At 40.1% G+C, this 72089-nt stretch overlaps 1 protein-coding gene across 1 annotated transcript; it reads left to right on the top strand.

Annotated features, from left to right (window-relative positions):
- Window positions 1–9258: 9258 nt before the first annotated feature.
- Window positions 9259–48859, top strand: LOC308350702 (fatty acid desaturase 2-like protein FADS2B; the record flags this gene model as incomplete). Its single annotated transcript, XM_080816213.1, has 12 exons — window positions 9259–9570; window positions 17962–18072; window positions 19548–19745; window positions 21187–21288; window positions 27316–27441; window positions 30825–30885; window positions 42270–42346; window positions 42524–42621; window positions 43600–43696; window positions 45511–45590; window positions 47256–47381; window positions 48808–48859. The coding sequence occupies 12 exons, from the start codon at window positions 9259–9261 to the stop codon at window positions 48857–48859; spliced, it is 1440 nt and encodes a 479-aa protein (XP_080672339.1).
- Between the last annotated feature and the right edge of the window lie 23230 nt (window positions 48860–72089).

A 72089-nucleotide genomic window follows, 5' to 3' on the forward strand; every position in this document is an offset into this window, starting at 1 on the left:
TTCACTGAATGAATAGCAAATTGACATTACCTAAAACACCTATTTTATACAGTAAATAACCTATCTCAGAACTGGGAGGTGAGTGAGTCACAGTGTGTGGGGATTCATGGAACCACAGGACATGGTTCCTAAGAACCTGGCTGGTAAAATCACCTGGGGGTTTTAGGAAAATGCAGACTCTGAAACACTGCTGTAGACTAGTTGAATCAGAATTTCCAGAGGGTTTTAACCAGAATTCAACATTTACAATGGCTCTCTAGGGAACCCATAATTATCTAATCTACCCAAATAAACTCTTGCCATATTTTTCAGAGCAAAAGATTCTAAGTTAAAATGATGAAATCGGTCATGGTAGTCCGTTGGACTCCAGCATGAGAAATGAGACCTTCCAGGATCAAGGTACTTGGGATGAGCTGTCCCTTTCCTTCATCCAGATATTTCCTCTGCTTGGGACCCTGAACAAATAGTTACAAAATGTATACTGTGCTAGACCTGAGGATATAATACTAATCATGATAGAAATCACCATCTTCTCATGGAGACTGTGATCTCAGTCACTGTAGTACTATAAGAATTCTATCCAGGAAATCTTCCTGAATTTATAAACTTAACTTTTTTTTTTTCCTGATGTTTCCTTACTTTTCACACTTGGTGCAGACAAGCCTTTTTTTTTTTTTTTAGAACTATTTCCTGCCTGTGCTTAGAGCCCCTTCTCAAGAGATGAGATCCATGTCCCTTCAGGTTTGGGTAGCAATTACAGAACTCTTTCTACTCCTTCCTCTCCTTTCTCTCTTTAATCAATGACCCACAGTGAGGACAGTAACATATAGAACCGGAAAAGCCATCCCAGAACCACACAGTTTGTTAATTCTATTTACATTTTCTCCTGGGTTAGCCAAGGACCCTCAACCCTTTGAGGCTTTCTTCTTCTTTACAAATAATGCTCTTTCTGCTAAAATCTGCCAGTCATTGTGCAGAAGGCTGGAAATGCAGGCATAAAGGTCATGTTCTCTGCCCTTTGGTGGGGTGTCCCTGTGTATTAACAAAGTCAGGCAATTAAAAATAGACACGTACAAGGTGGTCAGACCCAGCACAAGGGTGGCATGAGATAGATGCTCAGCAAGTATATGTTCAACAGATATTGGTTTATTTATTACATAGAACCATATGAAACTAATGATATTTGACTAGTTTGATGTGCAAAGTAAAGTGGCAATTAGATGTAATTTAATCTAATACAGGTTCTGATAGGGTTAAGCATTAGACAATGTGAAAGAGCAGGGAAGTAGAACCAAGGAGCTGTCTCTTTTTTTTTTTTTTTAATTTTATGGACTTTTTGTTGTTGTTGTTGAAGATTTTATTTATTTGACAGAGAGAGAGATCACAAGTAGGCAGAGAAGTGGATGGCAGGTGGGGGGAGAAGGCTCCCTGCTGAGCAGAGAGCCCAATGCAGGGCTTGATCCCAGGACCCTGGGATCACAACCTGAGCTGAATGCAGAGGCTTAAACCCCCTGAGCCATCCAGGTGCCCAAAGAGCTGCCTTCTGAAAGTTCAAATTTTCCTTTTTTTTTTTTCCTAGTTAGAAAAGCAATATATCAGAGAAGAATCTTGAAGAATAAATTCAGTCATACAATCCATTTCCACTGTCACTCCTCTTATCCAATCCACTATCACCTTTTACCTTGACGAGGGCCATGAGGGCATCCTAACTGATCTCTCTACTTAATGTTTCTTCTCCCCTCTTCCTATGCAGTATCCAAACGAATGACCTTGGAAAATCTCAAATCAGATCATGTTCCTCAGCTACTTAAATTCTCCTAGTGATGACCAGTTATGCTTTAAATAAAACACATATCCCATCAAGGTATCAGCCTGACCTTGCATTTACTAGCTGTTTAATTTTTTCCATGCCACTCCTTCCATCCCCATCAAGGACAGCAGGCACACAGACCTCATGTTCAGCTTCCCCCATGAGACTCTTTTACATCTGTGGCTCAAGCCTCAGGGAAAGTTGTTTCAATTCAAGAATTTTTTAAAAAGGTTATATAACTTTCAACTCCGTGTCAAAATTTCATTAGCTAGTAGTTGTTATCGTGACTTGGGCTGCAGCAGCAAAAAGCAAAGACACATACCTTTTTCATGAATCTTGGGGTAAAAGTATGTTTTTCTTGAGGCATTTTGAATTATGGAAGATAGCACAACCATCCCCATCCACAATTATGGAAGATAGCACAACCATCCCCATCTTTGTATTCTCTGAACAGGCAGCCACCAGTCCCATGACAATACAATGTCTTGTTAACATGAACCAAGCATCTACTTCCAGGGCTGGGGCAGGGAAAATGAGACTGGCACATCTTTGTGTGCCAGGAAGTAAAGATGCCTATCAAGAGTTGATGGGAATATATCAGTAGGACAAGAAGTCAGCTTTCTTTAGCCACAATTGGTAAAATTGGTAAAATGAATAATGGTAGGACTGGATTAAAGTCCATTAATCTAAAAATAATCCATGAGTACTTATTCATATAAATAAATAAAGATGGATGGATAGATAGATGATAGATAAATAGATGATACATAGATGATGATAGATGATCGATTAATAGATAGATGATAGATGATTGATAAGTAGATAGATGATATATAGACAGACAGATAGATAGAGTCCTTATACATCCATGAAAGAAATAAAGCAAATGTGGTAAAATTCTGACAGTTGGTGAATCAAGATGGCAAGTGTATGAGTATTGATTTTTCTATTCTTTCAACTTTTACGTAGGTTTCAGATTTTTTTTAAATACAAATTTGAGGGAGGAATTAAAACAAGTGACTCTATGCTTAAGTGATTGTCAACTATGGACTTCAAAAACTCTCTGTAAATAAAAATATTTTATCTCTCTTTAAAACCAAGAGATTCAGGGGCACTTGGTTGGCTCAGTTAGTTTGACTGAGCTAGACTGCGTTCAGCTCAGGTCATGATCGCAGGGTCCTGGGATTGAGCCCCACATCGGGCTCTCTGCTCAGCAGGGGAGTCTGCGTCTTCCTCTCCCTCTGCCTGCCACTCCCCCTGCTTTTGCTCTCCCTCTCTGTCAAATAGATAAAATATGTTTAAAATTAAAAAAAAATAAAACCAAGGAATTCAGTGATCACTGACATCCACATTATTTTTGAAATTTAGTTAACTCTTTCACAGAGATAGCCATCGTGTTCCATTTCATCAGAATGTTAAATTTTGCCACTTTAATTCCTATAAAAGGTACATTATTCTGTGATGCATAGTATGTATCTCTACTAGTAAGTTCCTAATGCTTTGTTCAAGCCTTATATAATAGTGGTACTGAAAATAAGGGTGTTTAAATTCGAGATAACCAATAAAATGATTTTGATAAATTTAATAAATTATTTTATTAAAATAAAATTATTTTAATATATATTTTCAAAACACCTCCAGAGCCTCCTCTACTCACATATCATATGAATCACCATAGTGGATTCCTATGTCCATCCACAAGGACCTATCTAGATTTTGCCCCCAAGCAACTTGTTCTGGCAGGTCAAATCTTCCTTCTTCACTGTAATTCATACACACGCACTCTCATACACATGGACTTAGGGGAAGTACCACCAAGATCTTGATGAAACACAATGCTAGTTTTCTCTTCACCTGGACAGACATAGTTATGAATCTCTGAAAGGTCTGCAGAAAGGAAGAAGAAAGGAGAATGGAGAAAAGAGAGGGAAAGAGGAAAAAAAGAGGCTAGCCTGGGATAGAGAAAAAGAAAAGGAGAGAAGTATCAAAACATCAGCTGTGGAAAGAGCCAAGATGCCCTTCAACAGATAAATGGATATAGAAGATGTGGTCCATATATGGAACAGAATATTACCCAGCCATCAGAAAGGATGAATACCCAACTTTTGTATCAACATGGATGGGAGTGGAGGAGATTATGCTGAGTGAAATAAGTCAAGCAGAGAGAGTCAATTATCATATGGTTTCGCTTACTTGTGTAGCATAAGGACTAACATGGAGGACATTAGGAGAAGGAAAGGAAAAGTGAAGTGGGGTAAATTTGTGGGGGAGAGGAAGCATGAGAGACTGTGGACTCTGAGAAACAAACTGAGGGCTTGGGCGGGGCAGGGGTGGGGGGATGGGCGAGCCTGGCGGCGGGTATTAAGGAGGTCATGTATTGCATGGAGCACTGGGTGTGGTGCCTAAACAATGAATCTTGGAACACTGAAATAATAAAATGAAAAAAAAAAATATATCATCTGTGGGGGCTCCTGGGTAGTTCAGTCAGTTAAGCATCTGCCTTAGGCTCAGGTCATGATCCCAGAGTCCTGGGATCAAGCCCCACCTCCGGCTCTCTGCTCAGTGGGGAACCTGCCTCTCCTTCTCCCTCTGCCTGCCTCTCTGCCTACTTATGTTCTCTCTCTCTCTCTGTCAAATAAACAAATAAAATCTTTTTTAGAAAAAGATATCAGCTATGGGATAAATCAACGTGTTACAATCACATCTCCCCACAAACTCGACCTCACCCATGTACTGCAGGTATACACTGGCAAACATGGCTTCTGCCTCCTGGAGCACAAAAGACCTCACACAAAGTTCAGTGAACCTGGGGACCATGGCCAAGGATCTCATGAAACCACACAGTAAACTTACAGTGTCTGCTGACGTCGACATGAGACGGCATTGACTATTACTCAGCAGGAAGCAAAGTCGCCAGGAGATAGTAAAACAAAATTGTGGTGACCAGGGACGTGAAGCCACCTTAAGCATGACCACTAGGGCACGCATTTATCTTTTTTTTAATATTAGAGAGTAGAAGCAAATCACCTCGATCTCCACCACTTTTGAGCCACAGAATCCCTGGCACAGTGTTGAATATATTCAATCTCTCTGAATCTGCTTTCTCCTACCTGAGAAATAGAGCACATAGCACTTCCCATGCCACTCTGGTAAGAAGTAAGTAAAATGAGAGAGGTAAAGATGACGGACCCATGCAAACACTTAATGAATGTCTGGTTTTGCCATGTGTTCTCTCTATAAATGATGTAGATTAGAGACCAGTTAAAGGCCCCTGGCAATCCTGAAACTCAGTCCATTTTCCTAATCCTTCGTTTGTGTGTTTATTCATGTGCTTGACAAATATTGGGTGAGAACCTAATTTCAAGACGGACTGTACAAATAGGGGGATGAGACTCAAACAGGCAAAAGCCCTTGCCCCCCTTGGACCTTAGAATTTAATCCCTGCTCTGTCCTCTGTCCTTCCCCATTCCTTCCTTGACTGTTGGAACATGAATTCATGGGTGTTCATGTTCTCCTTCTCAGGAACCATCTTCTTCCTCCCCGTGAGATAGGGGAGACCACCGCGGAGTCTATGAGAAGAATAGACCATGTTGTTGCACAATAACCCGGCCCTTGGCAGGACCGGGGCCGGCCAAACAGCAACTGACAGGGGACCAGGTGGGTGCTGGAAGTGTCTGCAACTCGGGCAGTTCTTCCTGAATGTCAGCGTTGAGGCAATGAGATGCTTCAAAGCCAAAGCACCAGTAGCTAATGAGGATATTTTCCAAACTGTTGAAATGAAAAGAACTTCGGAACAGTTGTCCTGGGAAAATGGGTATGCATTTCATACAGTCACCCCATTCACAGAGCCAGAGCATACCCTGAGCCAAATGAAGCCCTGAGGAAAGCAGGTCGCAGGTGATCCTGACAGTGACACTCACAAGCATTTATATAATGTCAGTCCTCCAGGAGCTCTAAGCACTTTACAAACAAATAGGTAGGCTAGATAGCAACTAATCCTGGCAAGTCAAAGAATTGAATCCCCTACAGTCAGTCCACCATGCTGCATGATATTGTGATTAATAACAATGGTTTCATTTTTCGCTGTGCCTCGATGGATCCAGCTGGAATGGATCTCATGGAAAACTGGAAAATCTTTCACTCAGCATAAAATCACAATGGTTATAATCACAGTTTCTGCATTACAACCACATTTCCAGCTTCGTTATCCTTTTCTCTCTTTTTTTTTTAAATTAACATATAATGTATTATTTGCTTCGGGGGTACAGTTCTGTAAATCATCAGTCTTACAGAATTCATAGCACTCACCAATTTCATTACCTCTTTTAAACTTCACAACACTTTAAAAAATAGGCAGAATGGGTATCATTATACCCAATTTAACAATGGCAGAAACTGAGGTTCAAAGAGGATAAATGACTTCAATAAAGATGATCAGCTTTTAAGAAGGAAGTAGCGTAAAAGAGGTGTGATTAGTTCTGCTAAGACCAGAGTTTTCGTGCTCTCTGTGCAGTTTTCAAACAAGTGTTTCTTTCTCCCTTAGTGATAGAGCTTGAATCCTCAGGAGAGCAAGTGGCACTAGCACTTACTGTAGAATTTCTTTTAAAAATGATTCTTGGGGCGCCTGGGTGGCTCAGTGGGTTAAAGCCGCTGCCTTCAGCTCAGGTCATGATCCCAGCGTCCTGGGATCCAGCCCCGCATTGGACTCTGCCCAGCAGGGAGCCTGCTTCCTCCCTTCTCTCTCTGCCTGCCTCTCTGCCTACTTGTGATCTGTCTGTCAAATAAATAAATAAAATCTTTAAAAAAAAAAAAGAGTAATAGCAAATATAACATTTATTGAGTTTGTCCAGGTGTTAGGCACTACCCTAGCTTCTTCCAATACATAATATAATTTAATCTTCTTCATAAATTCATAAGTATGGTTTTCGCTCACCCCACTTTGTAGAATAAGAAAACCTATGCACAGAGATCATAAGAATCTTGTGCAAGAATACTCAGCTTAGGTATTTCTGAATCCAGAGTTTATTTCCAATATTATAAGAAGGCTTCCTCCCTCCAAAACAAGCAAGTACAAAAGCTTTGAAAAAATGAGTAGCTACACTCAATACCCATGCAAGTACAGACAAGAAACCAGCAATTACAGAAGTCCTGCTATGTGCCAAGTGTTTCCAACACAACACCATTTGGGGGGATGGGAAAATCCTTAATCATCTCCCCCAACACACACCCATACTTCCCATCAGTGTGTTTACATTCTATATACAGCAAAATGACATTATCTCAAGCTTATATAAAAGGCCAGCCTACTTCCCTAGGCAAGCCATTTACCAGCCCCCTGACCAATTTCCAAACAGATTGTTGCCCTCAAACTTCAATTACACTGAAATTCTGCAGGTTTCCTGAAGGTATGTGTAGAGCGTACAAATACCCAGTATATATATGTTGGATTCATGAAACTTCCATACAAAAGTCATGGAAACCGTTGAGGGTTTCTGTAAATACCATAGCGTTTATGTTAATTCATTGTAATACTGAGAATAGTGCTTCTTTCATTTTACAGATGGGAAAACTAAAGCCCAGAAAAGTAAGTGATTTGCATAATGCTCTACCGCTAAGAAATGGTAAACAGAAATATGATCCCAGATTCATCTAGCTCCAAAATTCATGCTTTATGTATTTTTTCTGGATCCTTATTTTTTAAAAATCTGCTTTTTCTAAATTATAAAAGTAACATGTATTCATTGATAGAAATCTGGGAAATGCTACTAAAAATAAAGATTTAAAAAATGTTTCAATAACACTATAATCCAAACTAACGGCAACATTTTAACATTTTCCCTTCCAACCATATACTATTCAGTAAATAGAATTTCATCAACTGATTATTTTCATTATATTGTATACATAAGCCCATGAATTTAAAAATTCTATAAAAACTACTTTTTAAAATATCTATATAATATTCAAAATATACATAGTTCATTTGCCTTCTTTTTATTCCTGGACATTTAGGCCATCCCTGATTCTTAGCAATTATAAACAGTACTAGAATAAGCTCTTAGCATATAAATTTTGGGCTGAATTATTGATGATTTACTTAGGACTGATTCCCAAATATAAGAATGGATGTTTTCTGTTATTTCATGCTGCTTCTTTTCTTGAAATTAAGACCCTTCCCCACCACCACCACTATATTATCCCAGAAGCTCTCCTTCTGCCTCATTTCTAAACCACTGAGTTAAGTTACTATCATATATGTCTAGACCCTAGGTTTGAAGAACGAAAGGTGAAAAGTTGGAGATCTGGAAATTCTGAATTCTACAGCAATTTACTTATCAATGAAGTGATTCCGGCATGTTACCTGAGGTCTTCGGTTCATGTTTTCTCACCTGGAAAATGCAACACTAAGAGTACCTCCCTCAAAAGACTAATGTGAGGATTAAATCAAATATAACATGTGATGAAGGCTTTGTAAACCATCGTGTCTTCTGGCAAACATCAGTTGCTGTTCCCTTTAATAGTACGACAGATTTAGACAGCCTTCAACGATAAAAGAGAAAAACTAGTTTTCTGCTCATTGGCTTTTTTGGTAAATCTAAATCATTCTTTTAAAAATGTTGTTTTTAGAAAAGTTTGCAAAACTCAGGGAGAAATAACAGCTGTCACAAAGAACACTTCCCGGGGCACCTGGGTGGCTCGGTGGGTTAAAGCCTCTGATTTCGGCTCAGGTCATGATCCCAGGGTCCTGGGATCGAGCCCCACATTGGGCTCTCTGCTCAGCAGGGAGCCTGCTCCCTCCTCTCTCTGCCTGCTTCTCTGCCTACTTGTGATCTTGGTCTGTCAAATGAATAAATAAAAAATCTTTAAAAAAAAACAAAAACAAAAAAAAACAAAGAACACTTCCCAAGTCTACCAAGCATTCATGCCATCCTGGAGATTTTGAAAGGTTTTGCTTTTCCCATGGGGAATTAACAAACCTAATGCCTCCAACCACAAGCATGCCAGAGACCTAGTGAACCTAACCCCATGGAGTAACAGTGTAGCCCAGTAACCTGAGGACAGCCCAGTAGCCTGAGGCTTGTCCCTCCAACCTGGGGCGGGCCACAACTTTGAGACTGATTGGCTCAAGTTCCTTCCTAAGGGGTATTTAATGCTGAAGAAGGATGTTTCTAAAACACCTGCCAGCAGAGAAAGGAGACGTGAGGAGAGACAGTTGGTCTCACCCCCCAGCCTCTATCAGTGCAGAAAAGATTCAGGACAGACAGAGACGTGAGAAGCTGGGGACGTACACACTGTCAGGTTTGTGAAGAGGTAACTAGGCTAAAAAGAAGTGTTCCGGGCAGACATCACATTGTAGTGGAATAAGAAAGAAGGAAAAGGGTCATTTTATGATCCATTCAGAGGCAAGGATTAGAATTTCAGGAGTCAACCCCTGATATTTCAGGACAATGACGCTTGAAGACAAGCAAGCAGGTAATGGGAGAAAGAGTCAGCAGTATCTAGATGAGGAGCAACAAGCAAATGCGAAACCAGTAACAACTGGGAGAGGTGAGGATTCTGTAAAGCAGGGGGCAGATGAGAAATGTGACATACCCAGAAAAGTCCTCAAGTTATACAGCTGGCAGGAGATCCGGAGACACAATCATGAGGCTGATCAGTGGCTGGTGATCAATCGCAAGGTCTACGATGTTACTGAATGGGCCAAGAGGCACCCAGGTGGGCACAAGGTCCTCAACCACTACGCTGGTGAAGATGCCACGGTAAGGAACTCAGAGCTCTGTCCTCTCTCTTCCAGCTACTGGGTGACGGAGACTTGGCTCTCTTCCCCAAAGTGTGTGTGGGTGTGTGGGTGTGTGCGTGTGTGTGCTCAAACTCCACAATTGCCTATCTCCTCCCAAACCAATTTTACAGGATTCCTATCCGGCAAGAACCTGAAAGCAAATTAAGCCTCAAGTTTAACTCTTACTTGGGGATGAGCTCAGATGTTGACAGTGGATACTGTTTGTATATTCTGGATTTTGTTCTGCTCTTGGTGTTTTGTTTGGATTTGAATTAAAGTCACTGCCTATTTTGCTTTGTTTTTTGAGAATAGTTGACACAGTGTTAAAATTAGTTTCAGGTGTACAGCGTACTGGTTCAACAGCGCTATATATTATGCTATGTTCACCAGAAGTGTGGCTACCATCTGTCATTGTCTTTTAAGAAGAAAGTAACAAATGGATGAGTAAAATCGAGGGGAAAGAATGTCTGTGCCTAAGGAGAAATTTCTCAGACTCTTATAAATGAAGTGTGTAAAAGACAGATAGTGATTCATCTGATAGGTATAAAATGTTAATAACAATAATGCAAACCTACAATTAAGGACGGTGATTTTCTAGTCCAAATCACAGAATCAGCTCAGACAATCTGTTGCCAAAGATGTGGGCTTTCCGCCACCTTAGAAATCACTGATAAAATCACTCAGCTTGAGACAGCTGGGCTGATAAATATGTAACTTCCTGATGATGTTTATCTCCCAGAAATTAGGAAAAGACTATGATTATGCATTCAATTCTAGCCAACAAGGAGGAACTGAGTAATAAAAAAAGAAAAAAGATACCATCAGAACTTCAGGGGAAAAAACTCATGCCATCTAAGGATTCATATCTTAAGAATGAAAATCCTGAGCATGGTCAACCATGTACCTTAGACATAAGGTAAATAAATCCAAAAATATTCAGAGAAAAGATTCTTGCAAAGGAAGTTGGCTTGAGAAGAATGGGAGGTTCTGAAAGAATTCTGACAAATGTAATATTCCATAGCTACTCTGAATTCAGGGAGCCTGAACTTTGGAAGTGATTGTGTGAACATGGGAAAGTTATTGAAATTGTCTCAGCCTCTACTTCATGATTTGCGAAACGGGAATGACCTTACCCGTCTGACCGGTTTATGGTAAATGGGACTAATGTTTATAAAGTCCTTAGCACAATGCCAGACACTTAATAAAGTTTCATTAAATTGTACCTATTATTATTTATCTCACTGGCATCCCTAGCCTCACAGGTGTAATTTTATTTCCTGTTTAGCACCAGTTTAGAAATTCTGGTTGTATTTGGTGTCACGTGATTGAGGAAAGATGAAACCCATGGTGGGGAAGCATCGTGCTCCCTAGTGAAGGAGAGCAGAATGTATATAGGACCTGCAGTCAGATGCTTACTCTACAACTTAAGAGGTGTTTACAGGTTGTACCCTGAAAGGCAACTGTGGACCAAAGCAAGTATGGTCTCTCTGTGTGCTGGCCCTGGACCCAAAGGTGCCCAGAGGGGACACCTTTCTTTTATTTACATGGAAACTCTTCTCCAAGCTTCCATCCTCCTCACAAAAGGTGACTAAGGATAGCCTTTCCCATAGGATGATTAATTCATTCATTCATGTAGCCAGCCATTCTAAAACCTTTGTTAAGGGTCCAGCCTAAGGAGTATGAATACAGGCTTAGGAATGAAAAAGGCCTGGCTTGTATCTGAGTTCTACCACTTACTGAGAATGCCTTGAGGGGAGATGGCAGAAGCCCTTGGACCCTCAGCTCCTTTATCTAGAAAGTGGAGATTATAATACCTTCATCTTAGCCTTGTGAAAGTCAACAGTGCCTGTGGTGTTTGGCACAGATTAAACTTTTTTATTTTTTTATTACTTTATTCTGATATGGGTTGTAATCTTCTCCAAAGAACAAACAAGAAGACAAATGAGTCCATAAAACAAAATGGGTACATCAGCTCCTATTACAGCATATACAAGTTATCTTACTGTTTTTGAACTATGTGATCTGAAACTAAAGACACGATGGGACACCTGGGTGGTACAGTTGGTTGAGTGTCCGACTCTCGGTTTTGGCTCAGGTTGTAATCTCAGGATCATGGAATCCAGCCCCGTGTCGGACTCCATACTCAGCAAGGAGTCAGCTTAGGACTCTCTCTTCCTCTCCCTCTGCCCTCCCCTACCCACCAAAATGGATAAACAATTCTTTTTTTTAAAATAATAATGACACGATGCTAATAATTACACTCTAGGCCTAGTCTTCTTACCTGAGAAGAGCTTACAGGAAAAGTCCAAGTAGGATTGATTATATAATTAAGAATATATCTATATGATGGGCTGTTTTTGCAATTATTGAAATGAGATTTACAAAGCTATTGGAGGGCATGACATGAAACACTACTTGGTCACAAATTTTATGTAAGGCAACAGTAGGAAAAGAACAAATGCAATATTGTGATGCATGCACATCAGCAGCATGTCCAGAACAAACAAAGCAAGTTAAGTATCCTCCTTAACTCTGGACAGCCACACTCTTTTTTTTTTTAAGATTTTATTTATTTATTTGACAGAGAGAGATCACAAGGAGGCAGAGAGGCAGGCAGGGAGAGAGGAGGAAGCAGGATCCCCGCTGAGCAGAGAGCCCAATGCGGGGCTCGATGCCAGGACCTTGGGATCATGACCTGAGCCGGAGACAGAGGCTTAACCCACTGAGCCACCCAGGTGCCCCTGGACAGCCACACTCTTAAGAAGGGTGCTGAGAAACTCGAGCACTTTCTTGTGTGGGTCAAAGGTCAATTTGACAGACAAGGGATGAGAAAAACTTAGAGGAAATATAGAAAAGTCCATTTCATCTATTTAGAGGACTACCATGTGGAAGACAGGAGTATTGTGTGCAACTCCAAAAGGGTGGTATGGAGCCAAGGGAGGTGAGGCTAGGGTAGGAGGTGGAGAGGATATGCACAGAGGTGGAGTGAAAATAGGATTCACATCAGGACTAAATACCCAGCCAGAATGGGCATCCCAGCTTAGCCATTTCCTCTGCTTAGCACAATACTGGCACATAGTATATGCTCAATTAACATCAGTGACTCTCATGGCATGAGGAGGAGAGGTTGGAGAGGAAAGGTAGAGAAAGAGAAAAGAGAAAGGGGAGGAAAGGAAGGGGTCTTAGAGTGCTGAGCCATGTCTTGCTTTTCTTCCTCTTCTTCCATTACACATAGTGACCGCTGCCCTAGCACGGCATCCCTCCCCACCCCCAGCCACCACAAAAGCAGCCAGGATTTCTAAGCTGTTGACGAAAAGAAAGTAATGATCAGTAATCATAGTTGCATCTTCTCTGGGAGGGGAGCAATCTTGAGAAAGAACAAATCTAGAAGCATCACACTCCCTGATTTCAATACATACCACAAAGCCATAATAATAAAAACTGTGTGGTATTGGCATAAAAAACAGACACATAGATCAATGAAACAAAATAGAGAACCCAGAAATAAACTCACACACACATGGACAATTAATTTATGACAAATGATCCAAGAATATGGGAAAGGACAGTCTCTTCAGTAAAATGGTGTTAGAATAACTGGACAGCTACATGCAAATGAAGGAAACTGAACCACTCTCTTGCACCATACCCTAGAGTTAAAAATAGATTAGAGACTTGAGCACAAGACCTGAATCACCAAGGAAATGCAAATCAAAACCACAGTGAGGGGTCACCTCACACTTGTTAGAATGGTTATTTTCAAAAGACAAGAAATAACAAGTGTTGATGAAGATGTGAAGAAAAAGGAACTCTCGTACTCTATTGATAGGAAAGTCATTTGTGCAGCTGCTATAGAAAACAGCATGTAAGCTCCTCAAAAAATTAAAAATGGAACTACCCCATGATCCAGCAGTTCCATTTGTGGGTATTTGTCTGAAGAAAACAAAAACACTAACTCAAAAAGGTATTTGCTCCCCCAGGTTCATAACAGTATTATATTCAATAGCCAGGACATAGGAACAACTTAGGTGCCCACCAACAGATGAATGGATAAAGATAACATGATAGATAGATAGATGATAGATTAGTCAGCCTTTAAAAAAGAATGAAATCTTTCCATTTGCAACATCATGGATGGACCCAGAAGACATTATACTAAGTGAAATACATCAGACAGAGAAAGACACATACCATATGATCTCACTTATCTGTGGAATCTAAAAAAGAAAACAAAAAGTCAAGCTCATAGATACAGAAAGCAGACTGGTGGTTAGCAGAGGCAGGAAGTATGAGATGGGACAAAAGGGTGAAAGGGTTCAAAAGTACAAACTTCCAGTTACAATAAATAAATCATGGGCTGTAATGTACAGCATGTTGACTATAGTTAATGATACTGTATTGTATATTTGAAAATTGTTGAGATTAAATCTTTAAAGTTATCATCACAATCACAATCACAAGAAAAAAAAATCGGGGGAACTATGTAAGGTGACAGATGTTAACTAGACTTATTGTGGTGATCATTTTGCAATGCAAACAAATATCAAATCATTCTATTGTATACCTATAACTAATATAATGATGCTTATCAAGTATACTTCAATTAAAAAAATGAAGACCATTAAAGAAGGAACAAAATAACAGTTTCATTACACTATAATTTGAAAAGCTATTGGAGTTATGGGAGCCCAGGGGAGATCATAAAAAACTTTCCTGAGTGAGTTAGGAGAGGCACTATAATCTGAATCTAGAAGGGTAAGGAGGAGTTTTTAGAGAAAGAAAATGGAGGAAGGCAGTCAAGGCAAAGGAACCAACATGAAAAGCTTCTGAACAACAGAGAGGCATGGAGTGTTTATTGAATGGGGAAAGATCTGGTGGACAAGATGGTTCATGAAGGGTAATGGTGAATGTTAAGCCTGAAGAGGTAAATTGAAGCCACAGGCAAAATGATTTAGGGGATTAAAACCTAATGTGTAAAGTTGGGAAATGAGATTGTATTTGAAATGGAAACAGGGTTTAAAAAAAAATGAAAGAAAGAAAAGAAAAAAAATTGAAAAGAAATTAAAAAAAAACTCTAATGTGTAAAGACATCATTACCATCTGCTCAACAGATAGATACTGGTTTTTGGCATCATCCCAAAACAATCTGCCATCATTTCTTTCTTGAAAGGCCTTTCAGAAAAAGAATTGTGCATGTTAAGGCTGGAATAAACCTTTACAGCTTCATGGCTTTAAAGTCATGAAGCCTTTAGTTCAAATCCCAGCTCTACTATTTACCAATTTATTGTGGCATTGCGGACAAGATGTTTCTCCCCTCTGAGATTTGGTGTCTTTATCTTTATATAAGGCGAGAGGGAGCCTCGTAGAACTAAGGTGTTGATTATGAGTTGGCCCATAGGGTACCCCGTACATAGGATACATTCAACAGTTGTTGGCACTATCTCCTCTCCCCTTCTTTTTAATCCCCTCTTCCTCAGCAGGATTATATTATTACCCCTATATCCTTTAGCAGGATTATACTTGCCAATAGTGTTAACAATATAGACTACTTTTACAGGTCTTTCAAAAGAGGATTTCACAACTTACACAATATCCAGCCTTTATTAGGAAAGTCTTTTAAATTGAATAATCTAAGACTACCTGAACTCCTGGGTTTTACTGCTCATCATTACAGTGAAAAGACTTCCACAAAGCAAGACAATGCCTATTATTCTGGAAAAGTCTGTAGGTTTTCAGGATCTCTTATCATAATACTACCTGCAAATCTTGCTGGAAGTCAGAAAAAAACAAAAAAAGGAACAAACAAAAAAACCCCAATGAACCCAGAAGAATGGTATTGTCAGCACATTGTTCAAGGACTCTGCATGACTGCTCAAAGTAACTTGAAATCTCAACAGCTTACCTTTCTTCTGCGCTCTTAGCTTGATCCCTCAGAATGTTTTCCATCCTAATGTGCTCTTACACAACAAGTAGAATAGGATTTTTCACTATGGACAATCCTAAAATACTTTAATCACCTTCTTAATCATTGAATGGCTCTCTTTCTGGTTTGGGGAACTAAGTTTTAGACTTGTAGAATATAACAGCTAAGAAACACATTTGAAATCATACAGTGTAGACTTTCCCAAGGGGGTCAGAGGAAGTGTGCAGAAGCAGAATGGACAGTTGAGCCTAGACTGGTTCTAGCAAATACAAAGCCCTTTTTACATCATTGAATCTAGAGACCCTTAGGTGATGGAAGTCTAAAGAGTTGATATTATACCCCTCTAGTTAATGTTATTCATTATATAAACACCTTCTAAGTAGGCTTGTATGTAGTTCATAGATGTATCTAAAGTTGCTTTACACTTTGAAGATGGAGGATTCATTATATTCACTAAAATAAGTGAGAGCTCATACTACATTAGGCATTGGAATATATGAAGAAAATCTACGTATTGCTGTATTGAAGAGAAGGTGCGTAGTAAGTTCTTAGAACCAGAAGTATACATACAAGAAAGATGGCTGAGGGGCACCTGGGTGGCTCAGTGGGTTAAGCCTCTGCCTTCGGCTCAGGTCATGATCTCAGGGTCCTGGGATCGAGCCCTGCATCGCATCGGGCTCTCTGCTCAGTGGGGAGCCTGCTTCCTCCTCTCTCTCTCTGCCTGCCTCTTTGCCTACTTGTGATCTCTGTCAAATAAATAAATAAAAATCTTTAAAAAAAAAAAAAGATGGCTGATATGTATTGAGGATTTACTATATGCCAACTGGATTCAAGTTGATTCACTTAATCCCTACAATAACTTTATGAATTGGTGAGCTGTTATCATCACCCTTATGTTAGAGAAAATTGAAGTACAAACAGGTAACAGGACTTGTCCACAATTACACAGATAGTAAATAGAAACCAGAATTTAGAGGTAGGAATGCCACTCCAGGGTCCACTTTCTTGGTGAATGCTATGGAACGCCAACCAGTGCTTCAGAGTCATATGTAAGACTTCCATGCATTCAAGTTACAATCTTGGTTATATTTCATCATTTTTAATCACTCCTCTCCCCAAAGCCACACTAGCAGAAAGTCTAGCATCTACCTCTTGGAAAATTCTCCTTCCCCAAAAACTGATTAAATCCCTGGGGTGGAAGAGAACATTTCTTACTTCCAAATATAAGCAGGACATAGGAACCACCACTGTTTCTCATAGCCTCTACGAAGTGCTACTTAACATGGAGCTGAGGTGGGGGGAAAAAAAAAAAACTCAGTTGGTCACCTCTCTTCTATGCCTGGCTGTCACAATGCTTTGCAGAGATTGTCTTAGAATTTTTTAGAAAAAGTGACGAGACCCCTTCAGTGTCAAACTGTGCCAAGAGTGTACTACTTTAGACGCACACAGACCTCAGAGCTGCACTCCCATGCTCTCTTGTGCTCTACAGTACCATTGCCAACTTTAACCCATCCTTGTTTAGAAATAATGTAATTCAAAGGTTTCAGTCTTCTTGGCTTTGGCCAAGAACCAAGAGGGAGATTTGATGGGAGATGGGATTTTTGTTTGTTTTGTGGTTTTTGGGTTTTTTATTAATTTATTTTCAGCGTAACAGAATTCATTGTTTATGCACCACACCCAGTGCTCCATGCAGTATGTGCCCTCCATAGTACCCACCACCAGGCTCCCCCAACCTCCCAACCCCCGCCCCTTCAAAACCCTCAGATTGTTTTTCAGAGTCTATAGTCTCTCATGGTTCATCTCCCCTTCCAATTTCCCTCAACTCCCTTCTCCTCTCCATCTTTTATGTGTGCTCCAGATAGTGTGAGCAAATTCCACCAAGCCTGACATTGGGCTTTCAAGAGTCACCATGGGGTGCGCCTGGGTGGCTCAGTGGGTTAAAGCCTCTGCCTTCAGCTCAGGTCATGATCCCAGGGTCCTGGGATCGAGCGCCTCGTCAGGCCCTCTGCTCAGTGGGGAGCAGGCTTCCCTTCCTCTCTCTCTCTCTGCCTGCCTCTCTGCCTACTTGTGATCTCTGTCTGTCAAATAAATAAATAAAATCTTAAAAAAAAAAAAAAAGAGTCACCATGGCTTATTAACTCAAGCTGACTACTTCTGGTGCTCAATAAAATAGTGATCTCTTTCAATGCTCAGGAATGTCCTGGATGTATTGGGCTTGGCTAGTGAAGCAGTGTGCTAAGTAAGTGGGTCTCAAGCAATAGGCTTTCAGAGAGGATTTCCAAGAGTAATTCTGATTTTTCAACTTGAAACATCCACCTGGAGATAGAAGAAATCCTCCATAACAGTCTACTGATTCCCAAGATGGGTGCAGGATGAGGTAAAGAAGGGGACTATTCTGCAGGTAAGTGTGTATCTCTTAAACATCTAACAGTTCTCTCTGACTTACAGGATGTCTTCAGAGCCATGCACCCGAAACTTGACATTGTAAAAAAATACCTTAAGCCACTGCTTATCGGAGAGCTTGCCCCAGAAGAGCCCAGCCAGGAGAGAAACAAAAATGTGAGTGAGGTCTTGGGACCCAGGAGCATGTGGACGGGTGGAGATAAGAGCCAGTTGACTTTTTCCTGATATATCCAAGAACTGATCATTTTCTGTGAGACACCACTCATTATGCCTGGGTGAGCCTGCTGTACCATGAATGAGTAGATTCTGCATATTTCAAAACAATGTTATCCTCCTTGGACCCTCAAACTCTTAAACCTCTGTGTGAGAAAAGAATGAAATTTTTGGTCCTGCACCAAACAATAATTCCACGTCTCTAAGTACCTGCTTCGTGCCAGGCAATGTACACATACAATTTTTTTCAGTGGTTGCTTATAGCTGTTTGATGTCTGTATCTATGTTTCCTGCTAAAGTAAATTCCATGAGAGCAGGAAATATGTGTGTTTTGCTTATCCCTCTGTCCTCAAGCACCCACCTGCCCAGGATCAGACATGTAGTAGAGACTTCTAAATTGCTATTGAATGAAAGATATGGATACATCCTAACAGCAGCCCCTTTTAAATTTGGTGAAATTATAGTCCAGGGAGAATAAATTACTTTCTGGAAGTCCCACAGTTGGTGGGTCAAAGAACTGGGACTCCAAGTCTCTTCTTTCTGGTCCCAGCCCTTAGGTATTCCCAAAGAAAGGTGCCACTCTTTCTTTCTCTAATACTTTGGCTACCTGAATACTGTCTTCCAAAGTACAGGGTCTTTGTAAGATTAAACATTCCTTTGGATGATTTTACATAAAGCTTACAGAGATTTTAACTAACATCGAGCATTTATTTTTCTTTTTTTTTTCTTTTTAGGCAAGTTGTTTTGTTAAAACCTGTTTACATTCAGTTTAATTGTTAAGAAATAATTTTTACTGAGTGCTGATCCATACATCAGTGTGAGGAAGATAGAATAAGGATTATGTTTCTGCTTTAAGAAATGAGGACACAAACTTGCCAAGAAGCAGTAGAATCTGAGGACACATAACAGGTTTGGGGCAGACCTCAGATGAACACTTACACTTACCCTTCAGGTCCACATGCATCCCATACAGCTATGTGTCAGGATGCACAGCCCTTAAAAATCTTAAAAATCTTAAAGAAAAATAAATAAATAGATAAATAAATGGCAACTGTTAGATACAATAGCCTCACCCACCCCCCAAAACAAACCCAATTCTGAGTTCCAAAACAGTTTGAGGACAGTTTACAAATCACCATTCATCTTTCTCTTCTCCAGAAAAAAAAAAAAAAAAGATATATATATATATATATATATATAATTTTTATAATATACATATATATGTAATCATAACCTTTTAAAGGTTTTGTTTGCTCATGGTTTTATGTTTTTAATTTTGTCCAATTAAACATATTAATATCAATAAATTTCTATGCATTAAAATTAAGGTATTAATAAGCTTATAAAATAGATTATTCATTGTGTTCACTTGTGTTCCCTGAGGGAACTAATTCCTTCCATGAATATTTATTTCTCAGCCCCAATTGGTGGAAGATTTCCAAGAACTGAGAAGAACATTGGAGGCCATGAACATGTTCAAGGCCAACTGGGTGTTCTTCTTCCTTCACTTGGCCCAGATCTTGATTTCGGAGACCCTGGCTTGGCTAATGGTGTGGTATTTTGGCAATGGCTGGCTTGTGACAATATTCATTTCCTTCCTTCTCTTAATTTCCCAGGTAAGCAGGTAGCCTAAGCTCGGGTGGTGGCTTAGAGGGAAGGTTCAGAAGGTTTCCTTCTCTCTCTAGACTGGCATCAGCTTTTGCCTGATGCTTCCTGGCAAGCTACTTGTCAGCATCTGACACAACTTGCCAGACCCCAGTTCTTTTTTCTGTAAAAGTGGAATAATAATTGCTTATGGAAATATTCTGGACTAAACAAGTTAACGTATAAAATGCCTAGCAGTGATGGTGACTAGCACATAGGAAATATTTAATTTATGACACATGCTACTTTTCACCCAATTCTCTACATACCAGTTCAGTAACTGGAGTCTTTTCTCAGCCATGTAACACTCACCTTTATCTTGTGTTGGTCTTCCAATCAACAAATAGAGAGAGAGAGGCAAACCAAGAAACAGAATCTCAACTATAGAGAACACACTGATAGTTACCAGAGGGGAGGGGGTTGGGGGTGGGTAAAATAGGTCATGAGGACGAAGGAGGGCACTTGTGATGAGCACTATGGAGGTTGTATGCAAGTGTTGAGTCACTGTATTATACACCTGAAACTAATATTATATTGTGTGTTAACTAACTGGAATTTAAATTTTTAAAGAAGAACATATGGGTTCCACCATCACAGAGCACATAGCAGAACATAGCACATAGCAGAACATTTGATAAATCTTTGTTGAATGAAGTATGAATCTCTGAACATGGCCTTCTGTGAGCACAACACTGTGTTGTGGACGTGAAAAGAAATGCACCCAGTTCTTGCCTTTGGGAAAAGAGTCTTCAAGTGCAGGAGATTGATGCTCAAATTGCTAAATATACTACATAACAGAATGACATTAATGCTAAGGAGAGGAACAAGTATGTGCTGTTAAAGCAGAAAAAGGCATTTAATTCTCATTGGAATATCTGGGAAAGTTTTCCATGTTAACTCCAGAAGTTTATGCTAATTTTTTCTTGAAAAGTCAACTTGCTTTTAAGAAAGGAAATAAACATTTCTTGGTGCTTAGCATAAGCCAGGCACTTTACTGGTATTTAAGATACCCAATGGTCCATGAGTAAGGTATTATTATCCCTACTTATCAGAAGAAGAGCTAAGGTTCAGAGCTACTGAGTATCTTGCCAAGATCCATGCAAAACTTACATGGTGAAGAACAGTTAAGAACCCAAATCTCCATGACTCCAAAGGCCGTACTCTTTCTATTTCTCACTGGAAGATTTTGACAGTGGCAAGGAAAATGTTCTAGGCTGTAAGAACCCCATGAACAAAGGCACACAATTAGGAAAGAACCCAACATGTGGGAAATAGAAAGTGAACATAGCTTGGGGTCAGATGAGATCCCCCACCATTCCTCTCTAGAGGTCTCCTGAGTCTACAAGCAGAATTATTTATTAATTTCTTCTTGACTCTCCCCCAATTTCTCTAACAACAACTTCTCTCTTCTAGACTCAGAGTTTTTTTCTGCAGCATGATTCAGGACACCGTTCTGTGTTTAAGAACTCCAAGTGGAACCACCTGATGCAGAAATTTCTGATGAGTCATCTCAAGGTACAGGATGTTAGGGGAATGTGATGGGATTCTCAAACATCATTTCCTAATGCAGTGGTTTCCAAGTTTGTGAGCTCAGTAAAAAATGTTTGTGCACAAATAGATTTACAAATAAGTGTAAATATACTAATAATGTAGATACTATATATATGCTAATATGTATATAATATTATAGCACATATGCTAAAATCGGGATGTTAAATTTTTATGGAGATAAGTTTATTTTTATTTAGGAAGTTCCAACATCTTTTCTTACCCTAATAAACTCTTGGCCCAATCCCTGAAGCCCCATTAAGAAACCACCTCACAGGAGAAGGATTGTACCTTTATAAATGAAGATGTGCCTCGTAAAATCACGAATGGGAGCGTTCATAGAAGGGGTCTGAACATTTACTGCAAGAAAGCTACAGGAATCCAGCAAGACTGATTAGTTTTGGGAGAATAGGGTGTGAAGAAATAAAGGAAAGGCAGCAGAATAGAAAAAAGTGGAAAAAAAGAGAATGGACCAGAAAGGTCAGATGGCACCACTCAGGAGTCAAGGACTACAAACCCCAGACTGCTAGAAAAAGCAGTGGTGACGGTGACAGTTGACCTTGTCTCCCTTTCCAATTCAAACATAAGATCCAGGAGGGCAGGCACATTGTCCTATGTGCCACTGCAATGCAGCACCTAGCAGAGTTCCTGGCACATAGTAGGCCTTCAATTTCAATAGCATTTGTTGAGTGGATGCATGGATGGATGGATGATTGGATGGTTTTGTGAACCAAGGTAGCAGTACAGGACTGCTAGGAATGGGTTTTAGCCTGGCTATGATAAGGCTCCTTGTGTGATCTTGACTGAGTCATATCCTATCTCTGGTTTTCAGTGTTCTCATCTCTAAGATTAGGACTTAAACTGAATCTGTGCTTTTCTATGACATTCTAGGATTTTTTTTAAGATTTTATTTATTTATTTGACACAGAGAGAGATCACAAGTAGGCAGAGAAGCAGGCAGAGAGAGGCGGAAGCAGACTCCCCGCTGAGCAGAGAGCCCGATTTGGGACTCGATCCCAGGACCCTGAGATCATGACCTGAGCCGAAGGCAGAGGCTTTAACCCACTGAGCCACCCAGGTGCCCTGACATTCTAGGATTTATTGACTATGTACTCTGGCCCAGAAGGGAGGAAGTGCCTCTGAGCCTTCCACTAAGCCAAATCTTGCATTTGAGCCAGGTCATTTTAGGAAAAACTCATAAGCACTATTCAGAGCCTATGTGTTTTGCTTTAACACGGTGGTTTTATATTGAATGGTAAGACACTTAAAATCACAGCCTTATCAACCCTCTTTCTGGTTGAGCAAACTAAGTTTAAGTAGATTAAATAGCACAGACTTGGATCTAGATTCATATTAGAATTATGTCTGTTACTCAAATTGGTTAGAATGAATAATATATTGTCATTTTATGTGCCAAGTCTTATTTAACTGGAAAATTCCTACAGGTACACTGCTCTGCCTTCTATCCACCAGTGTTGGATTGACAAAACATTTCTGTATCCATTCAGAATCTTTACCACAGAATAAAAGCAAAGATAGTTTCTTCTGTCCTTGTGAGAACTAGGTAATGGGCTCTCCAACTCTCTCTGTTTTGAGGAAGCCAGAGGAAAAGGGGGACTCATGTAGCCTGGAGATAACTGAGAGTTGACTCAGTGCCAGTATATGCAATATTTCAAGCTCCATCCTCTCTGGTGCTTTTAAAAAGTCACTGCTTTCCCATTGGTTCAAATTCTTACACTGCTCTCTCTCTGTAAATTGTGTTGCCAGAAACAATTTTGCACTAGTTGAAGTGAATATAACCTTGATGACTCATGAATGAAGTAAGTAAATGGGAAATACTCTAAAAAGCAAATCGAGTATACTTTGCACTTTTGCAGGCAAAACTAGTGAGTGAATTTTGAGAAAAATGAATATAGGCTTCACTCTGTGCAGGAGAGAAAACTATCCAGGAAAGATAGGCAGGCAGGAGGGAGATAACAAAGAAAATTATAATATAAGCAGCAACAACTTCACCTTCTATATACATTGTTGGGTCCCCAATGTTGGGTCCCTCAATAATGGGTCCATGATTAAAGGAGCGAGACTGATACAAAGCGAAGGTCAAGCAAAGCTTTATTTCATGCCAAGCATCGAGAATCAAACCGACCGGCCCGGGCCACGCCTCTTACAGAGAGCGTGACACCTCCCTGCCTCACAGACTAACTTTTATAGGGCAAAGGCCATGTGGTTGAGCTTGGCCACACACAGGTGGCCAATGAGATTGCAATACACAGAGAAAGCTGCACAGTCATGCTAGGTCACACATGGGTGGCCAATTGAACTACAATTCACCCCATAGTAAACATTTGAACTAGCCTATCACCTTGGTGAGAATTGGCACCCAAAAGGCGGGGCCCACACTCCGTGGTAGCTAGGGAGACAGTATGTAAGTTTTACTGATTGGATGTCTCCACCTGACCAGACTCATCCCTGCATTCGGGCTGTTATCTCTACCTGACCTGACCCACTCTTGTATTTGGGCTTTGTTACCTGGGACTGGTTTCCTGGACTTGCTTTTAAATAAGTTCCTCTGGGGGGTCGGGGGGGGGGGCAGTGTCAATTTAAGTTCTATTGCATAAACAACAAAATGGCTGTTCAACCGAGGTGGGACCGCTCTGGCTAAATAGGCCCTTACATACATTACAACTTTAAGTTTTAAAAAACTTGATTTCATGTCAATTTACCCTCCTCCTGGAAAAGCACAGCTACTGAGTTGGGTTTTGTTTTGGGTTTTTTTTTTGGGGGGAGGGATTTTTTTTTCACTCACTGCACTAAGTAAATGTGTATGCCTGGTCTTCATAGCAATAAAAGAACCCTTGTGAAAACACACTGCTAAATATCTGCACACATTTTGGATTTTTGTGCAATGCCAAAATCTAAATGGACTCCCTGTGGTGTATCTTTCAACTCCCCTCCCCCAACACCCAGTATGCACAGTTTGAAAACTATAAGAATCAAGTATATTATAGGGACAAAGAGACAAAATATTTGATACTAAGACCTACCTTGAAAACTGGCCTATCCTGTTTCTATGACTACATCTGAAAATAATTTGGGAGGGAGGAGTCAGGCATGTTATTTCCTATAATCCTCTTCTTACTTATTTCACAGATGAAGATTTTGTCCGAGGCCCCACACATCCAGTAGCAGGGATTTGAATTCAAGCCAAAAAATGGCTTCAGGCCAAGGCTTGGATTCCTCATACTGCACAGAAAAAGGACCTCACTTGGAAATGAGAAATGACTTTTAGGGTAGTTTCTAGATGGCATTTGGTATGGGGCAGCCTATTTGCATGCAGCTAATAATCTTCACATCCCTGTGGATCAGTCTATCCCTTGGTTCCAGTAACTGTGACTTCCAGACCTAGGGGTGAGGGTAGAGCTAGCTGCTTTAAATTCCACTCACAATTATTCTGACCATTGTTCTAAGCTACAGAACCTTGAGCTGTCAAGATCTGCCCCCCAACCTATCATGAATCAAAACTTGTCTCTCCTACTACCAGTTTCCACAGATAGTCATTGACTGCAAAGGTACAGTCAGCTGATGGAAAAGGCCAAAATGTTGGCTCTCAAAAGACTTAATTAACAAAGTGAATCACTGCTTATTACAGTGTCCTTGTGTGTTTATTGCTCCTATTAAGGTTGTATGTTTCATAAATGAGGGAAACCCATTTTATCATGTCTGACTTTGTATTCCAATGTTTGACTCAGTGTCTGGTGCATAGGATCTACTTCAAAATAGATAATGAGTGGGTCAATACAAATGTACAGCTGTAAGAGTGAGTGGGCAGTATGCTGTTTTGATGGAGTTTTAGAATATAAGTGAGGTTTGGTGGGGTGGGGTCCAGAGCCAATGACCAAGAAAGAATTCTTGAGACATATTTGGTGCAAAATGGTGGTTTATTAAAGCATAGGGACAGGACCCATGGGCAGAAAGAGCTGCTGCCCTGGGACTGTGAGGAGTGGTCCATTATATACTTGTAAGTTGGGAGGGGGTCAGGGATAGCATAAGTCTTTAAGGAATTTTGGAAGCAAGGTTTCCAAGACCTTGAGGGGCTAGCTATTGTTGGGAAAAAGGTTGTTCATTACTGGTAATAAAACCTTTGTCATGAGACCCTTTAGATGTGTTTCAATGGGCCATATGCTTGAGAATGATTGTCAAGACTATGTTGGAGTGTTTAGAGATAAAGTTTTCAAAAGAATTTTTAAAGTAGACTTCAGGAGCCTGGTAGGGGGTGGGGTCAGTCAGGCTAGGATTGCCCTTTGCCCTTAGCAAATCCTCCAGGTGGAGGTAATTGAGTCCTTAGAGGAATGTCACTCTGCCTTTTCCAAGGGCTTGTCAGTGGGTAAGGAAATTTAATAATTTTTCTTCTGCCTCTGTTTCCCACATCAATTTGATGGGATAATGCAGAGTTCAATGGAGCCCCAGAAGAGGGAATAAAAATTGATGAGTACACATTGAGTTTGACATATCATGAGCCATAAAAAAGGAAATGTTTGGAAAGTGACTGCCCTTTCAAGCGTGAGATTCAGGGGAGAAATACGGGAATGGAGGAAGAGAGATTTTACTATAAGAATGGTAGGGGGTGTTAGAGGTGAAAAGAGAGTATCTCTCCTGATGGATTGGGTCAGGAAAAGTTTGCTAAGAGAGGGCTCTTCAACAAGGACCATGGAAAGACAATGTTAACACTTGCAGATTTTCAAACATACCCATCCCCTTCTACAGGGGATGTCAGTGTCTAGACCAGCATAGTCCAACAGAAATATAATGTAAGCCACATTAAAATGACATCAATCACTTTAAATTTTCTAATAGCCAAATTTAAAAAGGTACCTATATTACCCCATAGATATGTATTCAAAATGTTATCATTTCAATGTGTAATCAATAGAAAAATCATTAATATGGTATTTTAGACTCCTTTTTTCATCCTGAGTCTCAAAATCTAATATTATACACATACAGCAAATCTTAATTTGACCAGTCATACTTCAAGTGCTCAATAACCAGCATGTGGTTCCTGGCTACTGTATTGAACAGTGAAGATCTAAAATACATATAAGCCAGTTACTGAGGGAGGTCAAATATGCAATAAAAAACAAATGCTCTTTATTCTTCTGTAGTGATTAATGTAATAGGGGGAAAGAAGAGAAATTGAATATCTCAATGTACCAACATTTTACATATATCGCCTCATGTCTCCCCAAAAAACTAATGGAAGTAAATGTCATTATATTACATTTACTGAAGATGGACTAGAGCCTCAAAGAGAGTGAAATTTACCCAAACCACACAACAGTATTTATACATTCAGGACATGAAACCACATTGACGTACTTCCAAATCTTAGCTCTATTAAAATGTTCAGACTGTAATTGAGAGAAAATCACAAACAACCTAATCAGAGATGATTTGAGGTTGACATCAATTCAAATATTTTTATTCTTTATTTTTATATGAGAGCATTGAAGCCTGAACATGCAATCATCTGAGTCAAGCCCCCCTAAGAAATCATTTTAGATCCATGATTCTTTGAAATACTCATTAAAGCAGGATTCCTAGCACCATTGTGTTCCCCCAAAGCTAATTAAAATTTTAGAGCTGAGTTTTCTTTATTTCTATAATAAGAATACTCTCTGCCCTACCCACCTTTAGAATTTTTTCAAATGAGGAGCCACCCCTAAATAAAGAGGGATGGAAAAAATTTTCATTGCAACAGGTTTTTATGAAATTTCATAATCAGAAATTGCATTAGTCTGAACGTGTGTTCCTGGACCACATAGTTATTTGTTTGTAGGTTTTGAAAGCCTTTGTCCAATGAGTCATTCTATGGCCTGGGGCAAGTTCAAGAAGCTCAGATGTCCTTGAATTTAGAGATGCATGCAGTAAACTCTGACAAAGAAGGACATTTCAGAAGAGAAATTTCACCACTTATAAACTCTCTCTTCTCCTCAGGGCCTATCAATAGAATGGTGGAATAGCCGACACTTCCAACATCATGTAAAAACAAACATCTACCCCAAAGACCCAGATACTGATGTAGGCGCACTTTTCCTGGTTGGAGATATACAACCTGTCAAGGTAGGTTTACAATTCCCAAGCACATGAGAAATGTTCCTGGGAGTGGTTCCTGGAAATAGCTATGATCTTGTCCAGGAAAAATCAAGCAGGAGGTTCCCACTTTAAGCACATTCTCAGAGCATGTCTCCTTCTTTTAAGTCTAGGACACAGATATGAAATAATGAATCTGGGGTTGTATGAAGAGAGATAGATGTAGAGCATGTGATTCTATGACCTTGAAGGACATCCAGCCAACCTCCTACAACAGGAAAAATGATAACTCATCACCCTGCTTGAGCAATCCTGGTGACAAATCCCTGCCCAATGGCCATCATTACCTCTGAGGAGACACAAGATAATGTTAGATAATGAAACCAGGTGACTAAGGTTGACAATGACTCTCCAAAATTTAATGAGGATATGGAGTCATTCGTTCAGAGAAAACATGTTGGTATATTCAGTAAGCATTAAAGCACAAATACCTGAATAACTAGATTTCTCAACTAATTCTAGCTCAGTTAGAAAAGGCTATGCTGGTATTTTTAGTTTGTATTTATTTGGTTCATTTATATGTGAACAGCCCAAATGCTTTGTAAGACACTGAAAGATCTCACCACTAATTTGGACTTCTTAAACAAGGAAAAGGAGGGGGAAAGTCAATTCTAGCATTTCTCAGTTGCTGGTTTTTGTGTGCTTTTTTTTTTTTTTTTTTTTTTCCTTAACCTCAACTTAAAATCATCATGTGAAGGACTTCTACCAAAATTTTTAGGAAAAAGTTTTACCTCAAAAAAAAAAAAAAAAAGTACAAGGATAATCGAAGAAAGGTATTTTTCCTCCAAGGAAAATGATACATCCTGAGAGTCAGGTACTTAGAAAGAGGCTGCTATTTATTAAAAGAATTTAGGAGTTTTATTAAGAATAAAAGAGTATAGCTCTGTCAGTTGCTGTCTGCACTTGGCACCATATAAACGAAAAATTGTGCAACTTTTTGAAAGTAAGTTTTCCCAGCTTTGGAAGACCCAACCTTCTCCAGGTGAATTAAGAACCAGTCTTTTGATTAGATTTAAAAAAAAAAAAAAAGTCTCTCACTGTGATCATGAATCAGTTGCTTTTGACAATGGCTAAAACCAAGCTGGAGTTCTGTGATGGTTGTGGACTCCTATACTCATCATCAAAAATGTGACACTTATTTCTCTTTCTTTTTTAATTGTGTTATGTTAGTCACCATAGAACACATCATTAGTTTTTTGACACTGATTTCTGTAATCATCCCCACAGAGCAAGGATTTGTCTTACTGAATTTTATGAAGCAGGATGACCCTCTCCAGAAGTACCTTCTTTAGGACTATATGTTCAATACATGCTACCTCTTTACAAATGATGGAGCTCACCACTCCAAGATTTACAGCTGTTCTTGGGACATGTCCCTAGACCTTATAGTTCTATGTGATATAATTTCAAAGCTACTGCCTAAGGCATTGCTTAAAATTATTTAAACTCTAAAATTCAGTTGTCTTACATAAAAAATGGTTCTGAAGAGCTCTGAACTTTCCCTTCCTTCTCATTTTACTGCCAACCTTTCTACCTATGCTCATGTTCTGCAAGACATAGAGCCCTCCTTTGGAGTGGTACTCAAAATCAGTCTCCATCTAGGTGAGCCATTTTCCATCTGCTCTTTTTTCCATGTTTCCCACTACTTAAATATCTGGAGGTTTGGGAGTAACTGCAAATAGCTCTTATAACATTATCACCGTGATATTTTTTATCTATGACAGTAGAGAAGAAAGAGTCAACCCTGCTATCCAAATATGAAAAAAAGTTTATAGGTAGGAGGGAAGATATCAACAGAAAGGGGGAGAGAAATCAAATGTTGCCCATAGTGTTGTGACCAAGTGAACTATAGAAAAAAATACAGAGATGTAAATTTTCATTCATTCATTATTTCTTTCAACTAAAGATGTATTGTATGTTTACTAGGTATTGGAGACAAAACCATTACCTCTATGTCTCCCCTCAGGGTATTTGCTGTCCTTGTGTGCTGAGCAAATGCTAAAGAGACTACTAGAAAATGAATAAAATTCCCAGTATTAAGATTATATGTAGGGGGACGCCTGGGTGGCTCAGTGGGTTAAGCCTCTGCCTTTGGCTCAGGTCATGATCTCAGGGTCCTGGGATCGAGCCCCGCATTGGGCTCTCTGCTCAGCAGAGAGCCTGCTTCCCCCTCTCTCCCTGCCTGCCTCTCTGCCTACTTGTGATCGCTCTCTGTCAAATAAATAAATAAAATCTTTAAAAAAAAAAAAAAAGATTGTATGTAGGGACACCTGGGTAGCTCACTGACTTAAGCATCTGACTCTTGATTTTGGATCATGATCTCAGAGTTGTGAGATCAAGCCCCACTTCAGGCTCTTCAGTGGGCATGGTCCCTAATTAAGATTTTCCCTCTTCCTCTCACTACACCCACCACCCAAAAAAAGATATACATAATATCATTATGCTTTAGAAATAGTAAATTGCAGTGTTAAATCCATGATGAGAACATAAAGGAGGAAAGATGGGACAGATAAGAGGGGCCATGCCTATATCTTTTATCACATGACCACTTGATAAATATCTGTTGAATGAATGGATGGAGATGGAGACTGGCTTTAAGCAGAATTCTAAACACCACAGTTAAGATGAGCTAGTAAAATTCATCAGAAATACTCCTTTTTATCACACTCCACTCCATATAAGGACTAAAAGTTTCAAAATGACTTCCTTAGGAAATTTTTTTAACAAGAATAGTTGTGGGTTTTCTATTAACATATGATGAATTATCTGTTTCAGGGGTACAGGTCTGTGATTCATCAGTCTTACACAACTCACAGCACTCGCCATAGCACATACCCTCCCCGATATCCATCACCTGGAAATTTTTGTTAATCACAATCCCCATAGTCAAATGCAAGAATTGCCCACAATTAATTAAAGCAAAAAGATGCCTTAATATTTCCTCTTATTACAGACCTGGTTCTTCTAGTACTTCAAGTTTCACAGCCAAAAAACTCTGACCAGATGGTTCTTTTTTTTTTCTTTTTTTTTAGAGGAAGCATTTTTTTTTAAGATTTTATTTATTTATTTGACAGACAGATCAAAGTAGGCAAAGAGGCAGGCAGAGAGAGAGAGAGGAGGAAGCAGACTCCCCACCGAGCAGAGAACCCAATGCGGGGCTCGATCCCAGGACCCTGAGATCATGACCTGAGCTGAAGACAGAGGCCTTAACCCACTGAGCCACCCAGATGCCCCCAGATGGTTCTTTCTACAGATATTTTAGACACATACACACAAACACACAGGGCATTGTCCTTGAGTGTAATGACCAGAAGTCTTGTCTCTTATTTTAGTTTTATTCTCTCTATTTTCAGTATGGCAAGAAGAAAATCAAATACATTGACTATGAAAAGCAGCACCTGTACTTCTACCTGGGTGAGTTTCCTTGAAGCCACTTTCTTTACCATACCATCAAGTCAAGCCAGACAGCTTGACTGTTGCACTCTCACAGACAAGCCTATGTGTTATGACTGGGAAAAGCAGCATGTCTCATCTCAGGCTTCCTGGGGCAAAACTCTGAAAAGGAAAATGGAAAAGCAAATAGACATTTTTTATGTGCATCTCATGAGATGCTTCAAGAGAGATGGAAGTGAGGGTGCCAATCAAGAGATCTTGCATCTGATACTCTCATCCTTGAAAGACTAAACACCTTTCAAGAAGAAAAGAATAGTGGTATTTGGATAGGGAGGAAAAAGAGATAGGAAAAGAATGCCAAAGGATTAACGGAGTGCAGCCAGAAAATATAGAGTCTCAGGAATAAAAGGCACCTCTTAAACTTCTGTGTGAAAGAGAGAGGGTTATTCCCATGGCCTACTTACAGCTATAGAAGATATTTTGGTGGACAGAGACATGTAGATATATGTCAGTATCTATTTTACTTTTAAGGTAGTACTTAAAATGGCCCAAGCAGTAAAATTTATTAATATTCTACTACAAACAGCCTAAAATTAGTATGCTCATGTTTTTTACAGAAAGCCAATATTTGAAACAATCAACTGTAAAGATGCTTAAAACCTTCCATCATTCAAAGTGTATTTTGTAAGATAAAGGGTTTTTAATTCCTAAGCTACCGTCATTGACATCAAAAAGCATTCAAGAAGAGCATAACTGTTAAGACATAGTACTTTGTCCAGTTTCTCAGTGGAGAACGGTTGGCATGTCTATTCAACTTTTGAAGCTCACTAATCCTGCAAATGTTTGAACTCCCACTTCATAAACACAAGTCACTGGAAATCCTTATGATAGTTGCACCCAATGTAATTGAAAATCACAGAGGTGTGTGTGTGTGTATATATATATATATATATATATATATATATATATATATATATACACATACCTAGATATGTATATATATCTATATATCTATATATATATAGATATAGATATAGATTATTAGATATGAATGTGGATTCAGGCTTGAAAGACAATAGGATAACTAAATAATTCTGATACTGATAAAAAAATATCATAAACAAAATGCTTTGGATTTTTTTTGTTGGTTTTTTTAAGTTTCAGAGTTAGAATTTTCATTCATCAGTTGCATATAAGTTGCAACTCTTATTACATCAAGTATCTTCCTTAATGTCCATCACCCAAATATCCCTTCCACCCACCACCTCCCCTCCAGCAACCTTCAGTTTGTTTCCTAGAGTTCAGTGTCTCTTCTGGTTTGCTTCCCTCCCAATTTTCATCTTATTGTATTTTTTCTTCCCTTCCCCCATGTTCATCTGTTTTGTTTCTTCAGTTCTACATATGAATGAAATCAGATGGTAGTTGTATTTCTCTGACTGACTTATTTAACTTAGCACAATACCTCTAGTTCCACCCATGTCATTGTAAATTGCAAGAATTCATTCTTTTTGATGGCTGAGTAATATTCTCATCTATACCATATCTTCTTTATCCATTTATCTGTTGATGGACATCTGGGCTCTTTCCACAATTTGGCCATTGTGGACATTGCTGCTGCAAACATTGAGGTGCAGGTGCTCCTTTGGATCACTACATTTTTATCTTTGAGGTAAATACCTAGTAGTGCATTTGCTAGGTCTTGGGTAGATCTATTTCTAATTTTTTGGGGAAACTTCATATTGTTTTCCAGAGTGGCTGTATCAGCTTGCATTCCCACCAACAGTATAAGAGGGTTCCCCTTTCTCCACATTTTTGCCAACATCTGCTGTTTCCTGTCTTGTTAATTTTAGACATTCTGACTAGTGTGAGGTGGTATCTCATTGCAGTTTTGATTTGTATTTCCCTGATGCCAAGGGATATGGAGCATTTTTGCATGGGTCTGTTGGGCATTTGGATGTCTTCTTTGGAGAAATATCTGTTCATGTTTTCTGCCAATTTCTTTTTTTTAAAATTTATTTATTTATTTTAATAAACATATAATGTATTTTTATCCCCAGGGGTACAGGTCTGTGAATCGCCAGGTTTACACATTTCACAGCACTCATCATAGCACATACCCTCCCCAATGTCCATATACCCACCACACTCTCCCGTCCTCCCTCCCCCCAGCAACACTCAGTCTGTTTTTGGAGATTGAGTCTTTTATGGTTTGTCTCCCTCGCAAGACCATCTTCTTTCATTTTTTCTTTTCCTACCTGCCCCCAACCCCCCACATTGCATCTCCACTTCCTCATATCAGAGAGAACATATGATAGTTGTCTTTCTCCGATTGACTTATCTCGCTAAGCGTAATACCCTCTAGTTCCAGCCACGTTGTCACAAATGGCAAGATTTGATTTCTTTTGATGGCTGCATAGTATTCCATTGTGTATATATACCACTTCTTCTTTATCCATTCATCTGTTGATGGACATCTAGGTTCTTTCCGTAGTTTGGCTATTGTGGACATTGCTGCTATAAACATTCGGGTGCACGTGCCCCTTCGGAGCACCACGTTTGTATCTTTAGGATATATACCCAGTAGTGCAAATTCCAGGCCATAGGGTAGCTCTATTTTCAGTTTTTTGAGGAATCTCCACACTGTTTTCCAGAGTGGTTGCACCAGCTTGCATTCCCACCAACAGTGTAGGAGGGTTCCCCTCTCTCTGCATCCTCGCCAGCATCTGTCATTTCTTGACTGGTTAATTTTAGCCATTCTGACTGGTGTGAGGTGGTATCTCATTGTGGTTTTGATTTGTATTTCCCTGATGCCGAGAGATGTGGAGCATTTTTTCATGTGTCTGTTGGCCATCTGGATGTCTTCTTTGCAGAAATGTCTGTTCATGTCCTCTGCCCATTTCTTGATTGGGTTATTTGTTCTTTGGGCATTGAGTTTGCTAAGCTCTTTATAGATTTTGGATACTAGCCCTTTATCTGATATGTCGTTTGCAAATATCTTCTCCCATTCTGTCAGTTGTCTTTTGGTTTTGTTAACTGTGTCCTTTGCTGTGCAGAAGCTTTTGATCTTGATGAAATCCCAATAGTTCATTTTTGCCCTTGCTTCTATTGCTTTTGGCGATGTTCCTAGGAAGAAGTTGCTGCGGCTGAGGTCAAAGAGGTTGCTGCCTGCATTCTGCTCAAAGATTTTGATGGATTCCTTTCTCACATTGAGGTCCTTCATCCATTTTGAGTCTATTTTCGTGTGTGGTGTAAGGAAATAGTCCAATTTCATTTTTCTGCATGTGGCTGTCCAATTTTCCCAGCACCATTTGTTGAAGAGGCTGTCTTTTTTCCATTGGACATTCCTTCCTGCTTTCTTGAAGATTAGTTGACCATAGAGTTGAGGGTCTATTTCTGGGCTCTCTATTCTGTTCCATTGATCTATATGTCTGTTTTTGTGCCAGTACCATACTGTCTTGATGATGACAGCTTTGTAATAGAGCTTGAAGTCTGGAATTGTGATGCCACCAACTTTGGCTTTCTTTTTCAATATTCCTTTGGCTATTCAAGGTCTTTTCTGGTTCCATATAAATTTTAGGATTATTTGTTCTATTTCTTTAAAAAAAATGGATGGGATTTTGATAGGGATTGCATTAAATGTGTAGATTGCTTTAGGTAGAGTAGACATTTTCACAATATTTGTTCTTCCAATCCATGAGCATGGAATATTTTTTCAGTTCTTTGTGTCTTCCTCAATTTCTTTCATGAGTACTTTATAGTTTTCTGAGTATAGATTCTTTGTCTCTTTGGTTAGGTTTATTCCTAGGTATCTTATGGTTTTGGGTGCAATTGTAAATGGGACTGACTCCTCAATTTCTCTTTCTTCTGTCTTGTTGTTAGTGTAAAGAAATGCGACTGATTTCTGTGCATTGACTTTATATCCTGACACTTTACTGAATTCCTGTATAAGTTCTAGTAGTTTTGGAGTGGAGTCTTTTGGGTTTTCCACATATGGTATCATATCATCTGCAAAGAGTGATAGTTTGACTTCTTCTTTGCCAATTTGGATGCCTTTAATTTCTTTTTGTTGTCTGATTGCTGAGGCTAGGACTTCTAATACTATGTTGAACAGCAGTGGTGATAACGGACATCCCTGCCGTGTTCCTGACCTTAGTGGAAAAGCTTTCAGTTTTTCTCCATTGAGAATGATATTCACGGTGGGTTTTTCATAGATGGCTTTGATAATATTGAGGTATGTGCCCTCTATCCCTACACTTTGAAGAGTTTTAATCAGGAAGGGATGCTGCACTTTGTCAAATGCTTTTTCAGCATCTATTGAGAGTATCATATGGTTCTTACTCTTTCTTTTATTAATGTATTGTATCACATTGATGGATTTGTGGATGTTGAACCAACCTTTCAGCCCTGGAATAAATCCCACTTGGTTCTGGCGAATAATCCTTTTAATGTACTGTTGGATCCTATTGGCCAGTATTTTGGTGAGAATTTTCACATCTGTGTTCATCAAGGATATTGGTCTGTAATTCTCTTTTTTGGTGGGATCCTTGTCTGGTTTAGGGATCAAGGTGATGCTGGCCTCATAAAATGAGTTTGGAAGTTTTCCTTCCATTTCTATTTTTTGGAACAGTTTCAGGAGAATAGGAATTAATTCTTCTTTAAATGTTTGGTAGACGTCCCCTGGGAAGCCGTCTGGTCCTGGACTTTTGTTTGTTTGGAGATTTTTGATGACTGTTTCAATCTCCTTACTGGTTATGGGTCTGTTCAGGTTTTCTATTTCTTCCTGGTTCAGTTGTGGTAGTTTATATGTCTCTAGAAATGTATCCATTTCTTCCAGATTGTCAAATTTGTTGGCGTAGAGTTGCTCGTAGTATGTTCTTATAATTGTTTGTATTTCTTTGGTGTTGGTTGTGATCTCTCCTCTTTCATTTATGATTATATATATTTGGGTCCTTTCTCTTTTCTTTTTGATAAGTCTGGCCAGGGGTTTGTCAATCTTATTAATTCTTTCAAAGAATCAGCTCCTAGTTTCGTTGATTTGTTCTATTGGTTTTTTAGTTTCTATTTCATTGATTTCTGCTCTGATCTTTATGATTTCTCTTCTCCTGCTGGGTTTAGGCTTTCTTTGTTGTTCTTTCTCCAGCTCCTTTAGGTGTAGGGTTAGGTTGTGTATTTGAGACCTTTTTTTGTTTCTTGAGAAAGGCTTGTACCGCTATATATTTTCCTCTCAGGACTGCCTTTGTTGTGTCCCACAGATTTTGAATGGTTGTGTTTTCATTATCATTTGTTTCCATGAATTTTTTCAATTCTTCTTTAATTTCCTGGTTGACTCATTCATTTTTTAGAAGGATGCTGTTTAGTCTCCATGTATTTGCATTCTTTCCGAATTTCCTCTTGTGATTCAGTTCTAGCTTCAGAGCATTGTGGTCTGTAAATATGCAGGGAATGATCCCAATCTTTTGATACCAGTTGAGACCTGATTTATGACCCAGGATGTGGTCTATTCTGGAGAATGTTCCATGTGCACTAGAGAAGAATGTATATTCTGTTGCTTTGGGATGGAATGTTCTGAATAGATCTGTGATGTCCATCTGGTCCAGTGTGTCATTTAAGGCCTTTATTTCCTTGTTGATCTTTTGCTTAGATGATCTGTCCATTTCAGTGAGGGGAGTGTTAAAGTCCCCTGCTATTATTGTATTACTGTCGATGTATTTCTTTGATTTTGTTATTAATTGGTTTATATAGTTGGGTGTTCCCATGTTAGGGGCATAGATATTTAAGATTGTTAGGTCTTCTTGTTGGACAGACCCTTTGAGTATGATATAGTGTCCTTCCTCATCTCTTATTATAGTCTTTGGCTTAAAATTTAATTGATCTGATATAAGGATTGCCACCCCACCTTTCTTCTGATGTCCATTAGCATGGTACATTGTTTTCCATCCCCTCACTTTAAATCTGGGGGTGTCTTCGGGTCTAAAATGAGTTTCTTGTAGGCACCATATTGATGGGTTTTGTTTTTTATCCATTCTGATACCCTGTGTCTTTTGATTGGGCCATTTAGCCCATTAACATTCAGGGTAACTATTGAGAGATATGAAATTAGTGCTATTGTATTGCCTGTAAGGTGGCTGTTACTGTATATTGTCTCTGTTTCTTTCTGACTTACTACTTTTAGGGTCTCTCTTTGCTTAGAGGACCCCTTTCAATATTTCCTGTAGAGTTGGTTTGGTGTTTGCAAATTCTTTCAGCTTTTGTTTGTCCTGGAAGCTCTTTATCTCTCCTTCTATTTTCAATGACAGCCTAGCCGGATATAGTATTCTTTGCTGCGTGTTTTTCTCATTTAGTGCTCTGAATATATCATGCCAGTTCTTTCTGGCCTGCCAGGTCTCTGTGGATAGGTCCACTGCCAATCTAATGTTTTTACCCTTGTATGTTACAGACTTCTTTTTCCGGGCTGCTTTCAGGATTTTCTCTTTGCCGCCAAGACTTGTAAATTTTACTATCAGGTGACGAGGTGTGGACCTATTTTTATTGATTTTGAGGGACGTTCTTAGCATCTCCTGGATTTTGATGTTTGTTCCCTTTGCCATATTAGGGAAATTCTCTCCAATAGTTGTCTCCAATATACCTTCTGCTCCCCTCTCTCTTTCTTCTTCTTCTGGAATCCCAATTATTCTAATGTTGTGTCATCTTATGGTGTCGCTTATCTCTCGAATTCTCTCCTCGTGGTCCAGTATTTGTTTGTCTCTCTTTTGCTCAGCTTCTTTATTTTCTGTCATTTTGTCTTCTATGTCACTAATTCTTTCTTCTGCCTCATTTATCCTAGCAGTAAGAACTTCCATTTTTGATTGCACCTCATTAATAGCTTTTTTGATTTCCACTTGGTTAGATTTTAGTTCTTTTATTTCTCCAGAAAGGGCTTTTATCTCTCCAGAGAGGGTTTCTCTAATATCTTCTATGCCTTTTTTGAGCCCAGCTAGAACTTTGAGAATTGTCATTCTGAACTCTAGATCTGTCATGTTACCAATGTCCGTATTAGGTCTCCAGCCTTCGGTACGGCCTCTTGTTCTTTTTTTTTTGAGGTGAGTTTTTCTGCCTTGTCATTTTGTCCAGGTAGGATTTGTTTTCTCCTGCTGTGGAATTCCGCTGTTTGTGGTGACTGAAGTTGGTTTTGGATGGGTTTCTTGTTGATCTTCTGGGGGAGGGGCCTGTTGTAGTGATTCTCAAGTGTCTTTGCCGCAGGTGGAATTGCACCACCCTTGCCAGGTGTCGGGCTAAGTAATCCTCTCGGGTTTGCTTTTGGGAGCTTTTGTTCCCTGAGCGCTTTCCCTAGAGTTCCAGATGACAGGAATGAAGATGGCGGCCTCCCAATCTCTCGCCCAGAGGAGCCGAGAGCTTGGGGTTCTGCTTCTCAGTGGCCTTCAGAGAAAAGCACCCAACTGTCCCGCCTCCCTGGCCTCTGGTCACGCCAATAGGAAAGCTGTCAATTGCTGGCACTTGGAGAGAAGCGCCCGGGCACTTTCATCTCCGTGGCCTCCGGCTGAGCTCCGAGACCACCCAGCCTGCGACCGGCTCAAGGTAACCCCGGGCTGAGAGCTCACTCCTCGGCTTTGTCGCTGTAGCCAGCTTCCCCGCTCTAATACCTGCGAGCTCAGTGGCACTCAGACACCCCCTGTCCTTCTGTGACCCCACGGGACCTGGGGTTTCGCTGACCCCGCCTGGGCTTTCCCCTGGTTTAGCCTCTGGAGCGATGTCCCTCCATGGAGCAGACTTTTAAAAGTCCAGATTTTTGTGCTCCATTGTTCCGCCGCTTGCTGGGAGCCGGCCCCTCCTCCCGTGTTCTGTCCTCCCGACGTTTTGGATTCACTTCTCCGCAGGTCCTACCTTTCAGAAAGTGGTCGATTTTCTGTTTCTAGAATTGTTGCTCTTCTTCTCTTTGATTTCCCATTGGATTTGTAGGTGTTCACAATGGTTAGATAAGCTATCTAGCTGATCTCCTGCTACCCGATGTCATCTCAGCCTGCTACTTCTCTGCCATCTTGACTCCCCTCTTTCTGCCAATTTCTTAACTGGGTTGTTTGGTTTGGGGGTGTTGAGTTTGATAAGTTCTTTATGGACCTTTGATGCTAGCCCTTTATCTGATATGTCATTTGCAAATATCTTCTCCCATTCTGTAGGTTGCCTTTTAGGTTTGTTGACTATTTCCTTTGCTATGCCAAAGTGTTTTATTTTGATGAAGTCCCAATAGTTCATTTTTGTCTTGTTTCCTTGCCTTTGGAGACATGTCTAGCAAGAAGTTGCTGTAGCCAAGGTCGAAGAAGTTGTTACCTATGTTCTCCTCTAGGATTTTGATGGATTCCTGTCTCATATTTAGATCTTTCATCCATTTTGAGTTTATTCTTGTGTTTGGTGTAAGAAAGTCATCTAGTTTCATTCTTCTGCATAGTATATGGCTGTCCAATTTTCCCAACACTATTTATTGGAGAGTCTATCCTTTTTCCATTGGATATTCTTTTTCCTGATTTGTCAAAGATTAGTTGACCATAGGGTTCAGGGGTCTCTATTCTATTCTATGATCTATGTGTCTGTTTTTGTGCCAGTACCATACTTTCTTGATTATAGCTTTGTAATAGAGCTTGAAGTCCAGAATTGTGATGCCTTCAGCTTTGGTTTTCTATTCCAACATTCCCCTAGTGATTCAGGATCTTTTCTGGTTCCATACAAATTTTAGGATTATTCATTCCAGCTCTGTGAAAAATGTTGATGGTATTTTGTAGGGATTGTGTTGAATGTACAGATTTCTCTGGGAAGCATAGACATTTTAATAATATTTGTTCTTCTAGTCCATAAGCATGGAATTATTTTCCATTTCTTTGTGTCTTCTTCAATTTCTTTCATAGGTGTTCTATAGTTTTCAGAGTACATATCCTTTGTCTCTTTGGTTAAGTTTATTCCTAGGTATCTTATGTTCTTTGTGAAATTGTAAATGGGATCAATTTCTTGATTTCAATCACCAGAAAAAAATTAAAAGGAACACAAATACATGGAAGTTAAAGAGCATCTTACTAAAGAATGAATGGGTCAAATAGAAAATTAAAGATGAGCTTTAAAAAATACATGGAAACAAATAAAAATGAAAATGTAACAGTTCAGAACCTTTGGGATACAGGGCGCCTGGGTGGCTCAGTAGGTTAAGCCTCTGCCTTCGACTCAGGTCATGATCTCAGGGGTCCTGGGATTGAGCCCCACATCAGGCTCTCTGCTCAGCAGGGAGCCTGCTTTCCTCCCCTCTCCCGCCCCCACCTGCCTCTGCCTACTTGTAATTTCTGTCTGTCAAATAAATAAAGTATTAAAAAAAAAAAGAACCCTTGGGATACAGCAAAGGTGGTCCTAAGATGGAAGTATATAGCAATACAAGCCTTTTTCAACAAACAAGAAAGATCTCAAATACCCAACCTAACCTTCCACCTGAAGGAACTGGAAAAAGAACATTAAATAAAACCTAAATACAGCAGGAGAAGAAAAATAATAAAGATTAAACCAGAAATCAATGATATATAAATTTAAAAAAAAAACAGATAACAAAACTGGGAGCTTGTTCTTTAGAATAATTAAAAATGCTTTGTTCTTAACCAAAATCAAATTCATGGCAGTTCACAAAGAAAGTTTTCACAGAACCCCAAAATATGCTCATTACACATTTGAGAAATAAGACAAAATCATGGAAGGTTCCAAACATTTCCTGTAGATCAGTGGTTCTCTACCAGAAGTAATGTTGCTCCAATAGGACATAGACAAAAATGTCTATTGGTTTTTTGGTTAACCAATATTAACCAAAAATGTCAATTCCCACTGCTGCCCCCTTCCACCACTGGAATTCTGAAGCCCCATCCTGTGATAACCACCCTCTCCTTCTACTCCATGACCAAAAAGAGGAATGAGGACATCAGTGCCCCATTTTGAAAGGTAGCCTAACAAGAGGTATGTCCATTTAAAAAAAAAGCTATTGGAATTTCTTTTCTGAACCTTCTTCCCTGTCTGTAGTGCTGCAATATGACCTTAGCTCATGAGTAGTAAATGGATGGTGTGGATTCACTGCAGAATGCCCATCTCACAGAATTCTCTGCCCTTGGGAGCTGTTTCATTTTGTCCTTTTCCTTCAAATGCCAACTTAGTATCTCAGGTACAAGTACATCATGCTCAAACTGTCAAAGAGAAACAGAGGTGGACATTTCTTAAAGGTGACGAGACAAAATTTATTCAGGCTTCTGTAGTAGGGGAAAGGGACTTCAGTATAAACTGAGCTCAGTTCTGCTAAAACAAAAAGTGGGAGACTTTTTTAAACACTGAGTGTGCTAAAGGAAATTACCAAGAGGAATTGAGGGGAGAGAAAGTTGGTCAGTGTGATTAGGCCATCTGTATCTGCTACCTGGTGCTTAGGGTCCCACTTCCCCCTCCCCACAGAGATACTGGGAGACAGGGCCTATCCTGGAGAATTATATTCAAAGGTATGACTCCCAGGTCCTTGATAAAGAGATTTCTGGGTTGTAGGAGATCCATTTCAAAGAGACAAAGAAAGGATTTTATAATTGTGAGTTTTCTAACAGATATACTCTAAGAAAAGGAATGTCTGATGCCTATAATCAGCTTTGGCTTGAACAAACAGTAAATTCTTTTGGTGGTACTGAACTTTCTCAGGCAGAACTGTAAGGGGCTGGAGTCATCCCAAAGGTGGGGTCTTGCACTGCAAGAAACTCTGCTCCTTAAAAAAAAAACCAACTCTGCTCCTGAAGTTCAAGTCTCTCAGTATGAGGTATAGACAAAATCACTTGTGCTAAGAGTTTGTATTTGAGAGTCTTGAAGCCAATGGTGAGATCTAGTCAAGAAAGAAGACTCTAACTGAAGTCTGATCAAATACAGAGTTGTCAAAACTCAGAGGGACTCCATCAGACCGTGCTCTAGTCAGCCTCACTGGTCCTGGGGGAGAAGCAGGCAAATAACCATCTGGTCAGAAAATGAATATTGCTTCTTTATTACTACCACCTTGACATATTGTGACAAGGCCCAATCCTAAGGATTGTGATAAACTGAAGGATTCCATGTACCTTTAGAAAGCATGAGAGTTCAGAGTAGAAGATTTTCTAGGATGTCTCTATCAAGAATGATGCAAATTTTCAAAGCTTCCTTAGTCTTCTTGAGAGAGCTTGAACTAAATCCTTGTTTCTGCCTCAGAGACTCAAAGAGCCCCATGGAGTCCAGGATGTGGTTGTGGTTCTCCTCTTTGCATCGCTTCTCAGGGGCAACATTCCTGAAGTGACATGTTAAGAAGATAGACTTCGCTGACTTGCACTTGGGGTCATATTCTACTCATTTACTTACCATATTTTTTTGCTGTTGTTCTTTTTCAGTTGGGATCCCCCTCTTCGTGCCTCTGTATTTCAACGTAAAATCCATACAATCGATGTACTTCCAAAGGTGTTGGGCAGTGAGTAACTTGACTCATCCTCTGAAGCTAGATCAAATAGAAAAGGGGACATGAAAATGCTTAGTCCCTTCCAGATGTGGCTTCCTTGACTAATAAGGCATAAGACTTAGCCTTAGCCCGGTGAAGGGGAAATGAAATTGTGTCCAGGCATTTAACTGTCAATCATTCTCTCTGCAGGACATTGCCTGGGTCAGCAGCTTTTACATCCGCCATTTCATTATGTTTGGCCCTTTCTATGGAATCTTCGGAACCCTACTGCTCATATATGGGGTCAAGTAAGAAAGCAAGAATATTTTATTCCTGCAACCTAAATGATCCTCTTATGTTCCTTATCTGAGCTGTTTGGGATTATCATAAGATTGGGACAACAGGCCCCATTCTCTGTAACTGAGATATTTCCATGAAAATATTTTTTTTGAAGTTGAATTGATTGAATGAGAAAAGTTCCTTAGAAAAAGATTTACCCAATCTTGCCCTTTTCTTTCCATATATTAAATTCCCAATTACAGAGTTCCATCTGATCCCCAAGTTCTTTTGAATTGCAATCCAGCTGGACACCAAAATCCTTCCATAATGGAAGGACAGGAATTTTAATAGTTATGTTATGACAAGAGATTTTCGCAAAACCAAAATGACTAAAGAGCTCTCTTCAACTTTACAATTTATTCCTCACCCATTCTTTCACATTATTATTCTAAACCCTACATAATAATGAGGATATTGACAGCTACTATGCATCAGGCACTTGATTAAAGGATTTATCTGCATTATCCTATTTGATGTAATCCTTGCACATTCCTGTAATGTAGATAGCACCATCATTTTTCTGCTAAGAGAGCTGAAGCTCAGGGAGATTAAATCACTTGTCAAGGTTACAGAGCAGGTAAGGGCCAGTGGCAGTGCCAAACCAAAACTTGAATCCAGTTCTATCTGATGACAAAGCCAAAATTATCACTCACTTTGCATATCCTAGGTATCTTTTGATCCTTGGGCCAATGCTGCAGTGAACTTTGGGGTCACTGCTCCCATACATTAGGCTGCAAAGCTGGTCAAGTGATCAAAGCCTAGTGTGTCATCTCTATATACAAAGGGCTTCCAAAGAGGGAAACAAAGGACCACCATTTTATTGGAATCTTTCCTTCTCTTTCATTTCCTCCAATGCTCAACCAGATCTGCCAGCAGTTGTACAAGCCCAGTGATAGGAATTGAAACACCCCAAGTAGTCATCACTTCCTCCTTTTATTTTCTGAAAGGTTTCTTGAAAGTGCCTGGACGATATTTGTTACCCAAATGAGCCATATACCAATGAAAATTAGCAGAGAGGAGAACCGGGACTGGTTCAGCACCCAGGTAATGTGAAGTTCCTAGGAGAAGATCCTTGAGACCATGATTTAGAGTCTGGTTTCCTCAAATAACAATAATTTATATTTATGGAATGCTTACTAGGGGCCAGGCACTGTCCACTGCTTTGCACATAACTACATGACACAGATGCTACGATTATTACTACTTCACAGATGATAAAATTAAGGCATGAAGAAATTGAGTAACTTGTATAAGATCACACAACTAGTCAGTGGTAGAAAGCAGGTTTTAAACATAGGCAGTCTTATTTCAATGCCTTTTCTCTAAACCAAGGGTCAGTAAACTATAGTCCAAGGGCCAAATACAGCCCATTGCCCATTTTTATAAATAAAATTTTATTGGAATACAGCCATGCTTGTACATTTACATATTATCTATGCCTGCCTTCATGCTACAACAGTGAAACTGAGTGTGACAGAGAATTAAAATATTTGTCTTGCATCTTAGAGAAAGTTTACTGACTCATCCCCCATACGACACAGCCTTTCAAAAGAATCTGAGTTCCTAGAATTACAAAATGAATTTTACACCTAGAAGGACCCTGGAATTCACCTCATTTCATTGTATAAATAGAAAGGCCCAGAGAGAAGACATGGCATGGTCTCTGAGCATGCCGTTAATGATTAACAGGGTTATGATCAGCGCAGAATATCTCAGCCTCCTAAGCTTTCCACTCTCTGTGCCATGATTAACTGGAGAATTCTGTCATTATAACACTTTGTTCCCCAAGCTCATTTCCAAATTCAGTGGACCTTCAATTAGAGCGTAGAGTATTGGTTCTCAAACTTTTTGGTCACAGAACCATCTTATATTCAGGAGTTACTGAGAATGTCAAAGAACTTTTGTTTATGTAGGTTATATCCACTGATATTTACTATATTTAAAATTAAAACATAATTTTAAAACATTTATTTATTAATTAACTTTAAAATAATGAAAATAAAACTCATCAATACACGTTAAACATCAGACTGATGATGTCATCCCATATTTAGAAGCTTCTGGGGGAAAAAATCCACAGTATAAGCATGAGACTTTGAAAATGAAAAAGGCAAATTATATCTTAGAAGTATTCTGGGAATGGTTTTGACCTTACAGATCCCCTGAAAGGATCCTAGAGAATCCCAAGGTGTGCTAAATGCATACTTTGAGAAACACTGACATCGAACCACAAAAATAACATTCAAAATGGCAACAACCCCAACTAGAATTAAACCTTAGAAAGACATTGAATAAAATGACATTTATAAGAGTTCTTAATCTTGGCAGTCTAGAGAACCCCTTGAACCCTCTCCTAGGATAAAGGTTTTAAATTCATAGAATAAAATATATTAGATTACAAAGGAAACTACTTACACTGAAATGCACTTCTATGCCCAGAACCTGTGGTTGAAACAATTGAATGCCTTACTCCCCATCTAGAAGTCCTCCAAGTGTGCCCTATAGAAAGGGTATTCTAACACCTCTAATCTCTACCAAAATCCTACAGTCCCATTTCCCTCTGCCAGAGTCCTCATTTATGACAACCTAGTCATCTATTTCCAAAAGCTGATGGTGATTTAGCCCCTCAGGTCCCACATACTTCTTCGTATCTATTGCCTTGTATAAACTTCTTAGCAAAATGTCTTATTACTTTTTAAAATCATAAGTTCCTTGAGACCACACACTGTGTATCTTTCATCCCTCATAGTTTCTTACACTAAATAGGTACTTGTTGAACAATTGAATTATTAAAGGAATAAATATTTTATTTGACACTTGGGCTCACTTTACATCTAATATAAGCTTTTTCCTTGCAGGTCTTGGCCACCTGTAATGTTGAACAGTCCTTTTTCAATGACTGGTTCACTGGGCACCTGAACTTCCAAATCGAGCACCAGTGAGTAATAAAAACAATCCATTGTAAAAGGCAAGGGCTGTCACTTAGAATAGCCCCCCGCAAACAGTCCAGAGCAGAGCCCTACAGTCAAGATTTCAGAGAGAAAAAATGAACCAGAATTCTTTAAAGGCTGCTTTCTTTCTAAAATATGAATGGTAAGGAAGGGAAAAAAGAAAACGAAGTGTAACAATTGTGAGAAATTGAAGTTCTTGAAAAAAATACCAAAGACTCAGTTTCTAGATTCCCAAAGACTTAGGAATTGGTGATTTGTTTTGTTTTGTCTTGCATGTGGTTTGTTGGCAAAACCCAAGAAAAATCATAATACTTGTGTAACCAAGTTGTGTTGAAACTTAATTAAGATTTAATGTTAATATCAATCTATATCATTAGAGCTGAGGTTACAAATTAATCAACAATGAAATCCAGTTCCTGCTACAATTTCCAAATGATATCTGGAAATATTTCACCAACGGGCAGTTAGGAGGATATACACTAAAGAAAGAGAAAATGATAGTACTTTGAAAGTCAGTCTCTCCAGAATATTCAAAGAAGAGACTTTCCACAACCTTTGTACCTGAGTTGTCTCTGATAGGCAGAGGAAGGAAAAATATGTACTCATGGGATTTTCTCATCCTTCTCCTGTTAGTCCTTTAAAATCTCAGCAAGGGGGACACCTGGGTGGCTCAGTCATTAAGTGTCTGCCTTTGGGTTGGGTCATGATCCCAGAGTGCTGGAATTGAGCTCCACCTTGGGCTCCCTGTTTTGCGGAGCCTGCTTCTCCCACCCCTCTGCCTGCTTCTCCCCCTGCTCTGTGTGTGCTCGCTCGCGCTCTCTCTCTCTGTCAAACAAATAAATAAGATCTTTTTAAAAAATAAAATAAAATAAAATCTCAGCAAGGGGCACCTGGGTGGCTCAGTCAGTTAGGCATCTGACTCCTGATTTGGCTCAGGTCATGATCTCAGTGTCATGGGATCAAGTGCCACATTGGGCTCCACTCTCAGCCCAGAGTCAGGGGGAGATTCTCTCCTCCTCTCTCTCTCTGCCTCTGCCCTCCCATGCCCTCTCTCTCTCTCTCTCTCAAATAAATAAATAAATAAAATCTTTAAAATCTCAGCAAACAGCAAAGATTATTATTCATATTTTATCAAAGAAAAGGTTAAAGGCCAAGAATTTCATCTGACTGATTAGGGAAAGCCTTGGATAAAATCCATCTCTCCTCACTTCTTATTCCTATCCTAGAAATTTTCCCCACATACCTTGACTAAAACTTACTGACTACTCAACATATTAATTGTGCAGGAGTTAAACATATAGAGGGAGAGAGACAGAATGGTGGAGGGGTGGTTATCTCCAGCTCTGTAGGTATTTCAAAATGGTAGAAAGCCCTCTACTTTCATTTGACCTGGCTAAAAATAAATATATTTGGTAGAGTTAGTTCTCTTAGGTCTTCCCAAACATTTGCCACCCACAGGGCTTGCAGAGGATTAAGAGATAAGCTTAGAGTGTTTTGACAAGAGTTTTGAACTTCCTGGAACAGGGGTACTATGCAATGTCAAGGTTGGGTCTGCATTGCTAATAGAGTTTTATCTAGTAATAGGGGAAAGAAAACTCCTTCAGGTTTTTCTTTTGATCTAAGTTTTATATTTTCTGTCTCTGTATCTCTAGTCTGTTTCCCACAATGCCACGCCATAATTATCACAAGGTGGCACCCCTGGTGAGGTCACTGTGTGCCAAGCACGGATTGCCATATGTGAGTAAGCCCTTGCTGGAAGCATTTGGAGATATTATCAGGTAATTACAGAGTCTTTCAACTCACAGCTCCCATCACTTCTGGTACCCAGACTGTCACTGTCTTGTGAATCATTTACTCAACAACTATTTATTAAAGCACATCTGTGTGCTCAGCATGGACATGAGAACCTTCAGGGAACAACATCAACAATGCAATGATAATAAATAATTCTTAGTGTGTACCTACTTCCTTCTAGGTAATTAATTGTTAGTGAAAATGCCTTGCTGCCCTCCTAAATTTCAAGGTTCTTAAGACCAGGATTGTGTGTTATTTACCCCTGCATTCCTTCAAGAGCCTTATCATGCTTTATAATTTATATGCCAGGGGTGGGAGGTCTCTCCAATCATCTCGCCCAGAGTTACAAACTTAGATGCCTACAGGGTCCAGGGACATAAATGTGTGGATCAGAGAGTGGTAACTGACCAAGAGCAGAGAAACCTGCTGGAACTGAAAATCTGTATTCATCTTGTATATTCACATCCTCCTAGAAAACACTAAAAGTCCATGATCTGGGTGTAATAAGTTTCTCTTACTTTTACAATTAGAAGAAAAAGAAAATACTGGTGTTTTTAATGAAGCCAACAAGGCCAGGCCTAGCCTGATCTGACCTCTGGACAGTGCTCCCGTTTCAGACTCCCCACCACTCCCATTTCCCTCTTCTGCCTTCCAGATATCTGGTTTCTCTTCCGTTGCTATAAAACTCCCTGCCCCTTTCCATTTCCTGTCCTTTCCCACCTTTTCTTTGCTTAGAATGTTCTTCCAGCCCACCACCTCCCCTCTCACATCACCTTCTCAATTTCCATCCACTTTCCAAGGCTTATAAATGCCTTTTCTTCATCTCAGTCTCCCCTCACCTCCAGAACCAAACCCTTCATCTGCACTTACAGCACCTGCTTCTCTTCACTTGTGACCTTTATCACAATCATGACTAAATAACATCGTGGCTAATATATTGTTTAATGTATGTCTCCCAACCTAGACCAGGAATCCCAGGTAGATGGGACTCATGTCTCTCCTACTCATTGCTACATCCCCAAAGCCTAAAAAAGTATCTTTCACATTGTAAAATATGATGGGTCGGTAGATATAGGATGGGTTCATATAAAGGTATATGCTTTAATTTATAGAGACTTAGAGACTTTATGTTTAATACTAGAAAAAAGAATAATTGATTTTTGGGGTACAAAAGAGAATAAAATGAAATATAAACTCAATCTCCTCCTTATAGGAAAGGTGAACTCATCTGCTAAAAAACAATGCAGTGCATTTGACTGCTTTTTCTGGGCAACAGAAAAAAACATCCATCAGATATAGCTGGAAGTGACAACATTGCCGTGAATCAAATGAAAGAGCACATGTTATATGGAGCAGCTCCTTTTACATTAAAGTCTCACCTACTGATGATTTTGTTTGTCTCTCCTTCAGGGCATTGAAGAAATCTGCAGCCCTCTGGAGGGATGCTTACTACGAAACATGAAGAAGAGCATCAACCTTAATACACATGTAGGGGAATCTCTGAAGGTGGTTTATGAATGTATGCTTACCTGCTGGTGCCACTGGCATAACCGAGGGTGCCAGGAGTGTGAATTCCAAGCATACATGATAACCCCTTCCCTGAAGGTTTTCTCTGCAAATGCAAAGCAAAGGAAACACAAGGTGGTTAAGGTGACAAAAGGGAAATGGGAGCCAAATTCTTTTATTTCTTCAATAGAATCTTGAACTTAGTCTTACCAAATGAATCATTGGGGCATAATCACAAGAACCAGAGAAAATTTAACTGATGATGTGGGTATAGGAAGAAATGGGCCAAAGGAGAGACCTCTGATGGGCACTTCAGGAAACACTTCAGTTGTTCCTAGAAGAGAATGGTGTATTTAAGAAATTTCTGCTGAAATACAAATCTTTGCTTATTCCTTACTTAAATGTGTGAGCCTCTCTTTCTTTCTTTTTTTTTTTTTTTAAGATTTTATTTATTTATTTGACAGACAGAGATCACAAGTAGGCAGAGAGGCAGGCAGAGAGAGGGGGGGAAGCAGGCTCCCTGCTGAGCAGAGAGCCCAATGCGGGGCTCGATCCCAGGATCCTGAGATCATGACCTGAGCTGCAGAGGCTTTAACCCACTGAGCCACTCAGGCACCCCAGAGCCTCTTTTTCTTCAAAAAATAAGTCTAATTAATGTTAAAACCTCCTTAAATGTTTTAATGTTCACTTTGGTTTTTCATTATTGTACCTACATAGGTGTAATTGTTATGTATATAAATTTTGCTTCTAAATTATAAAATCTCTTAAAGGAGTTCCCTACATCAAGGACCAATAGCCACTGATTAAGGAGGTTAGGACTCCACGTTTTAAAATTATTGGTCTTCTGCTAAAGTATAAATTGTCCCTGATCGTATGATTGATTTATCTAATCCCTACCCACCAGAGAAGAATTACTACACCTTGTTATTAGGTACCCCCGATGAAGACAAGAGATTTGTTTTCTGTACTGAGACATCAGGCTGTGTCAAAGCATTTTCAAGCTGAGCATTGAATTAAGCACATATTAGGACAAGAAAGTTTCATTGCTAGAAGGATTAGGGTAGGGGACACTCTCAGCACCATACTGAGGTCAAGCATCTGGGCTTTTGCTCATTCATTCGTGGGTTCATGTTAGAGATGACCCTAGCTGTGGGGAGGGAAAACAAACAGCACAAATTTCCACCGGAAGCTCCAAGCAAGTCAGCATTATGGGTTATCTGTTGTCTGAAATGCTACCAGTAAGCTTTTCATTCCCCTTCTTCAAACCCTGTAAAATACTCTTTTTCTTTGTTTCTTAATTAAGTCCCTGGGTTCCAAAGCAAAGATCCTAAGGCAGAAGGAAGTGTGATGACTTGAAAGAAGCCCCTGATGCTAAAGCATTGGGAGCAGAAGCCAGAGTGGTACAAGAAGGACAGTGAAGAACAATACATGAGGTTACTCAAAGGTCCAGAGGAGTTACTCATGTATGTCAAAGCTCAGAAAGCAAGAACTACTCAGGAGGAAGAAACCTAGAGATGCTAATGATAGCAAACAGGGAAGTTGGACAGAGGATAGAAAGGAAGAAAGGCTTTGCTGACTTCATGATTCTTTATGATATAAGCCCTGAATTGATGTGGCAAGAACCCCCACTGCTCGTGCTGGTGGATCTACACGTGATTTCTCCTGCCTGAATGAAGTCAGGGTTGTAAGTGGTTCTGGGGTACAGTGGTTGGTTTTCTCTGCTGTATCTGGCCCAACTCCCAGAGATGCTTTAGCACTGTTTCTTCTCCTTGTCTCTTGAAATAGCAACCAGACCTCTTTCTGAACAGACTCACTACCTCAAAGACATCCCTCCATCAATGCTGAAACTAGTTCACTTGGCAGTTGCCCAAATGAAGTTGGTTACTATGGGACTAAACAAATCTGGGAGATTGAGACACATTATCTAGGGGAAACACGTGAAATCAGTTCAAGAAATTTGCTAAAGAATACAAATTTATGATGGAATTAATTTTAACCTGCTTTGTGGGTCTTATCTCAGTGTAACAGTCATTTTCTTGAACAAACTATCTCAACTGATTTCTCTTCCTCACCCTGTGCTGACTGGTATTTTTACTTGGGGAGGCATTTTATTACTTCTTTTATTGTATTACTTCTACAATAAGCCTCGTAGAGAAGGAGAACCAAGCCCTATAATGTTCACATCTTCCCAGACCACTGAGCACTGAGTTAGAATCTAGATGGTCAGTACTCAGGGTATTTTATTGCTGTTCTCCAGAGTGTAGGGCTCTACTCTATGGCCACATGAATGAAGGTGGACCAGACTTCTGTCTCTTTAAACTAAATGACTCCTGAAAGTGGCCCTGGGAGGAGCAATCAGTTGAACAGTCAACTCTCAGTTTAGGTTCAGGTCATGATCTCAGAGTCCTGAGATTGAGTCCTGCATCAAGCTCCACACTCTTACCCTCTGCCCCTAACCCCCTCTTGCTCTCTCGCTCTCTCTCTCAAAAAAACAAATAAATATAATAGGAGGAGGGAAAATGACAGAAGATTAGGGGACCCACATTTCATCTGGTCCCTTGAATTCAGCTAGATATCTATCAAATCATTCTGAACACCTGTGAATTCATCTAAGGAAAACACTGCTGCAATTATATAAATAGAAAAACGACCACTTTTTGCAAGGTAGGAGATACAGAGACATGAATCTGAAGGGATATATCGGAAGGGAAACTGCAAGGGAGAAGGAACCTCCATAAGCCAGCCCTGGAAAGTGATACAGCAGCAAAGCACAAAATCAGAACCTTAAAATCTGTCCTAGTGAGGGTGTCCTTATCTGAAAGGTGCTCGGGTGGCAAAGTGGGGCAGAATACCAGGTGGGATAGTGTGGTGGGGATCTCAGGATTCCCAGGGTCACAGAAAGAACAGGGGTGCCTGGGTGCAGCAGAGCTCCCAAGCACTGGAGCAGGGAAGCCAGCGACAGTCAGCAAACCCTGGAATGGCCTCCCACCCAGGTGTTGCCCTAAACCATGAAAGGCTCTCTAAGCAGGGGTCCAGCAAGAAACAACCATTATGAGATGTGGCAACTGCTCCCCAAGCAGGGGCACAGGAGGTGGCTGGGCTGTGGTGAGACCCCACTGCCGGTCCCTGGGAGGACTGGTGTGGGTGTGCACCAAAGGAGTCTACAGAGTTTGGCACACACAAAAGAGACTGACTGCTTTTCCCTGAGGGATCACTGAAGAATAGGGGCAGAGATCATTCGGCTTCCAGGATTGGAGAGCAGGGTCCTGTTATTTTTACTTTTTCTTTTTTGAAAGATTTTATTTATTTTTAAAGATTTTATTCATTTAAGGGAGAACAAGAGTGAAAGAAATCACAGAGGGAGAGGGAGAAGCAGGCTCCCCATTGAGCAGGGAGCCTAACATGGGGTTTAATCCCAGGACCCCGAGATCACAATCGGAGCCAAAGGCAGACACTCAACCAACTGAGCCCCCAGGTGCTCCCATTTTTACTTTTATCTTCATCCTCTAAACCAGTGGGAAAATGTTTCAGGGAACAAAAGCCACATAGAGTTTCCCCAAGCAGCTTACACTGAGCCCCGCCCCCTGGCAAAGGGTGGTGAAACTCCACCCAGGCAAAGACACCTGAGAATCAATGCAACAGGCTCCTCCCCCAGAAGACCCCAGGATCTCAGGCAAATACCAACTCTAGGGAATACACAGAACTGAAAAACGCCTGGGCTAAGGATAATAATATATAGAATTTGAGGTTTTTTTCTCGTGAGATTTTACTCTTTCAGCTTCGAGTTTTCTGTTTCTATTTCTGTTTTCTTCTTTTTCCTTTTCAACTGATTTCTTATTTTACCAGCTCTTTGTTTTTACGTCTTTTTTTTTAATTTTCATTTTTACATTTACATTTTATAGATATATTCTTCATTTTTGGCTTCCTATCATGGTACTCAATTTTATTTTTGTATACATATCTTTTTTCTTTCTTCGTAATTTTGGAACTTAATGTCTTCTAACAAACGTACCAAATACACCCAGGACCAAGTGGATCACCCTATTTTATCCACCTGGGAGATTATATTTTCTCTTTTTTCCCTTTTTTTGTTTTCCTTTTCTTTTTTGGTTTCCGACCTCTTCAGATTTCTCTAGTGTGTATTTTGCTAGGATTGTGGTTGATACTTTCTTTTTTTAAGATTTTATTTATTGATTTGACAGATAGAGATCACAAGCAGGCAGAGAGGCAGGTAGAGAGAGGAAAGGAAGCAGGCTACCTGTTGAGCAGAGAGCCCAATGTGGGGCTTGATCCAGGGACCCTGGGATCATGACCTGAGCCAAAGGCAGAGGCTTTAACCCACTGAGCCACCCAGGCACTCCGTGGTCAATACTTTTTATTTTGTTCTCTCATTCATCTATTCTTCTCTGAACAAAATGACTAGAAGGAGAAAGTCACAACAAAAGACAGAACCAGGAGTAATACTTTCCTGCCATAGACCTACTCAATATAGACATAAGTAAAATATAAGATCTAGAATAGGTCTTATTATATATATATTATATATATAATATATAAATGCAGAATAATGATTATAATGTTACTAGCTGAGCTTGGGGGATAAAAAAGGATAAAAGACACTAGAGAATCTCAGGCAGAAATAAAATCTAATCAGGCCAAAATTAAAAATGCTTTAACTGAGATGAAGTCCAAAATGGATGCTTTAACAATGAGGATAAATGAGGCAGAAGAGAGTCCACAATGTAGAACACACAAGGATAAAAAGAAAGGAAGCCAAGAAAAAAGAGAGAAAAACAATTAATACCATGGGGGAGGCTTTGAGAAATCAGCAATACCATAAAGCAAAATATATTTAAATTATTCGTGTCCCCTAGGAAGAAAAAAAAAAAAAAAAAGAGCAGGACAGAAGGTATATTTGAGCAAATCATAACTAATAACTGGGGAAGGAAATGGTCATTCAAGTCCAAGAGACACAAATAACCCCCCTCAAAATCAATAAAAATAGATCAACACCCCAATGTATAATAGTGAAGCTTGCAGGTTTCACAGATAAAGGGAAAATCCTGAAAGCAGCTCAAGACAAGAGGTCCTTAATGTACAAGGGCAGGTACATTAGACTGGCAACCAGCCCTATCCACAGAGACCTGGTAGGCCAGAAAGTGCTGGCATGCCATATTCAGAGTATTAAATGAGAAAAATCGCAACCAACAAAACTTTATCAATCAAGGCCATCATTCAGAGTGGAAGGAAAGATAAGGCACTTCCAAGAGAAACAGAAACTAAAAGAATTTGTGATCACTAAACCAGCCCTGCAAGAAATATTAACATGGATCCTGTAAGCAAAGAGACACACAAGGGATATCACAATGGCACCAAATTCATATCTTTCAATAGTTACTCTGAATGTAAATGGGCTAAATGTTACAATCAGAAGACACAGGGTAATATATTGAATAAAAAAGCAAGACCCAACCATATGCTGTCTACAAGAGACACATTTTAGACCCAAAGACACCTCCAGATTGGAAGTGAGAGGTGGAGGACAATTTACTATGCTAATGGACATCAAAAGAAAGCTGGGGTAGCAACCCTTATACCAGAAAAATCAGATTTTTAACCAAAGACTGTAGTAAGTGATAAAGAGGGACACTATATCATATTTAAAGGGACTATCCAACAAGAAAATCTAACAACTATAACTATTTATGCTCCTAACTTGGGAGTAGCCAATTATATAAACTAATTAATAACAAAGTTAAAGTAGCACATTAATAATAATACAGTTATAGTAGGGGATTTAACACCCCATTCACCAACAATGGACATAGCAGAAGAGCAACAAGGAAACAAGGGCTGTGAATGACCCACTGGGCCAGATGGACTCCACAGATATATAGAGCATTCCATCCTAAAACAACAGAATACATATTCTTCTCCAGTGCACATGGAACTTTCTCCAGAATAGATCACATACTGGGTCACAAATCAGGTCTTGACTGGTACCAAAGATTGACATCATTCCCTGCATATTTTCAGACCACTATACATTGAAACTTGAAGTCAATCACAAGAAGAAATTTGGAAGGAACTCAAGTATTTGGAGGTTAAAGAGCATCCTACTAAAAGGATGAATGGGTCAACCAGGAAATTAAATAAGAGTTTTAAAAATTCATGGAAACAGATGAAAATGAAGACACAACTATTCAAAACACTTGGGATGCAGCAAAAGCAGTCTTTTTTTTTAATTATTTATTCACTTGATAGACAGAGATCATGAGTAGGCAGAGAGGCAGGCAGAGAGAGGAGGAAGCAGGCTCCCCGCAGAGCAGAGAGCCCGATGTGGGGCTCGATCCCAGGACCCCGAGATCACGACCTGAGCCGAAGGCAGAGGCTTAACCCACTGAGCCACCCAGGTGCCCCAGCAAAAGCAGTCTTAAGAGGGAAGTGCATAGTAGTACAAACATTTCCCAAGAAATTAGAAAAGTCTCAAATACACAAGATAACCTTACACTAAAGGAGCTAGGGAAAGAACAGCAAACAAAGCCTAAACCAAGCAGGAGAAGAGAAATAATTAAGATTAGACAAGAAATGAAATAGAAAATGAAATAGAATGAAATAGAAACCAAAAGAACAGTGGAACAGATCAATAAAACTTGAAGTTGGTTCTTTGAAAGAATCAATAAGATCAATAAACCCATAGCTAGACTTATCAAAAAGAAAAGAGAAAGGACCCAAATTAATAAAATCATGAATGAAAGAGAAGAGATCACAACCAATACCAAGAAAATACAATTATAAGATCATATTATGAGCAACTATATGCCAACAAATTAGGTAATCTGGAAGAAATGGATGCATTCCTAGAAACTTATAAACTACCAAAACTGAAACAGGAAGAAGTTGAAAACCTGAACAAATGCATAATGGGCAAAGAAATTAGAGAAGTATTCAAAAATCTCCCAAGAAACAAGAGTCCGGGGCCCAACGGCTTCCCAGAAGAACTCTACCAAACATTTAAATAACTAATACCTTGTCTTCTGAAGCTGTTTCAAAAAATAGAACTGGAAGGAAGATTTCCAAACTCCTTCTATGAATCCACATTACCTTGATCCCAAAGCCACACAAAGACTCCAACGAAAAGGAAAATTGCAGATGAATATCTCTCAGGAACATGGATGCAAAAATTCTCACCAAGGTACTAGCCAATAGGATCCAACAGTACATTGAAAAGATTATTCACAATGACAAAGTGGGATGTATTCCTGGGACACAAGGTTGGTTCAACATTCACAAATTAATCAACATGATTCATCACATTAATAATAGAAAGAACAAAAACCATATGATCCTCTCAATTGATGCAGAGAAACCATTTGACAAAATACAGCATACTTTCTTGATTAAAACTCTTCACAGTGTAGGGATAGAGGGAACATATCCCAATATCATAAAAGCCATATATGAAAAAAAAAAGCAATATATGAAAAAGCCCAGAGCAAATATCATTCTCCACTGGGAAAAACTGAGAGGTTTTCCCCTAAGGTCAGGAACATGACAGGGATGCCCATTGCATCGCTGTTGCTCAACATAGAGCTAGAAGTCCTAGCCTCAGCAATCAGACAACAAAAAGAAGCAAAAGACATTCAAATTGGCAAAGAAGTCAAATTCTCTCTGTCAAATAAATAAATATTTCTTTTTTAAAAAGGAAGATGCAATTCATATATAAAATGGAATATTGGGGCGCCTGGGTGGCTCAGTGGGTTAAAAGCCTCTGCCTTCGGCTCAGGTCATGATCTCAGGGTCCTGGGATCAAGCCCCACATCGGGCTCTCTGCTCGGCAGGAAACCTGCTTCCTCCTCTCTCTCTGCCTGCCTCTCTGCCTAGTTGTGATTTCTCTCTGTCAAATAAATAAAATATTTAAAAAAAAAAAATAAAAATAAAATGGAATATTACTCAGCCATCAGAAAGGATGAATATTTAACATTTAATTTGATGTGGATAGAACTGGAGGGTATTATGCTGAGCAAAATAAGTCAGAGAAAGACAATTATCATATGGCTTCGCTCATATGTGGAACACAAGAAAGAGCACAGAGGATGATAGGGAAAAGGTTGGAAAACTGATTGGGAAGTCATCAGAGAGGGAGGAAAACCATGAGCGAATCTTAACTATAGGAAACAAACGAGGGTAACTGGAGGGGGGGCTAGGAGGAGGGATGGGGTAATTGGGTGATGGGCATGATGGAGGGCACATGATGTGATGAGCAATTGGTATTATACACAACTGATGAATTATTGAGCTCTACATCTGAACCTAATGATGTAATATTGCTGGCTAATTCAATTTAAATTTAAAAAAGAAAAAGAAATAAATATAAATCAGTCAATCAATCCTGAGAATTAAGTCACAGCCCTACTTAAAACTCTTCAATGGATTCTCATTGCTCTTGAAATAAAGACCAAACCCCAGGACTTCCAACAGACTTTGCCTACATTGGCCATCCCCATGCACCCTGCCCCACCTTATGCCACTCTGGCCCTTGCTCCCTCTGCTTCAGACCCCATGGTTTCTTCTAGTCATCACTTTCCCTCTGCCACAGGGTTTTTGTTCCTGAACACAGTATCTGAACATCTCTGTCACCCTCCTGCCCTCCCTTCTCACCTGGTTATGTGCCACTAGACTGCTGGTCTCAGGGCAACCTCTCCACAAAGTCAATGCCTATTGTGATATGCTCTGTAGCCATTACTACAGGTAAAATTTTACATTCTTTTGTGTGATGTCTTAATTTTTTTCTCTTCTGCCCATGTTTGCAATATCCATAAGAGTCAGAACTTCCTGACATGTTAGAGACACACAATAAAGTTGTGTGGAAGGAGGGGAAGTAGGGAGAGAGGAGGGAGGGAAGAAAAAGAAGTACATGAATGTAATCCTTCCTAATTAGATCAAAAGGTAAATTTTGTCAAGTATATCAAAAGCACTTCTATATCCAATTCTGAATTATTAGAATTCTTATCAAAACTGGAGAACATCTACCAAGCAATAAGTACTGAGCTACACCCTTCATGGCATTATTCCATTTAATTCTCACAATAGCACCATGGGGCAAGTCCTATAATTAATCTCATTTTACAGGTGAAAAACTTGGGGCTTAGGTAGGCCAAACAACTTGCCTGATGTCACAGGTAAGAAGTGGTGGAACAGTTTCAGACTCAGGGATATCTGACTCCATAGTCAACGCTCATTAATTTCCATGCCAAGAAATTCAAAGGAGAATTACATTAATTGATATGGACAGTTGGCATTTCTGGAATATCTCCAATAGCTTGCCAGGAGCTGATGGAATAAGCATCAAGATAGTTAGCTTTTCACCTCAGCAGGAACAGGCACCCCAGGGAAGGGAAGGCTGGAGCAGCATGACAGGCAAAGCACCAGCTCAGAAAGGATTCCTGTGGACTGACAGCTACTCATCAATCCTAAAAGGGTATGCTGCTCAGAGAAATATCACTTGGGAGTACTCAAGCTGAGATCTAAGTTTTCAGAAATGACAGGCACCGCATTAACCTATAGGAACAGGATAAAGAAATGGATTTGAGGTTTTGTGGTGATTTAACATGAATTCAGTCAAAGAAAATTCATCTTCCCTGTGGCTATTTTCATGTGGCCTTCCCTGAAACCGTATTTCCTCTAAAGCCTCATTCCTCTTAGTAAAATGATGCAGTAAGAACCTGCATGCCTTTTCAGTTGGGCATTAAGTAAGGGTGACTGGAATAGAAGTCTCCTATAATAGAACCTAGATTCTAATTACAGCTCCTTAACACCCTACAATAAATTGGCCAGGTCATTTATTCCCTTCATACCTCAGTCTGTGAAATAGGTGTAGTTCCTACTGTTACCTGGTCTACATGCATCATAGCATGGTTGGGACAAATGAGTAAGGTAATAGTTTCATAAACTGAGAACACCCATTCACGTGCTCATTATTGTTATTTTGTTATAATGAGGTTCCTCCCATCCAAGACCTACCAAAAGCAAGAGAGGCCATAGAGTCACACAGACCCTCAGGATAGAAAGACACTAAATTGTTTTAATAATGACAGGACACCTTTCTCCAAATAAGAAGCTTATGAGTCACAAGTGAGAAAATGATTTCTCTTGTGGCAATAAGTAACACCCATGAGTCACCTTCCACATTTATCTCTTAATCTTAAATCCCCTGGGACCAGCATCCATATCTCGGGCTGGAGAGATAGAAGAGAGCCAGGGGTTCTATTTATCCAGAATCCTGGTTAACCATGTGAAGGCACAACTGTCATTGTTGGAAATCATACCCAATACAAGTGTACCATTTGTTACGTCATCAGTATATTATAAAGGACTCTCTTGACTAGTCCCATGCTAATCATCAACCTTAAAGATGCAGAAGGTATAGGGCATTGAATTTAAACCCTTTTGATGGAAAGAATATACTCAGGGACTTTTTCCTCTCCTAGCATGATTTGTGGAAGTTTGCAAACAGACATCAATGTTGAGAGAATTTTACAGTGAATATCTGAGTAGTCATCACCTAAATTGAACATTAACATTTTAGAAAATTCATCTCATTTCGCACCTATCCATCCACCTATCTGTCCATTAATCCATCTGATTTTTGTATGTGCTCCAAAGTAAATCTAAAGAAGCTTACTTTTAAAAATAAGCCCAGATTAGGCAAACCACAAAAGTATATTTCTCTTCTTCAATAAAGAATTGGTGAAAATTGTGGAGTAGCTTCATCTTGCAAGGAATCTTAAGGGAATTTTGCTCTAAGAGAAAAATAACATTGTTAACTTTCTGGAAAATTAAGTCAAAACAGAATAAACATTGGACATACATTTATCTTTCACTGTTTTTCACTTACTTACACATTTATCCTCGTCATCCTCTTTCATTTGGCAACAGTTATTAAACCCCTACCATGTGTCAAGCATTGGGCAGATGATGTGAACGAGAAAGGCTGGATCCTGGTCTCTTGGAGTTTACATTCTGCTGGAGAAGACAGTCAATAAACAAGTAAGTGGAAGAAAAAGCAAGATTATGTACGAATATAAACTGGGTGTTGTGTAAGAGAATGATAAACAGGATGTCAGGGGAAATTGAGTGTGAGAAGATGTGAAGGAGCCTGCCATGAGATCCTGATAAGCAGAATAATCAGAAGTAAGTACAAGAGCCCTGAGGCAGGTGTTGGGGTCCGTTATCAAAGGAATGAGACTGAGACAAAGTGAAAGTTATGCAAAGCCTTATTCTATGCCAAGCATTAGAAGTTAGACTGACCAGCCAGGGGAATGAGACTGAGACAAAGTGAAAGTTATGTGAAACTTTATTCTATGCCAGGCATTAGAAGTCAGACTGACCGGCCAGGGCTGCCTCCGAAGAGAGCGACCCCCTCCCGATCTCACAGCCTGGTTTTATAGGGCATAGCCACAGACCCAAGGTACAAGGTACAGACCCAAGGTACGTGGCTTCTATTGTTAAGGCATTTACTCCTGGAATCGATACCAGGAACCAATACCAGGAACTACTGGGGCATTTATTCCTGGAATGAAGTCCATGGAAGTAAACAGCAATATGACTACCTAGGCAATATGGAGTCGCTCTGGCCAAGCAGGCCCTAATAATTAAACAGGTTTTAACATTAAATTGGCCCTAACAGCAGGAACAAGCTCCTGCTCAAAGAATAGAATGGGAGCCCTGTGAGATTATAGAATAGTGTGCCAAGTTCTCTCTTCACTTTCCTTTCAAATTCATTTCTTCATAAGTCTATTTCACCTTGGCTTTTCAGCAACATTCAAACATAATTTTCTGTTATTTGTACAAAACATTGTTTTCTCTGGGACATCTTCCTAGACTTAACTAACCAGATTAAGTCTTCCTTGATAAGCTCCAACGCCCTGTTCACCGCACTGATACAACTTATCCCTGTCTGTATATCCACCACACTGAAAATGCCATGGGAGCTGTTTCTCATCATTTTATTACCAATCCAGCCCACTGTTTGGCATTGAGTGGGTGCTCAGTAAGTGTCTTAATGAATTAGTTAGTTACAGCTATGGTACATAAGCCTGCAAAATTACACTGAGTCCACATTGAAAAAAATCTAAAATGCCAGGCTGGAATACCTATGCTTGGTTTAGTACACTACATGGATCCACAGGGAATCTTTGAGCTGGAAAGCAGTGTAATTGGAACTGGAATCTTGAAGGAACCTTCTGGAACCACATAAAGAGAAGATTGGAAGATCAGTGGCATGGAAGAGGGGAGACCAGCAAGATGACTAATTCAATAACTGGGTGAGAGATAATGAGAACCTAAATTTGGCTGGTGGGATAAATAATGAAATGGAAAGAAATAAATAAGACATGTTGTAGAGACCAAAACCATGGAATATGGCACATAATTAAACATTAGGGAAGCCCAAAGACAATTCAAAGTTCACATTGTACGTGGTGACATTAACCAAGGGGCAAGAAGTAGAAGACGGAGCAAAAGGGAAGGGTTGCTCTTAAACACCTTGAGCTTGTGGTACTGAAAGAAAATCTGAGTGGGGATGGCCAGCAGTAATTGGAGAAAACGCCCTTGCAAAACCTGGAAAGGAAGTAAGGGCAAAAGATGCCGACTTAAACACACTCCCCAGAGAGCTCACCGAAAAAGAGAGTAGAGGGGGAGACTTGCTTTGACAGAGCGTCTTAAGGATACTTTCAGTCAAGTTGGGGGGTGGGGCGCAGAAATATGGACCAGCTTACCAAAAAAAAAAAAAAAAAAAGACATTAGCTCAGTCCTTGCAGAAATATAAGGGAATGTCAGAGGCTAGGAAATGAGTCTAATACTGAGAGAAGGCATCAGAGAGGAAAGCCCATTGCATTTCATTGACATTTTTTCCATTTGCAAAGTTGAGTTCGGTTCATCTCTAGAAAACATAAAATATCCAGCTTGAAGAATGTGCCCTAAATATGTTGCACTATATTCTGAAAGGAAGGTTTGACTAATGTTTGCAAGTTTGCCATCATTCATAAAAAACACAGATAAGGATTTTATATTTGCATGCCACCCCAAAATTTTTCTATAATGGCACAGACATAAAATTAGAATATTCATATGAAACACAAGGGTGAATGGTATAGGATGCTCATCATGTAGGAGAACCCATCAGAAAACTCTGTGCTCCAGGCCCCACACAGCTGAACTGAGAGATGAGGGGATCAAGGTCACAGACTATCAGGGTGTCCCAGCATATCAGTTCTGGTTTACACCAGAGTTCTTGTCTACACCACTTCAAGGAAGATGTCTGGATTTCACTACTGGTCCTGCAGAAAGAAATAGGAAACAGTCCCCGCAGGTGTATCATTTATTGAAAGACTGAGACACTTCTGTATCAGTTGGTAAATAGCCACTCCACTCTACCCTAAGTCCTACCAACTCCCTCTCCCTGATGCCCCACTCCTTCTACCAGGATACACACCTCCACTTGTCCCAGAATGGAAGTGGGTGAGTGGGTGGGTGGGTAGTAATTTTCCATACCTTTCAAGCCCTTTCTGATGTGCCGAGGAAGTAGTTTATTTGCCAGACAAATATTCTACCCAAAATAAGGTTTAAACTCTAGGCTTCAGGTGAATTGAGCTTCACCATGTTCATGTGACCAACAAAATCTTCCAATTAAGAACAACCATCAAATCCACAAAATATCCCTACCTGGTGACAAAAACAGTCAATAATCTTTATGCTTCAGACAAGCATTCAAAACATTCCTGGTAACTGCTGCCCAGAATCCAACTGTCATACCACACGAGTGCTCCCTATCCACTGTGACCCAATAAACAAGTAGCTGGAATTATTAAAGCCTGTAACTTGGAACTCTGTTCAAACAACTGGAAAAGGTGGCACAAGAGTGGTTTGGGTCTCCTTCCCTCTGTGACAAATGCAAACACTGACTTACATTAAAAGAATTAGTGTTAACGATACATGATTTATTGGGAGCAGGACTAGGCAGAGCTAAAGAGAGAGAGAGTGTGAGGCTGTCTAAGCCCAATGGGGAGTTTCTAGCCAGAGTGATGCAGTGACCACAGCCCCAAACTAAGGTTGTCTTAACAGTTATGCATTCTAGGGGCACCTGGGTGGCTCAGTTTGTTGAGGATCTGCCTTCGGCTCAGGTCATGATCTGAAGGTCATGGGATAGGATTGAGCCACGCATCGGGTGTCCTGCTCAATGGGGAGTCTGCTTCTCCTTCTCCCTCTCCCCGCTGCTCGCTCTCTCTCACTCTCTCTCTCTCTCTCAAATAGATCAGCGAAATCATTAAAAAATAAAATAAAATAGAAGTTACACACCTACGAATTAACCATGTGATCATGAGTTTGCCCCTCCCTAGGGATTACCTCTTTTATTCGCAAATGACCAGTGTATTTGGGCTTTAAAAATACAACGTATGTTATGGTATCAGAACCAGGCCTGTCACTGGTCACCTTTCAGGAGCCACGGTACTAGCCTCCTGACTGTCCTCCTTGCTTTCTCTCCTCCTCTCTCTCTCAGCAGCAACCTTGAACTTGATGTCCTACCTGCCTGGAATCTCCCCGGTATTTGCACTAGAGGTACATACTTATCATCCTGGCCACCTTCTAGCCACTCCAATTCATTCACAGAATCCATGTGCCCTCCCCTACCACCATTGCCTGTCATTCCCTAACCACGAACCTGTTTTCTTTCCTTTATAACATGTATGCCATCTGAAATTGTCTTCTTTGTTGGTCACCTCATCTCACTAGAAAATAGGTTTTAATACAGAAACCTAGAAGAGTGCATCCTAAGTGAGTGAATGAATTTAAGTGTGTCTTTGCCACTGATAAAGTGGAAGGAGAATGGGAAAATGACATTAGCTCCTTGAGAGCAGTGATTTGAGCCTATTCGTCTACTGGTGCAGGCCCAGAGGTAGTGCTCAGTAGATAGTCCTTCTTGGGGGACTCCTTTTCTCCGCCTCAAGCCATCCACCACATCTCCCAGAGGTCCTGCAGAGGATGCAATTTCCTGGTGCCAAGCCACCAGCACTATCCAGGACAGCAGTTTTTGCAGAAGGAGTCTGATGCCTGCTTCAGAGGACCCAGCAAGTAACTGTGGAGACCCTGTACTGTGATTAACACAGGCTGCAGGCACATAGGATGTGGGCATGCCATTGTTCTGCCCTCAAGGAGTTGGCAATTTTATAAAGAAGCCAAGAGTGATATAAATTAAAAAGAAGGATAAAATTAAGACAGTCCAGGGCTGTCAAAAATAGCAGGAGCGAGCAGTTACAAGGGTGTCGCTGGGCATCTATGCAGGAGCTGCCTTTGCCACGATACAAGGTGAGGAGTCAAGGCAGGTAATGTGGAGGTGAGGAGCGAGGAGAAGGGGGGATAGGTGACAACAGCAGGAGGGCAACTGGCTGGGGGTGCAGCCATGTGGGGGAAAAGGCCCCTGGGGGAAGTGGGGAGGTGTGGGGAGAAGGGAATATGGGGTTTGCAGAGAAGGGAGCAGGGGTGTTAGGGGGCGAGCAGTGTGGGAAGGGGGCTGCCAGGCTCCAGAAGACCTCGCAGGAGGGCCTCCACAGGGAAAAGAGGTTGGAAAAGCTGGAGGCAAATGGAGTCTAGGCAGCAGAATTGGCCTCCCACCTCCCCACATCTAGGATTCTTACGTTCCCATTTGAGGGCTCGTCTTTCTATCCAGAGTATGTATGTGGACTTGGACGACTCCTGCTGGAGAATGGCATCCCCACCAGCCCCAGCTACCTGGCCCTGAACCTGCTGCTCCTGTGGCTGAGCTGGAAGGAACGCAGTCCCCACTGTCCTCCCCCACAGGCACTTTGCTGTAGATTACTGGGAAGTTCAGGCAATATTAATTATTCTAACACCAGCTAACATGTACTTAGCACTTACTCTGTGTCGGTCACTTACAAATATCCTCACCAAAATATTGATGCTATTATCCTCATTTTATAGGAGAGGAAACAGAAGAACAGAGAAGTTAACTAACTTGCCACGGTCACACAGGTGATAGGTAGTGGAGGCAGAACTTGAACCCAGGATGCCTATCTCCATAGCCAAGTACTGCTTAGGCACTGGACCAAGAACACATTCCCACTGCACTGGCAACAATACCTTCTGTGCTCTGACCTCTCTGCCTTGGATTTCTCTCATGCTAAATTAAGCTAGAGAGGGAGACAGGAAGGTAGCTAAATTCTCATCTGGCTCTGATATTCTAGTAATTTTCATACCCGGAGAGATTATCATGTACCTGTAGGTCCTCACATGCCCTCAAAATTTTTATTAATAATTTTCAATAGTATTTCATATCTTTCACCTACCAGAATGTAAACTTCCTGACAGGCAGGAACTTATCAGGAGTCCAAAATTTATCTCTTGCTCACTGTGAGACCCTCAGTGCCCAGAACGGTACCAGAATCAAATTAGGTATTTGGTGAATATCTGTTGAATGATCGAATAAATTGAGCTCTTCCATCTTTTGTAACAAAATCCCTTAGCCATATAGAAATTGTGAGGCATCAATCATTTTGGAAATTTTTCAATCCAATAAAGCTGGTATCATTCTAAATCTTACCTTTCCCTGTTCACAGAACATCTTAAATGATCCTGATGATATTATAAGCCTAGGAAATGCCCCTATCCAAAGGTATTTTTGGAATTGAGGGCCAAAGCCTACTACCACCTGACACAAAGAAGGTGACCAAAATGAATCAAAGCCAGGTCTGCATCCAGGTGAGCCTCACACTCTTTGTATATAGAGCTGAATGGAGCTGTAAGAAACAGGTAAATGTTTCGAGTGACAAGTATAAATGTGCCTTACTTATGCTGCCTTAATAACAAGCTAGACTGTCAGGAAAGAAGATATTTGGAGATGGTCCTCAAACTCATAGGAGTAAACAAGATGTAAATTCCCTAAAGGATAGAAACTTGGAAAAAAAATTTTAATGGTGTCAGCTGAGAAGTTCAATGCTATGCACTCAACTAAGCCCCCACTGTTTGAGATTCTTATGGGAATAGATCTTAATCCCAAGAGCTACTCCTCTCTCAAAGCTGGTAGACTCATTGTAGGGTGCCTGCTCATGTCTGCAGGAGGCTAGGAAGGACTCAGCTGACCTCAACCTGATGGACTCCAACTGGCCTTCCTTAGTTTAAACAGCTCAAGGATCAGCAGGTAGGGGAGCCCTGGTTGTTTGGATTCTGTTTGCTTTTGCACCAAACAGCTGGATGACCCTTTGTCTCTGCCCCTAAGGAGTGTTCCAGGGATCATTTACTCTGTGAGAAGTTCTATAATGGGGAGGAAGGAATCCAGTCTTTATCTCCTTGGACCCCTCTGGATTGGTGTTTGCTTTTCACCATTTTCAGTTTTGACCAAGCCCCTTACAAAGCCTTTTGAACTCCATTTTATGTGTCAGTTATACTAAGCGTTGGTTTTGTAGCAATGTCTTATATGCTTTATCTGTACTTTATTTTAACCTACTTCTTCTGTCTTCTCCTTCTCGGGTAAATGGCTCCACCATTCACACAGTTGATCAGAACAAGCATCTAGGAGCCCAACTTGGTTTTCGCTCTCTTTCACTTCCTAAATTCAAACCAAAAGCAATTTTCCTGTAAACTACCCCTTCAAAACAGTGCAACTAAATATCATTGTCTCTGTATCCCTTATACTACTCTAATTCAAGCCCCTGTTAACTTTCAAAAGAAAGATGGCCAAAAAAAAAAAAAAGAAAGAAAGAAAGAAAGATAGCATGAGCCTCATCAAAGATCTTCCAACTTCCATTCTTGCTCTTATCTAAGTCTAATCAGCAGCAAGAATAATCTGTCCAAAGCAATATGTCTAATGTCATTTCTCCCACAATGAAACTCTACTATGACGACTCCTTATCACACTAGAATAACATTCAAACTCCTGAAGGCTCTGTGTCATAAGGCAGTGCCCAGGTTTCTGACCCCATGTGTAACATGTCCCCTTCAGGCCCTCCAGCCCACTTTCTTGTCCTTGGAACACACCAACAGACCAGGTTCATTCCAGTTCCCACTTAAAAATTGTGCACTATCCTTTCCCACAGGTGGTTTTGGTTTTCCCCTGTACCATCTCTGTAAGGAGGCCTCTCCAGACCAAGGTGGGACCTCTTATCAGACACCATCACTCCACAGCATTTTATTTTCCTTAAAGCATTTACCCCTGTTGGAAATTGTCTTGCCTATTAATGGGTTTCTCTGTGCTTACTCTGCTCTGAACACACACTAGGATGCAACTTCCATGAAAGTCATATCCATATGTTCTTATTTCCTATGTGACCCCAGTGCCTAGTACAAGGCCTCCCATATGGCAAGTGTAATAATATCTATTGAACTGGCATTGCACATGTCACATAAAATCACTGAATTTATGTTTTTCCTCAAAAAGAAAGGATTTTGCCATTTGGGTTCTTTTCCAACTTTGGTTCTGGCTCAGACCTGGTGACTGAGATCTTAAATTCTGGATTCGAAGTGACTTATTTGAATTCCATATGCATATCGTACTACCCCTGTGGTCATGGCTGACTCACTTCACATCTCTGAGAGGCCGTTCCTTTATCTGTAAAATGCAGATAATAACAGTGCTTATGCCATAAGGTTGTGCACAGACTCAACAAGTCAATGCACATAAAATCTTTGAGCCCAATGTTTCCTAATGGTAAACACTAAATACGTATTATTACTATTACCAGTGTTGGTTTGGTGCTCTCAGGAGTCACCACCATAAAGTAGAAGGGGCAGATTTCCCCACCAGAGATTACGCCTCTTTCATTCACACCCATTCATGTGTTTATTCCATGGATTATTCTAGCACAGTCAGCATTTGTTCAATCAAAGGATGACTAGAACAAGGTCTGTTACTTAGTAGGTAATTAGGCAACAGATTCAAATTTATTGAGCACTTCAATAAACATGGATTAAATAACTGAATGCACGATTCCATCCTTTAATCCATGAAACCTGAAGTCCAAAGTCTCCAAGAGGTTTAGTAATTACCAAGGGAGAAAGTCAGGATTTGGACCCAGGCCAACTGACTCTGAGAGTTCATGCTTTAAATCCCTATGGTAGCCAGCCTGTCACCTCATCCATCTTCCTAGGAAGAAGATCAAGAAAGACAGCCTCTTTTTTTTTTTAAATTATTTTTATTAACATATAATGTATTATTTGCCCCAGGGGTACAGGTCTGAGAACCATTAGGCTTACACATTTCACAGAACTCACCATACCACATACCCTCCCCAGTGTCCATAACCCATCCACCCTTTCCCTATGCCTCCCCCCACCCCCCAGCAACCTTCAGTTTGTTTTGTGAGATTAAGAGTCTCTTATCGTTTGGAGAGACAGACTCTTAAAATGGCATGATAACCACTGGACACCAAATATGAGAAGAAGAGGCTATAAAGCAGGAATTTAGAACAACCTATTGCTGTTTAGTCACAGTTCCTGCCAGGGCATCTATCTCTGGAAGAGAAGAATTTCAACTTTGCAGAATCACTCATTAGGCACTTGCACTCGGGGAAGTGTCCTAAAGATATCTTTGAAGTGATGGTCTAAAACTATAGGATAACACCTGTGAACTTTCTTTTAATGATGCCATGGGACTAATAAAATGAGGCATGGAGATAATCAAGTTAGAAGGGCATGTGAATGTCTTCACCGATGTTGCAGACAGAGCTTCCATTGAGGATCTCGCCTGTCTGTGCAAGATCCCAGAGAGTCAACAAGGTAAATGACAATGATAACAGGCACTGCAATGAGAAGAAGGGGCACTTTGTTTGGGAGAAGACTTCTAGCAATGATAATACCGATAACCCCTCTCACGGCAAAGGCCTTTGTTCAAAAGACATATGCATGTGCATTCCCTTACTTGCTCTTCCAACACAACACAGATGTGGCTCTGAGGGAGCCACATCTTCCTATTTTATAAACAGAGAAACTGAAGTTTAGAGTAGAAAGATCCAGCAGGCAAAAGCGGATTTCCAAAACCAAGATCAGCCCCAGGTTGGAACAGATGGTCCCCAAACTCATAGGAGTAAACAAGATGCAAATTCCCTAAAGGATAGAAACTTGAAAAAAGAAAATTTTAATGGTCTCAGCTGAGAAGTTCAATACTATGCCCTCAAATCGGCCCCCAGTATTTGAGATTCTTATGGGAATAGATCTTAATCCGACAGCCCTCAAAAAAACTGCCCTCCAGTTTTCCCAGCACCATTTATTGAAGAGACTGTCTTTTTTCCACTGGATATTTTTTCCTGTTTTGTCGAAGATTATTTGACCATAGAGTTGAGGGTCCATATCTGGGCTCTCTACTCTGTTCCACTGGTCCATGTGTCTGTTTTTATGCCAGTACCATGCTGTCTTGGTGATCACAGCTTTGTAGTAAAGCTTGAAATCAGGTAACGTGATGCCGCCAGTTTTATTTTTGTTTTTCAACATTTCCTTAGCAATTTGGGGTCTCTTCTGATTCCATACAAATTTTAGGATTATTTGCTCCAGCTCTTTGAAAAATACCGGTGGAATTTTGATTGGAATGGCATTAAAAGTATAGATTGCTCTAGGCAGTATAGACATTTTAACAATGTTTATTCTTCCGATCCAAGAGCATGGAATGGTCTTCCATCTTTTTGTGTCTTCTTCAATTTCTTTTAGGAGTGTTCTGTAGTTCCTCGAGTACAGATCCTTAACCTCTTTGGTTAGGTTTATTCTGAGGTATCTTATGGTTCTTGGTGCTATAGTAAATGGAATCGATTCTCTAATTTGCCTTTCTGTGTTTTCATTGTTAGTGTATAAGAAAGCCACTGATTTCTGTACATTGACTTTGTATCCTGCCATGTTACTGAATTGCTGTATGAGTTCTAGAAGTTTGGGGGTGGAGTCTTTCAGGTTTTCCATATAAAGAATCATGTCATCTGCGAAGAGAGAGAGTTTGACTTCTTCCTCACCAATTTGGATACCTTTTATTTCTCTTTGTTGTCTGATTGCTGTTTCTAGGACTTCTAATACTATGTTGAACAGGAGTGGTGAGAGTGGGCATCCTTGTCATGTTCCTGATCTCAACGGGAAGGCTGCAAGCTTTTTCCCATTGAGGATGATATTTGCTGTGGGTCTTTCATAGATAGATTTGATGAAGTTCAGGAATGTTACCTCTATCCCTATACTTTGAAGTGTTTTAATCAGGAACAGATGCTGTATTTTGTCAAATGCTTTTTCTGCATCAATTGAGAGGACCATGTGGTTCTTCTCTCTTCTCTTATTGATTTGTTCTATCACATTGATTGATTTGCGAATGTTGAACCATCCTTGTAACCCAGGGATGAATCCCACCTGGTCATGGTGGATAATCTTTTTAATGTGCTGTTGGATCCTGCTTGCTAGGATCTTGTTGAGAATCTTAGCATCCATATTCATCATGGTGCTGGGAAAACTGGACAGCTATATGTAGAAGAATGAAACTCGACCATTCTCTTACACCATACACAAAGATAAACTCGAAATGGATAAAAGACCTCAACGTGAGACAGGAATCCATCAGAATCCTAGAGGAGAACATAGGCAGTAACCTCTTTGATATCAGCCACAGCAACTTCTTTCAAGATATGTCTCCAAAGGCGATGGAAACAAAAGCGAAAATGAACTTTTGGGACTTCATCAAGATCAAAGCTTCTGTACAGCAAAGGAAACAGTCAACAAAACAAAGAGGCAACCCACAGAATGGGAGAAGATATTTGCAAATGACAGTACAGACAAAAGGTTGATATTCAGGATCTATAAAGAACTCCTCAAACTCAACACACACAAAACAGACAATCATATTTAAATAATGGGCAGAAGATATGAACAGACACTTCTCCAATGAAGACATACAAATGGCTACCAGACACATGAAAAAATGTTCATCATCACTAGCCATCAGGGAGATTCAAATCAAAACCACATTGAGATACCACCTTACACCAGTTAGAATGGCCAAAATTAGCAAGACAGGAAACAACGTGTGTTGGAGAGGATGTGGACAAAGGGGAACCCTCTTACACTATTGGTGGGAATGCAAACTGGTGCAGCCACTTTGGAGAACAGTGTGGAGATTCCTCAGGAAATTAAAAATAGAGCTTCCCTATGACCCTGCAATTGCACTGCTGGGTATTTACCCCAAAGATACAGATGTAGTGAAAACAAGGGCCATCTGTACCCCAATGTTTATAGCAGCAATGGCCATGGTTGCCAAACTGTGGAAAAAACCAAGATGCCCTTCAATGGATGACTGGATAAGGAAGATGTGGTCCATATACACTATGGAGTATTATGCCTCCATCAGAAAGGACAAATACCCAACTTTTGTAGCAACATGGACGGGACTGGAAGAGATTATGCTGAGTGAAATAAGTCAAGCAGAGAGAGTCAAGTATTATATGGTTTCACTTATTTGTGGAGCATAACAAATAATATGGAGGACAAGGGTAGATGGAGAGGAGAAGGGAGTTGAGGGAAATTGGAAGGGGAGGTGAACCATGAGAGACTACAGACTCTGAAAAACAACCTGAGGGTTTGGAAGGGGCAGGGGGTGGGAGGTTGGGGGAACCAGGTGGTGGGTATTAAGGAGGGCACGGATTGCATGGAGCACTGGGTGTGGTGAAAAAACAATGAATACTGTTATGCTGAAAAGAAATAAAAAATTTTAAAATTAAAAAAAAAAAGTGCCCTTCCCCATTTGTAGCAAAAGCAAAAATATCACCTTGTAGCAAGTGTTTTTCTAAGCAGACACTTGGTGCCGTATCCGGAAGGAAAATCCAAGCCTAGAAGTCAGAGGAATATACCAGGAATTTTATCTCCAGTACTTTGCAGACTCGGGAAGATCAAAAGTTGAAACAGAGTAGCAAGATCTACTGATGGAGTGAGTTGGGAGCATTTTCAACATTCAGTTCCTAAAACACTTGAATACTGTCAATGCACGGTAAAAGTTTTGTAGCTAAAATAGTTCATCTTGGTTACCAGCTAACACTGCGGGAATGGAAGAAGTTGGATCTACATACAACTTTACTTTATTTAAGAATGTCTTTGAATAGAGCAGTAGTTGCTGGGGGCCAGAGGATGGAGGAAATGGGGGCATGTTGGTCAAAGGGAAC

Source organism: Martes martes, assembly GCF_963455335.1.
Source record: "Martes martes genome assembly, chromosome: 10".
NCBI lineage: Eukaryota > Metazoa > Chordata > Mammalia > Carnivora > Mustelidae > Martes > Martes martes.